The sequence below is a fragment of the Suncus etruscus genome, chromosome 11 (assembly GCF_024139225.1).
Source record: "Suncus etruscus isolate mSunEtr1 chromosome 11, mSunEtr1.pri.cur, whole genome shotgun sequence".
NCBI classification, from domain to species: Eukaryota; Metazoa; Chordata; class Mammalia; order Eulipotyphla; family Soricidae; genus Suncus; species Suncus etruscus.
In genome coordinates this window covers 107,950,871-108,022,959 of record NC_064858.1, presented here as the reverse complement: position 1 = coordinate 108,022,959, position 72,089 = coordinate 107,950,871, and the positions used below count along the sequence as shown (strand labels likewise).

Below are 72,089 nucleotides of genomic sequence, written 5' to 3'. Positions count from 1 at the left end.
TTCAGTCTATAAGCCTCTGTATAAGTGCTAATCGTCTTGTTAGTGTGAGATCCTGGAGAGAAGCCTGACTGAGTCATAGTTATTTGGAATAATTAAGTCTTTACATGAAGACCTATGTGGACTAATCTATCTACTAATGTTATAAACGTGAATGGTAAGAGAGAAATGCAGTATAAAGGAATGGTGCAGTCTTAGAACAGTTGCTTCATAAGCTATGGTAAGGAATTCAAATCCTCAATGCTTCATACTTACTACATGTAATCTTTGGATCTTTACTTTTAAACTTGTAAATTCTTCTGTTTGCAGTCTCTGGCACAGCCATAAAATTTTTTACTTCAATGCAGGCAGGACTACATAAGCAACATAAAGAGGCTTGTGACTTCTGCAAGCAGCATAAATGAAAAAAAAGACACATGCGAAAGATATTGTATATTCTATGAATGAAACTCAATTAAGAGCAATTTTACAACCACAGTGCTTAAAGTATGTCTAGTGGGGAATACTGCAATTAAAAATGTACAATCACCCCACAAAGCATGCATGTATATACCTGGTTATTAATACAAAAACAATGAACAATACTGATGAAAATGAGGAAGACTTCGTGCAAAAATAAGTTTACTTTTCATTAAAAGACAGAATTTTCAAGATGTTATACCACATAGCCTTTCCTTCTCCAGCCAGCTCTGGTACAACTACCCCGCTCTAGTCTTGGACATTGGGGAACTGTCATTGCTCTTCCCTCTGTCCCCCTAGAAACCCGCTCAAACTGGGGGTTATCTCTAAATCAAAACAGGTGTGCCAAGTGTTCCCAGTAGTTGAATTGACATACAAAACCACATGGACTATTTTATTTCCCCCACTACATTAGCAATAAGGATCGGTGGGTAACTACATGTTTTAATGCCATCCCATAATACCTCCATGAAAGCCTTGGCATCTAAATGGGAGGAAGCCAACCAACACCATACTCTTTCACTTAAATACTATTTTGAGGTCATGAAAATAAAATAACATACCATAACCAATAGCTTTTTAATGTAAAATAAGGACTAAGATAATATTAATAATTAATATTGTAAAATGTAATGTAAATTATGTAATGCAAAAGTCTCAGCCTGAAATGTAAAGCTTTGCTGTCAACACTCACAATATTATAAGTGCAATGGAGAAACAAAGTCGTTCAGTTGCACTGGCAGACAGAGAGAAGTGCAGGCAAGACCTCAAGCTTGGCAAAAACCTCAAAATTTAAGGACTACAAGTCCACATACCATTCAATAGCAATGGAAATGAAGCAACATTGGAAGAGAAACTCAATCAGATCATGGAAGAAATGATGCAGAGCCCTAAAGAATGGATACAATGGAATAGAAGCAGTTCAAAAATACAATCATAGGAAGCCACAGAAATACAATCTTTTATGTGTAGAATCTTGCCAGAGACGCTGAGAGCAAAGCTTAACCACACTGCAATAATGAAATGGCAAAATAAAAGCGAGGTTAAAGAATGGAAGAGCACTCTGAATTATAGGAACATCGACAGAGAAAAAAAGGATAAAGAAAAATAGTGGGATAAATAATAGAGAACTTCCCAGTGTCTCAAGGGAGACTTCTGCACAGATTCGAGAGGCCTAAAGAGTATGAAATGAAATAGATAAAGATACAACATAGTCATCAGATAGTGAAACCAAAGAGACAGACCAGTTAAAATAACAAGCTATTTTAAATGCCGTGTACTCTTTATATTTTCTTTCCAGGAAAGACTTTTCAACTACCTGTCGTTTTAGGAAAGACAGGCAATCAGATAGGCATGATCAAAGTAGTTACATTGGAAATCTAAATTCTTGTGCATTTTCCCAGAGTTGTTTTATATGTATTTGTAAATAGACCTTACTTGTAAAAAATAAACTAAAACCTGAATTTCAGCCTTACCAGTGATGGCTTTTTTGAATCATTCCTATTCAGGAAGATCTGACAAGAAATGGAGTTAACTATAAGTGAGGAAAGCGAATGTTTCCATGGACAGAGTTAAAGAGTATCACAGCGGTTAAACAAAACTCTTCAAATGGAGTTATCATTAAATCCAAACCAATGTGAAAGTTAATTTTTTTTATTGGTCTCTGTCATCTAGTTGTAAATGGAGGTTCTAAATTGCTGCAAAGTTCCCTCTCTAAACACATTTATGCACCCCAATCTCTATTCTTGAGCAGTTCTAAAGACCCCAGAATTGGAGGGTGAAAACAAATGAAAAACAAAACAAGGATGGCAATGGTCTCTTTCTTGTACCGTATATTCGCATCAGGACAGAACTAAAATTATTTCTGCACTCACATCCCTTCACTAATTCATTGGTGCAATGAATACCTCAAACCACCTGAGGGCATCATAACATTCATTTAGATTTGATTATTTAGGTTTCCAAATCCTGTTCTTCTAAAGGAGTCATGGCCCCCTTCCCCACCAGTTTTGGGGTCACACCCGGCTGTGCTCAGGGCTTACTACTGGCTCTGAGCTCAGGGATCACTCCTGGTGGGCTCAGGGACCATTCATGGTGTTGAGGATCAAAACCCAGATTGGCCACATGCAAGTGGTGATTTTTTCAGGCCTAAATTAAGTAGTGGTTCATCCTAAAACCAAGAGCCCATGCTTTTAGTGTTGTATTTGTTCTGTGGTACAGTAACATCCATGTACAAACTATCTGTATATATTTGAACCCCTTGTGGAAGGACCATTGATAGAACTATATGATAGAAAATAATTTTAAATGAATAAAATAAAAAGAGTTACTTTTAATCAAACCAATATCTAGACAGTGAGAAATCTATCATATCCAATGAGAAAAGATAAAAAGCATGTTAAATGTGAAATATTACAAATTAGGAAAGGGCTAGCTATAGAGAACCAGGCCATTTTTAACCACTATTTAAATATAATAAATTTACAGTAAGTGGTTCATATTTATATATTTCATTTCATAGATGTTATTATGTACAAATGTTTAATATTAATTTATGCAAATATTTATTTATATACTTTATGTATGTAAATATACATATAAATAAAAATATCATAAATAATTCAAATAAACTAAATTAAATATAAATAAAATAAATATATCTTATTAATTGGGACAATTCAATTAATTTTAATTAAGGCATCTAAAGAAAAAGTGAAAACATACAAACTCTGAGTCCCAAATGATTTCCTAAGGCATCTGTCTTCATTTAACATGATGAGAATTGAGGAAATTTACTTGACATGAACTCAGAATTTCTCTCCAGGCCTGCAGCTTTATCTAATTTGTCAGTATGATAAATCATGTTATCTACCACTCAGCTACTCCCCTCCTAAAAGCAGGAGATAAGAGAATTAACAAAGGAAGTGAGCACAACAGACTATAGAAAAGATAAACTCTAAAGGTGCACCTGAAGATTAGCATAAGATGATGACATGAGGCTGAGGCTCATAAGCAGTTCCCTGAAATGAGGTGAGAGGAGCAAGCAGAGAGGCCTTGTTTCTGCAGTTGATGAAGCGAATTCTTAGGATGGTGCATAATACAGAATGCACTGATAATAGAAGATCAGAAAGGAAGAAGCAGAGCCATGAAACACTGAACTAGACCAGGGCAGTGATATTGGCAAAGACTTCAGAGCAGGACAAAGGGAAGTGGGAGTGAAGCTCACATCCATAATAGTCAATAATTTTGACATCATAGAAATTCAAGCTCAGTCTCAGAGGAATGCTTAATGTGTGATTCTAGAAACTGCAGCCACGCTGAGCCCCAAACAAACTGGGGACACACAGCACATAACTCACGGTCCTTAAGGAGTTCTGTGACAGATAGCAGTCATGGATCATTGCTGACTTAATTGTATTGCTTTTCCTCCAGTGTCAAACACAATGTACACTTGAGGCAAGAAGTTCTCCACTGAGTTGGTTTTCTCTGAACTAAATTCTCTTGCAGCTTGGACAGAATTGTTTTTCTATTGAATTGTCCTCTACTAGCAGCCACTGTAGCCATAGAGAGTGATGGGATGACATATCAAGCAGTACACAGGTTGTTAGTGAAAGTGGGAATCCACCCTAATAACCCAAAGCATCAATAGATTCTTTATCATTGTTAAGAATAAAACATCCCAAGGAAATAAGTACAAAGAGTAGCATGTGGATGCAGGGATCAATAGAAAGGACAAGGTTGTGGAAATCGAAATGGTTCTGCAGTTTCTAAACAAATATATATTTGAAGATGGTTTCTAGAAATAAAAATAGACATAAGCCTAAAATTTTATTGAGTGTATTCAATTCCCAGAGAGAAAGACTTATTAACATTTCTTTTACATTTGATTTGTCCTTATTGAATCACATATTCTGATCGTGAAATATGATTTTAATTATGTGAAGTCTTCTCAGTTCATTATACTCTACTTACTATATCTCAAAGGTTGCTTAAGAAAGTCAAAAAATTGTCCAGAATTGAACCAAGATGAGTTAAGTCTATTTTCTCTACCTATGGGGGATATACTATTCCTTACTGTATCTTTTTTTAAATATAATAATGCATTTTATTTTTCTTAAAACTCATAGATAAGGAGACTACTCTGTGTTTCTCCCTCCCTCTGATTTATTTCACTCAGCATAATAGTTTCTATATCCATCCATGGATAGGAAAATTTCATGACTTCATCTCTCCTGATGACTGCATAATATTCCATTGTGTATATGTACCACAGTTTCTTTAGCCATTCATCTGTTGAAGGTCATAATATCTTTTTTTATATATTTTATTTAAACACCTTGATTACATACATGATTGTGTTTGGGTTTCAGTCATGTAAAGAACACCACCCATCACCAGTGCAACATTCCCATCATCAATGTCCCAAAACTTCCTCCTCCCCACCCGACCCCCACCTGTACTCTAAACAGGCTTTCCATTTCCCTCATACATTCTCATCATTAGGACAGTTCAAAGTGTAGTTATTTCTCTAACTAAACTCATCACTCTTTGTGGTGAGCTTCCTGAGGTGAGCTGTAACTTTCAGCTCTTTTCTCTTTTGTGTCTGAAAGTTATTATTGCAAGAATGTCTTTCATTTTTCTTAAAACCCATAAATGAGTGAGACCATTCTGCATTTTTCTCTCTCTCTCTCTCTGACTTATTTCACTCAGCATAATAGATTCCGTGTACTGTATCTTAATGGGCTTCATATTATTTCCAGGGTGAGTATTCTAAAACTTGAGCTTTGGGTTGAGCTTAAATTGAACTTCAATAACTTAATTTTGTAATTTCCTTCAATAATAATTGCTTAGTAAATATTTGTCACTGTTAATTTTTATAATTGACATTGGCATTTTTCTTGATAATTTTTAAATATAAGCATATCTTTTTTGCAAGTATGGTTTATTTTTAGCCAAATCTAATTTATTTTTTACTTTATGCTCAAGATCACTCTTAATTATTCTTTTCCAGAATTCAGCATAATATTGACTAATCAGAAACTATTATGATGCTTTCAAATTAATATTAGAAACTCTTAAACTCCAAGTAAAATTTGAGGCATATTATTTTAAATATAAAAAGGCTATTTGAATATATGTAATTCTTTTTTTTTTTTTTTTTTTTTTGGTTTTTGGGCCACACCCGGTGACGCTCAGGGGTTACTCCTGGCTATGCGCTCAGAAGTCGCTCCTGGCTTGGGGGACCATATGGGACGCCGGGGGATCGAACCGCGGTCCGTCCTAGGCTAGCGCAGGCAAGGCAGGCACCTTACCTCTAGCACCACCGCCCGGCCCCCATCATTGTAATTCTTAAGAATTCTTTTCTTAACAGTTTGATTGAGTTCATCAGTGCATTCTGTTCCCTGTAAACATTATAAGAATAACTACTTAGCTCTGAAAGTTAGTATTAGTATAATGTGTAGGACGCTCACTTTTTTCATCTTATGATACTGCTGGGAATAGAACCTGAGTCTGCCTTATTTGAGAAAAGTGCCGTACCCACTGTATTCTCTCTCTCTCCTATCTCTCTCTCTCCCCTTTCTCTCTCTTTCTCTTTCTCTTTTCTCTCTCTCTCCCCTTATCCCCATATCTTTGTTTTGCTAGGGTACTATTGATGCAAAAAATGTAAGCTGTATAAAGAGTACAAGTTATATAAAAGAGTACAAGGTGTATAGCTAACATTTCTGGGAAAGGCCCCAGGTTCATAAAGTTGACATCAATTTACTACTAAGATAAACACAATGAAAAGAGAAAGAAAGGTGTTTGTTGTATATGACGTTGTAAGTTTGTTTTAGCTGCAGAAGATTCAATAGTAAATTACACCTTTGTACCTACCAGATCCTGACACCAGAAGTTTTCCTGCTTTAGAAAAGTTGTTGGAGATTCCTAAAAACAAAAACAAAACCCTAGAAATTGAGTTCTCATATGATCCGTTTATAGCACATATCCTAGGAACAGAAAAATACAATACAAAAATACCTTCTTCACACCTATATTCATTGCAGCACTATTTAAAATAGCCAGACTCTGGAAACAACCAAGATGTCCTTCAACACATGAATGGCTAAAGAAACTGTGGTACATATACAAATGGAATATTATGCAGCCATCAGGAGAGATGAAGTCATGAAATTTTCCTATACATGGATGTAAATGGAATCTATTATGCTGAGTGAAATAAATCAGAGGGGGAGAGACACACAGAATAGTATCATTCATCTGTGGAATATTTTTAATTTTTAGTCACACCCTTTGATGCTCAGGGGTTACTCCTGGCTGTGCACTCAGAAATTGCTCCTGGCTCAGGGGACCATATGGAATGCTGGGAGATCAAACAGAGGTCCATCCTAGAAGGCCACTTGCAAGGCAAATGCCCTACTGCTGTGCTATTGCTCCAGTCCTCATATGTGGGATAAAAATAAAAGACAGTAGTTAATAATACTCAGAGACAATAGAGATGAGGGCTGGAAGGACTGGCTCATGATATGAATGAAGCTCACCACAAAGATTGGTGGGTGCAATTAGAGAAATAATTACACTAACAACTATCATGGCAATGGTAGTGAGTGAAATAGAATGCCTGTATCAAAGATAGGCGGGGGAGGGTGAGGTGGGGATGGTGAAAATTGGTATTAAGAAGGTTGCCCTAGTGAAGGGGGGTTCTTTTTTTATAACTGAAACCCAATTGCAAACATATTTGTAACCATGGTGCTTAAAGATATTATTTAAAAAATCCCCTTGTACTGCTATGTTCAGCACAACACCATTTACAATACTCAAAATCTGGAAACAACCTGAAGTGATAGCATGTGGCCAACTGTGTTTGATCCCTGGAATCCCATATGGTTCCCTGAGCCTTCCAGGAGTGATGAATGCAGAGTCAGAAGTAACTGCTAAGCACCACCTGGTGTGCCCCCCCCCCCAGAAGACTATTATAAAAGAAAAATGCTAGGTAGAGCTTTGAAACTCAAAACATAAAATCACCTACTCTTTTAAGCCAGTTACAATTATAATTTATAGACAAACTAAAATAACAATTTAAATAAGATTATGCAGAAAAGGAATCTTTGTAAACTATTGTTAGGGATGTAAAGTGGTTCATGAAAAATGATAGAGAAATTCCTTTAAGACATAAATCTCTTATGCGCGCAGACTGTTTCTCAGACTCAATAAGACCATGGTGTGGGATGAAAATGTGCCTGGATCTCATCCTTCCAAGACTATCTCCAAAAGACCTAATGGGGATGCCTATATTTTCTTTGTATGTCTAATTACTTAATAGTTGTACCTTTTAGTGTGTTTATTTCCAAATGTAACGGTAGACTCCCCTTTTTTCCCCTTTGTTTTAGTACTGCTTGGTATGAAACTCTAATAGAAAAATCTTGCTTGGGATAAAAGCTCAGGTCAAAACCAGAGCACAGATATTTAATAGCCTGTCAGCCTTAACCCCAATTGCACCAACAATATAATATGTCATTGTAACTTTTGCATAGGCACACTAAAATGAGGAAATCTTATGTATAGAAACAAGCTCTTATCTATGAGGGATAAGAACCCATAAATTTTATAATACGGCGGTGCCTCCCACATCCTGAACATTTGTCATGGGGCCTTGACTTAGACCATGATGTCCATGTGACCGGACATCAACTGTTCAACCCCGAACCCCAGATTCCAACCTTAGAACTGACAAGGTTCCCTGAAACAGCACCAGGAATCACACTCCTCCCAGGGCGTCCCTAGTACTCCTAACACAGCTCTGACACCAACTTGAGCCAGTCTGGGTTTATACAACATCCAGATGACGAGGAAACAGCAACAACTTGATCTAAGGGCAGGTTGCCCTACCTCATCACTTAAAGGTGAGATAAAATCAGAAGACACTCCATTTTTTAATATGTGCAAAAAACAAGATCACTAATTACAGAAGACTGACTTTGACAACCTCAGCTAGACGGAACTTCTAGAACCATAAAGAACGATTCTCTCCTAGGCTTCGTCCTAGGATCTGAAAAACAAGATTTCTAATTACAGAAGACTGACCTTGACAACCACAACTAAGCAGAACTTTTCCTGGTACCATATAAAGACCTGGGGGTTCGACAAGGAACATGTCTGGAGCCTGTTGTTGATCCCATAAGAGTTTGCTTCAAGGTTGGAGAAACCCTGTATCTCGGAGGCCAAAGGAATTTCCTTTTTTTCTAATTTCCCCAACACTAACTGTGCCTATACAAAACAAAACAAAACAACCTTGTCACACCACCCCTTCCTTTTTATTTTTTTGTTGATTTTTTGAGGGGTATTTTGTTGGTTTTTGTTGTTGCTACTGTTCTTGTTTTAATTTTTTTTCTTTTTCTTTCTTTCTTAATTCTTTCTTTTTTAAATATACATTTATAACTTCTAACTCCCCGCTTTCTCTTTAACAGAATCAAAGAACATGAATCATCTTGTTCTGCCTCATACATTGAGGAAAAAGTGAATAGTACTAGTAGCAAGCAGTCTTACCAACATTGAGTGGAAATAAAAAATGATCAGACCTAAACACCCAACCCAAAGCCAATGACCATAGAATCAAGAGACCCAAACATAACAAGCTATACACAAAAGGGACCTGTTATACTAGCAGTCCAGTCCCGGGGGCGAAGGGTGGAGGTATGGGATGCATGTTTGGAACAGGGACAGAGTAGCTCAATACTGTTGGTGGGAATTGTCCTAATTCACTGTCACTATGAACCTTCAATATAACTGGAAAAGACTTGTAACTCACAGTGGTTTCAATAAAAATTATAAAAAGTAATTAAAATTAAAGTGCCATAATCTACCAGTTACATTCTGGGTAGATATGCAAAATGAATTCTGTCCTGGCCTGTAGGACAGGTTATTCGTGGGTGCAGAGGGGGTCCAGCCTGAAAGAGAATGGGGGAAAGAAGGGACACCAAGCAGATGGAGACTTGTCAAGGTTCCCTTTATTGATCAGCAAAAGGTTCCTTTTAGAGCACATTTTCACAGGGGTGGAGCGAAGGCAGAATAGAACAGCCTGCGTTACAAGCGATCTTTACAGGAAGCATCTTGTGGGAAATCTTTACATGCTGTCTCTATATCAGAAACACAAGAACTGCTTCACTCCAAACTAGTGAAGCTTCAAGGATGTCACAAGCTTCCTGGAATGTGTGACTGATAGGACACTGTGGTATTTCTTTGAGCTTTGGGCTTAGTTAATAGCTAATGCCTTAGGTTACATATTCAGGCCACACAGACTAGCTTGTGCTACTGAATTCCATATTAGGGTTTGGTCTCTGGCATGTACCCCTCTGGATGTAAAAGAAAAGGTGGGTGGAGAGCATGTCTTAGGCTACCCAATGGACACCCAGGGTCAGCACTCAAAACAAAGAAATACTTTAGTTTTGCCCAATCATCAATTATATGCAGGAGTGTGACTCTGACTCCTAGCACCAAGCTATTCCCATCTTTGGCAGCTCCACAGCTGAGACCACAAGGATGGTCTGATTGGCTTTTCAAGCTGCAGGGCATCCTGTGGAAGTGGTCCTTCAGGGCCTATAAGCCCAACAGAAGTGGGGGTCAATAAAGTCATCATCCAAAGGTTCTGACACCTCCAGACATTGGTAATGGACAGCTATTGTCTTTTTGGTGGCAGAGTCAACCGGAGTTTTAACAAAATCTGTTAATTTACGAAATGCCCAAGGGCCAAAACAAATAAGCAACAGAAATCCTATAAATAGTCCCAGCAAGCTAGGGAGTAAGGTTGAGAGCCAGGGGGACTTTGAAAACCAATTCTGATACCAGGATTCACTTTCCTCTCTCTGTTTTTGCCTTTCTTTCAGGTTATGTTCCACTTTTTTTGATACTATCTTTAACAAGTCCTAACTTATCTTTAAAGAAGGAACAATCTTCCTTAGGGGCTGTACATAATTCCCCTTTTCAGAAAGACAAAGTCTAATTCCATCTTATTCTGGAGGACTACCTCCACAAGGGAGGCCATTGTTTGTTTTTATAAGATATATTAAACCTCTTTGTAATTTCTGAACATCTCTATCTACAGAAAATGCAAGCAGATGACTTTGTGAAGTGATTAAAGAAGTAATATCGTTCCCACTCCAGCAAACTCAAACCCAAAACAATAGCAAGGTAATAGTAGTAATAGGTTCATGCTAATGTCTAAACATAGGAATCTTCTTATCCCAAAGCAAATCATCAACAGGTCTAATGGTTAATATAGGCATTAACAAAACTAAAACACAATAATCATGATAAGAAGAAACATTTCAGTAACAGTATGAGGAGAAAGTCCAGTGGAATTCAAGCAAATTATGTGAAAGTTGGGGCTTGCACATATTGTGCAAGACTAGTAACAGCAAAAAATTGAGTATAGATTTTTTATTATATTTTATTTAAACACCTTGATTACATACATGATTGTGTTTCGGTTTTAGTCATGTAAAGAACACCACCCATCACCATCACCAGTACAACATTCCCATCACCAATGTCTCAAATCTCCCTCCTCCCCACCCAACCCCCGCCTGTACTCTAGACAGGCTTTCAAATTTCCTCATACATTCTCATTATTAGGATAGTTCAAAATATAGTTATTTCCCTAACTAAACTCATCCCTATTTGTGATGAGCTTCATGAGGTGAGCTGGAACTTCCAGCTCTTTTCTCTTTTGTGTCTGAAAATTATTATTGCAAGAATGTCTTTCATTTTTCTTAAAATCTATAGATGATTGAGACCATTCTGAGTCTTTCTCTCTCTCTCTCTGACTTACTTCACTCAGCATAATAGATTCCATGTACATCCATGTATAGAAAATTTCATGACTTTATCTCTCCTGACAGCTGCATAATATTCCATTGTGTATATGTACTACAGTTTCTTTAGCCATTCGTCTGTTAAAGGGCATCTTGGTTGTTTCAGAGTCATGCTATGGTAAATAGTGCTGCAATGAATATAGGTGTAAGGGATTTTTGTATTGTATTTTTGTGTTTCTAGGGTATATTCCTAGGAGTGGTATAGTTGGATCTTATGGGAGCTCGATTTCCAGTTTTTGGAGGAATATCCATATTGCTTTCCATAAATGTTGAACTAGATGGCATTCCCACCAGCAGTGGATAAGAGTTCATGTCTAACCAAATCCCCACCAACATTGATTGTTCTCATTCTTTGTGATGTGTGCCAATCTCTGTGGTGTGAGGTGGTACCTCATAGTTGTTTTGATTTGCATCTCCCTGATGATTAGTGATGTGGAGCATTTTTTCATGTGTCTTTTGGCCATTTGTATTTCTTCTTTGTCAAAGTGTCTGTCCATTTCTTCTCCCCATTTTTGATGGGATTAGATGATTTTTCTTTTAAAATTCTGTCAGTGCCTTGTATATTTTGAAGATTAGCCCCTTATCTGATGGGTATTGGGTGAACAGATTCTCCCACTATTTCCTTTGAGGTGTAGAAGCTTCTCAGCTTAATATATTCCCATCTGTTAATCTCTGCTTTCACTTGCTTGGAGAGTGCAGTTTTCTCCTTGCAGATGCCTGTAGTCTCAATGTCCTGGATGTTTTGCCTACGTGTTGGTCTATATAACTTATGGTTTTGGGTCTGATATCGAGGTCTTTAATCCATTAGGATTTTAACTTCATACATGATGTTAACTGGGGGTCTAAGTTCAATTTTTTTGCAAGTGGCTAACCAGTTGTGCCAACACCACTTGTTGAAGAGGCTTTCTTTGCTCCATTTAGGATTTCTTGCTCCTTTATCAAAAATTAGATGATTGTATGTCTGGGGAACATTCTCTGAGTATTCAAATCTATTCCACTGATCTGAGGGCCTGTCCTTATTCCAATACCATGCTGTTTTGATAACTATTACTGTGTAGTAAAGTTTAAAGTTAGGGAAAGTAATTCCTCCCATATTCTTTTTTCCAATGATTTCTTTAGCTATTCTAGGGTGTTTATTATTCCAAATCAATTTCAAAAGTGCCTGATCCACTTTTTTGAAGAATGTCATGGGTATCTTTAGAGGGATCGCATTAAATCTGTACAATGCTTTGGGGAGTACTGCCATTTTGATGAAGTTAATCCTGCCAATCCATGAGCAGGGTATGTGTTTCCATTTCCACGTGTCCTCTTATTTCTTGGAGCAGAGATTTATAGTTTTCTTTGTATAGGTCCTTCATATTTTTAGTAAAGTTGATTTCAAGATATTTGAGTTTGTGTGGCACTATTGTGAATGGGGTGGTTTTCTTGATGTCCATTTCTTCCTTATTACCATTGGTGTATAGAAAGGCCATTGATTTTTGTGTGCTAATTTTGTAGCCTGCCACCTTGCAATATGAGTCTATTGTTTCTAGAAGCTTTTTGGTAGAGTCTTTAGGGTTTTCTAAGTAGAGTATCATGTCATCTGCAAACAGTGAGAGCTTGACTTCTTTTTTTTCTATCTGGATTCCCTTGATATCTTTTTCTTGTCTAATCGCTATAGCGAATACTTCCTGTGCTATGTTGAATCGGAGTGGTGAGAGAGGACAGCCTTGTCTTGTGCCAGAATTTAGAGGGAAGGCTTTTAGTTTTTCTTCATTGAGGATAATATTTGCCACTGGCTTGTGGTAGATGGTCTTAACTATATTGAGAAAGGTTCCTTCCATTCCCATCTTGCTGAGAGTTTTGTTCAAGAATGGGTGTTGGACCTTATCAAATGCTTTCTCTGCATCTACTGATATGATCGTGTGATTTTTATTTTTCTTGTTGTTGATGTTGTGTATTATGTTGATAGATTTATGGATGTTAAACCATCCTTGCATTCCTGAGATGAAACCTACTTGATCGTAGTGGATGATCTACATAATGAGGCATTGAATCCTATTTGCCAGTATTTTGTTGAGGATCTTTGCATCTGCATTCATCAGTCATATTGGTCTGTAATTTTCTTTTTTGGTAGCATCTCTGTCTGGTTTAGTTATCAAGGTGATGTTGGCTTCATAGAAGGTATCTGGAAGTGTTCCCATTTTTTCCATTTCATGAAAGAGTCTTGCCAGGATTGGTAGTAGTTCCTCTTGGAAAGTTTGAAAGGATTCATTAGTGAATTCATCTGGGCCTGGGCTTTTGTTTTTGGGCAGATATTTGATTACCATTTTAATTTCATCAACAGTGATGGGGGTGTTTAGATATACTACATCCTCTTCATTCAACTGTGGAACACTATAAGAGTCCAAGAATTTATCCTTTTCTTCCAGGTTCTCATTTATAGTGGCATAGAGTTTCTCAAAGTAGTTTTCTGATTACCCGTTGAATCTCTGCCATATCAGTAGTGATCTCTCCTTTTTCATTCCTAATACGAGTTATCAAGTATCTCACCATCTCTTTTTTTTGTTAGTTTTGCCAGTGGTCTATCAATCCTGTTTATTTTTTCAAAGAACCAACTTCTGCTTTCATTGATCTTTCGGATTGTTTTTTGGGTTTCCACTTCGTTGATTTCTGCTCTCATCTTTGTTATTTCCTTCTGTCTCTCTATTTTTGGGTCCTTTTGATTAGCACTTTCTAATTATATGAGCTGAATCATTAAGCTAATTCAGGTAGGCCCCTTCTTCCTTCCTGATGTGTGCTTGCAAAGGTGTAAATTTTCCTCTCAGTACTGCTTTTACTGTGTCCCATAAGTTCTGATAGTTTGTGTCTTTATTATCATTTGTTTCCAGGAAAGTTTTGATTTCCTCTTTGATTTCATTTTGGACCCACTGATTATTCAGTATGAGGCTGTTTAACTTCCAGGTATTAAAGTTTTTTTTCTGTATCCCTTTGAAATTCATATATAATTTAAGAGCCTGTAGTCAGTGAAGGAGGCCTGCAAAATTTCTATCTTCTTGATATTATGGAGGTATATTTTATCTGCCAGCATGTAGTCTATCCTGGAGAATGTCCCATGTACATTGGAGAAGAATGTGTATCCAGGTTTCTGGGGATGGAGTGTCCTATATATATCCACTAGGCCTCTTTCTTTCATTTCTCTCCTCAGGTCTAGTATATTCTTGTTGGGTTTCAGTCTGGTTGACCTATCCAGTGTTGACAAAGCCGTGTTGAGGTCCCCCACAATTATTGTATTGTTATTGATATTATTTTTCAGATTTGTCAACAATTGTATTAAATATTTTGCTGGCCTCTCATTCGGTGCATATATGTTTAGGATAGTTATTTCTTCCTGCTGTACATATCCCTTGATTAATACAAAATGTCCATCTTTGTCCCTTACAACTCTCCTGAGTATAAAGTTTGCATCATCTGATATTATTATGGCCACTCCAGCCTTTTTATGGGTGTTGTTTGCTCAGATAATTTTCCTCCAGTTTTTTATTTTGAGTCTGTTTGTTCTGACTATTCAGGTGCATTTCTTGTAGGCAGCAGAAGGTAGGATTGAGTTTTTTGATCCATTTAGCCACTCTATGTCTCTTACCTGGTGCATTTAGTCCATTGACTTTGAGAGAAAGAATTGTCCTGGGATTTACTGCCATCTTTATATCAAAATTTGGTGTGTCATTTGGTCAGTCTTGTCTTAAATTATGTCTTTCAGTTTTTCTCTCTTTTTTTTTTTTTTTTTTTGGTTTTTGGACCACACCCGGTAAAGCTCAGGGGTTACTCCTGGCTATGTGCTCAGAAGTTGCTCCTGGCTTGGGGGACCATATGGGACACCGGGGGATCGAACCGCCGTTCGTCCAAGGCTAGCGCAGGCAAGGCAGGCACCGCCCGGCCCCCAGTTTTTCTCTTAAGACTGGTTTTGAGTCTGTAAAATTTCTGAGCTGTTGTTTGTCTGTGAAACCATGTATTCTTCTTTCAAACCTGAAAGTGAGTTTTGCTGGGTATGGTATTCTTGTCAAAGCATTTATGTCATTGAGTTTTGTCACTATGTCCCACCACTGTTCTCTGACTTGATTGTTTCTTGTTTCCATTAATTAGAAAGAGGACCTAAATTGTGGAAAATATGTGTGAACTTTGAATATATTACTATTCATAATATTAATCAAAGACAAATACTGTTCATTATCACTTATAGTCAGAACCTAGAAAATACCTAAAGGCAGAGAGCAGAATAGTGGTTGTAGGACTAGAATTTGGGCAAGAAATAGATACTATTTAAAAGTAAAATCTTGATATTAATATGTAAGTACTAAGATCAATTCACATAGTATGATTGGCCCATAAATACTGTATTACAAACATCCAACTTGCTAAATTACTATATCGTAGCAATGTATTCAATGAGAAAGAAATATTAGGTAGAATAAAAAGTGTTAGCTAGTACCATAACATCATTTATATTGCAAAGTATTAAATAAATATGCATATATGATCAATATATAAATATTTATATATCAACATATTTTTGTTCTTTGTTTTTGTTTTTTTTGTTGTTTCATTTTTGGTTTTTGGGTCACACCAGGCAGCACTCAGGGGTTACTCCTGGCTCTATGCTCAGTAATTGCTCCTGGGGACCATTGGGATACCGGGATTTGAACCACTGACCTTCTACAAGCAAGGCAAATGCTTCATCGCCATGCTATCTCTCCAGCCCCATATATAAATATATTTAGTTGATAGTTTGCAATATAATTGATGTTATGGTACTATCATATGCAATAAATTAATAATAACAATATATTGTAATAATATATAAATATTATAATAATAAATAATAAATAATAAATCATTATGTTATGGTACAAATAAATATGCATATATGATTATCTATATGAATACATTAATATTAATAATGTCAATAACATATGCATATTTATTTGATATTATATATACCATGTCAATTGCATCACTTTTGGAAATTTTTAGGTTTACACTCACTGATCCTCCAAAACTACTCTCATTTCTGCATTGGGGGATCACACCATAGTGGTGCTTGGAAAAATATGCAAGGATGCAATTCAAGACTTCCTCTTTCGAAATATTTACTCAGTTCATTGAGCTATTTTCTCAACTTCAATTAAATCACACCTTTTAAAGTAAAAATGTTTCAAAACAAAACTTTAATATAAATTGACTACACTTTTATTATAATTTAACAACTCATTCACAGAAATGAGAGAGCTTATAGAAGGTGAAACCTACATAACCATTAATAACGTTGCTCTTTTTGAGTGATATTATAGATATATTGACTAAAGTTGGATACATATTTCTAATTTTAATATAATCAGTTATCAAATTTTTCAACAATGTGAGATCTAAGTTGAGTTTTATCTTACTTCTTACTAATTCTATACTTTGCTTATTTCAAATTCCAAAATATTTCAGGATTTGCAATTAGAACTTCAACTCTAAAGTTCTAGAATATCAACCTGTGACATTCCCCAAGGATGTTCATAGACTTAACTTTTATTTAATGAATTTAAACCTGGTTTTCAGACTGTGACTTCAGGGAATACAGTTTCCCTACATTGCTTAGTTTCGTCAGCCTCTTTACTTCCTGCCAACTAGATTATATCTGAAAAGCATTTATTTCACTGATATTTTTTGCCTAGCACATAAATTTACAAAGAGAGTTGAATGAAGAGAAATCTCTTTGATTCTGTCTGGGATTATATAACAGACGTCCTTTTGAGTAAGTCCTTTCTTCTGAATTTGAATGCTTCCTATTTCATTTAGTAAAAGCATAAGGATCAAGGTTGACAGCAAAAGATAAGTGTTCCTGGGCTTCTCATCTGAGATAGTTTTATTTTTTTTAAACTTATAAGTAAGGATACTTAACAGTTTTAATTTATCAAATTAAAGAAATATTTAGAAATATATATTTTATAGAAATATTTCTATAAAAATATTGACTCATCTGTGCAGAGTAAAGGCCTGTATAGCATAAGATGAAAGAAGACATCATACTATAGTAAGATTATAATCAAAAGATGGTTTTTGTGTTAGTAAAAGTCAAATAATTATATTTATCTAAAGATTTTGCTTATTCATCTGGAGGTTTACAATTTCTATATTTTGTCTCTTAGATTCTTTAGTTCTTCACTGTCTCCTATACAAGTTCTTCATTGTCTATTTCCTGTGTTATAAAATTATTTTCAATCTCTAAAATACTTTATTATTCTTCCTTTCCTGGGAGTATTTGGTCCTCAGTTTTATAAAAATTTAGAAAAATAATTCATTCTGTGCCTTTTAGTAATTTATGCACAATTGTTATGGAAGTATTCAAATTAAATCAATGTCTTCATTGGTCTGAGGAGCTGAAAGAGTCCACTTTTATGATCTGGAAAGGAGTGGAGAAAAGCACAACAGAGTCAATTGTTCTTTAATGATTCCATATCTTTCTCCTCCATCTCTTAGATACCAAATGCATGTGATAAAAATGGCCTATTAGGGCCTGAGCAATAATACAGCAGGTATGGTCATCCCATGTTGTCCCCGAGCTTGTCAAGAGTAATTTCTGAGCTTAGAGCCAGAAGTAATCCCTGATCGCCCAAGAACAAAAACAAAAAATAGTTTCCGTTATAGTCATCCCAGGTGGTCCTCCGAGCTTGTCAAGAGTAATTTTTGAGCTTAGAGCCAGAAATAATCCCTGAGCACCCAAAACCAAAACCAAAAAAGTTTCTTTTTTTGCTAGTATTAACAGCTGATGAATTCTGGTTATCTACAGTATTAGTAGCTAAATAATAAGAAGAAATTTAAGAATATTTTGAAGTATGCCATTTTTTCCCTCTGTACTTAACAACCACATGTCTAGCCAATAAATTTACTCTTCTAAGTTCCCAGTATCCCAACCGTGTTTATCTAGACCATTTCTATCTTCCCGCATTAAAACTATCTCTCATTCTATCCTCATAAATTCAATTTACAGCTCTTTATATAACTATTAATTAGGGCCTCCATCATAGTAGTTAATTGTACAAGCTATTAATTAGCACCTGGTATTTTTCCTTTTTAATATTGAATATCAAATTCAACTTTTATCCCCAAATCTCCATATTTTCTGGTTTTATTTTCTAGCAAAATGTTGAAGAGAAATGGGATAAAGTCATATCTATCACAATAAACAGAAGAAACTGGAATAAAATGAGATTAAATGAGATATATGATTAAAATCAAATCAAAAATTAAAATTTTTGAGAATTTTCAAGTAATTTAATTCCCTAAATTTACTTTTTTTACTTTGGAACTGAAAAAAGGTACAAAAATTGTTGATTTAATTCATATTTTACAAACACTAAAAAGGTTAAAAATGATGTTTCCATTAGTTCCCCATCTTCACTGTATTATCTGGATTAATTTAGGATACATACAGGGCTACAAACTACTCATCAAGTAGTTTGACTGAGGCATCTGGCTAAAGCTGGAAAACGGGAACTTGTCCAAATAAAAGAAATAGGATCACAAAGGAAAGTTATGGAAAGCAGGTCATTGGCTAGACCAGCAAGGAAGACAATCTGTCATGATGTGTTGTTCTTTTGGAAAGAAAAATTTGCATCTCTGGTAAATTTTCTTACATGAAAATTCGGAAATTAACAGTTAATTTAATTTAATTTTAATTTACAATTGCCACCCCAACAAAAAGAAACTTATAAAGGGATAAATTCAAATCGATACTAAGTCTTAAGCAGTATAGGATTAGCTTGAGTGCTATAAAAATATGAATGATAAAAGGAGCAAATAAGTATATTTAAAGAATAGTTCAGTAAAGATTAAATAATGTTGGCAGGGACTTGTGAGAAGGAGTATCCCAATTGGGGTACCACCTGCCTGAAAAATGGATCTTTTTTGCTGAACTTTACAGGCTGTACAGTATGCAATAAGATTTTATGTTAACCACAAACATATCATTGAAAGAGCAAGATGGAGAAGAAATCTTTACGTATGATCATTTGTGTAAGACTCGTCATCATATAGTAGCCATGGATGAGTACACAGTCAGATCATGGATGAATTTCAGGAATATTCAATGCTGTGTCATTATGTGGCAAAGTTGAAGATAATCAGTATTGTCCCTGTTGACCCACAACTGACTCAGTTATTTTAAGCTCCTCTGCAGTTCTGTTTTAACTGTGTTGTGTTGTTTTATAATATCAGCAAGCCTAGTTTACAGTGAAAATTTGAATTTTTCTTTGCTCAACATACTATTCTTGGAAAGGAAAGATAATTTAGGGGCTAACGTGTCTCTGTAGCTAATCTTCTCTGCTAAATTTCCTACTTTACATCAATGCGGCCAGAATAAAGCATCTTTGTTAATATTTATGTGGCTAAAATATTAACTAGACTAAGCATACCTCCTTTCCCAAATGTGGATTCAGTAGAAGGAATGAAGGCTCTTTGGAGAAATAACTAAATCTAGTTCTGAGCAGTCCTAGGTGAGCATCTTGCCGGACAAAACATGGAAGTGCTTGAAAAAGAAAATTATAATGATTGGTAATGTTTCTAATTTACAGAACAGCCAATAAAAGCAATCCCAGTAACTAAAGTTGGAGAATTTTGAGCAAGGAACTTATTTTTATATGAACTTATATCTCAAATTACAAAACAAGTACCCATGAATCTATGTTGATGTCTACAAATAGTTGAATAAGATACATAAGTTGAAGAGATTTACAAAAATCTCTCATGCAGAATAATTTAAAATATGTTATGTAGCTATTCTTCACTTCTTAGTTGTGAGTTGTATGATGAGTTTTCCTTCCAAAAATAGTAGATATTACTAGAAACTAAAACTGTTCCCTCATCACATATGAGAGATGCGTAATTCTGAGGCTTTGTTTATAAGGGGGAAAAGTGAGCCAACTTTTCATTTTTTGACTGTGGAACCATACCACTGTAGTACTCTTTAGGCACTACTCCTAAGTCTGTGATCAGGGGCATCTCCTGATAGTGCTCAAGGGATCCTATGTGCCAGGGAGTCAGCCAATGTGGACCACAAGCAGAGTATTATGCACCTTACCTCCTTTTCTATCTCTGACCCAAGGTCATTTTTAATACCAGGGAAAAGGTTTAGTGTATTACAAGAATAATAGCTGAGGTTTGCTGAGTGACAAGACTTTGAGTGTTAATTTTTTTAATATAATTTTTAGTTTGATCATAGTGTCTTACATATTGTTGACAATAACATTTTAGGTACATATTTACATAAAATCAGGGGGGATTCCCATCACCAAATTGTCCTCCCTAAACCTCCGTTTTTGTCCTACCTCCCATTTCCTCTTCCCTCACCCCCAGGGCGGCTAGAATATGTGGTCCCCTCTGTATCCAACCCACTACCTAGTAGTCTTGCACCTGTTTGGTCTTGATGCCTCCTTTATCTCCCCCTCTAACTGTAGGCAGGACTAGCTAGTTCAAGTTGCATGGTTTTGCCGGAAAAAGAGAAGATATATAAACTGGGGTAAGAGTCTAATACTCCAAAAATGGGTGGAATCCTTCTAGAGGCTCTCATCATCGATTTGGGAGATGAAGGAGAAAAAGAAGGTGAAACACTCCACCAGTACCAAAAAAAAAAAGTGTCAATTATCCAGTGAGGACTCCAGCTATATCGATAAGCACCACTCTCTAAGTAACTTACTATTAGTACAGTTTAGAGCCAAAGAAATTAAGGCACAAATAGATTAGGGATATTACTGCAGGGTGTATGGCTAATACAGTGATTCCTTCTAGATGGTGGTTAACAGAAGTATGTGTGTAAAACATGAAAGTCTGGCATATTAAGGTCTGGCAGTGGGAGAAAATTCTGTCAGTGACAGCACTCTGAGAAATACATAGACTTGCCAGAGCAAAATTATTCTCTAGAAAGTTAAGCCAGCTACTCCTCAGAAATCAATTGTTTTATTCCTAGAAAATGTTTTCCACTCCTGCAAATCTATATATCTGACCTGCTGAGGAAATTTTTAGGTAAAATGAATCCAGAAAGCAGAGAAAATGCTTTATTACTCTAAATAGCAGCAAAAGCCCATTATGGCCTCTGAATCGGACTTCTTGAGATTTGGTAATGTTTCTAAGTTAGTCGTTTGAAGTTCAAGAGCCCAATTTTTCTATACCCTACTGGAATCATCCTCTAGTGCAGAATATGTAATTTTTGGACTAAACAAAAATCTTAAGCATAAGATCTTGCCTATATGTTTTATGATTATTAAATGTACTGTGTTTGTGATAATTGCAATTTTCTAGACTTCTTCTGTAGATCTGAGAGAGTGAAGACTTCAGAACTTGGAATGTGGAGGTATAGCACATGCCTCTTTTGTTTGAGGGTTTGATCCCAGGCATCAGACACAAAAAGGAAGAAGAAAGACCTCTTTTGATTCTATTATTGCTAAAGTCATATTTTTCTCATCAAATAAGAAGTATCATCAAACTATATATTGTTTACCTGATGTCATGTAAGTAGGGGACTTTGGACAAATCCATAGAATTTGGAATAATTACATAAATGATAATTATGTAAATTATGATATTTACATAAATGAATAATTACATAAATAGTGGGAAAATAGATAAATTAGGAAAGATGACAACTTACTGAAAGGATGAAAAAAGGGTGGACAAATAAAATATTGGATATCTAAACAAATAAATATACTGATAGCTAAAATTTTCAAATGGCTATATCAATAAGTGTCCTTAATTAATTAATTTATTTATTTTTGTTTTTTGGGCCACACCTGACAGTGCTCAGGGGTTACTCCTGGCTCTACTCTCAGAAATCACCCCTAGCAGGCTCGGGGAACCATATGGGATGCTGGGGCTCGAACCACCGACCTTCTGCATGCAAGGCAAACACCTTACCTCCATGCTATCGCTCTGGCCCCTTATTTTATTTTTTAAATAATATATATTGTGACTAAAGTGAATTACAACTCTTTCACAGTAATATTTAAGGTACATAGTGACAATGAATCAGGGCCATTCTCACCACCAGTATTGTCCTCCCTTCACCCCTGTTCCTAGCATGCATTCCATATCTTTCTCATTTGCCCCCCCGGAGTATCCTTATTTTAAATGGACCCCCATTTGTAGACAGAAATGAGCTAGTATACAGCGTAAGCTACCGCTGTGGGAAAATACTTAGCTGTGAATTAGTATATGGAAGACAAACTTATAAGTTCTTCATAGCCAATTCTACCTCAACCTCATATAATGTCTTTATTACTTCTCATCATTTTCAGATAAAAGTAATATTTAATTCTGTACAGAATTATTCTTGGCAATATTACTCAAACCAATTACATATAAACAGTGTTATTTACCTCATTAATTCTGTATTCAATAAATATCCTATTCTTCTGAAAGTTCAGGATTTAAAAGCATATTGATTTCTAAATCCAAAATTTTATTCATAAGTATATGCTCATCTTAAGATAGTAAAGGATGAAGAAGAACAGAGTGAAGAGAAGCATGATCAGAAAATGGGTGTCAGATGGGCAGGGTATGAAACCAAAGACATTATAGCTTCATAGACCTCGAACAGATTCTATTTTAGGAATAAAATCCTGGTTGTTAAAATGGAAAACTAAATAAATATGAATCTTGTGGGTATTTAAATTACTATAAATATCAGTTAAGCAATATTCCTTCTTATCCTCATGCCCCATAAAATGTGTCCACAACCATAGTAAGAAATATCCCTTGAGTGAAATGATCAAATATGCTAGAAATACATAATGATTAAAAGTATAATGAAAAAAGCATGTTTTTATAAAAAATATTTTATTAAGGCCATTATCAACTTTTATAAGTTGAGATGCTGTGTAACTCAGGAAATCAAAGAATATTGTTATCACTTCTCCAGGAAGTTAGTTGGATATAATTTGATCAGCAGTCTTGCAGGAATAAGGAACTGTTCAGAGAGAGATGAAATCAATTAGTCATAGAGTAAACTGAAAATTATATAAAGCATTATGGAGCTAGAAAGGGGAAAGAAAAGCAGGGACTTGATAGTACAGCTACAGCTGAAAGGTGTTTGCCTTGCATTCATGCTTTAGATCTGGTTCAACATTTTGCACTCCATATTGCCCCTAAAGCATCACTAGGCATGAGTCCTAAGTAAAAATAAGAAGTAAGCCTTGGCCACAAATGGTGAGCAAAAATAAATAAATAAATAAATAAATAAATAAAGTGCAAAGAAAGATTGATTCAAACACAGTAAGTTAATAATCAAGTGGGAAAAATATGGAAAGTTTGGGAAAGATTGTTTTATTTCCATATGAAATATGGAATCCATATGAAATATGAAGAGGCTAAAAATCCAACAATATGTTTACATAGAATTTAATTGAGATTCTGACATGGAACAAAAATGAGGGTTAAATACTTTCTTCTTTCTGTTTTTATTCCAGTGAAACATATATCATGGTTGTGAGAAACCACAGTACCATAACAGAATTCATTCTCCTTGGACTCTCTTCTAACCCTCATATACAAGTTATATTCTTTGTGCTGTTCCTAGGGGTTTACCTCCTCACATTGTGGGGGAATGTTATGATGATAATGGTGATTAGAATAGATTGCCATCTCCACACACCCATGTACTTCTTCCTCAGTCATCTTTCTTTCCTGGATATTTGTTTAACTACAACCATAGTACCCAAGATGCTGGAGAATCTCCTGTCGAAGACAAAATCTGTGTCACTAGAAGACTGTCTTGCTCAGTCATTTTTTGTGTTTTCTGCTGTAGGAATTGAAGCTTTTGTGCTCTCTGCCATGGCCTATGACCGCTATGCTGCTATATGTTGCCCTTTGATTTATAACCAGGTGATGAGCAAAGAGTTGTGTAGGGGTCTCATTTGGGGCTCGTGGGGACTAGGCTTTCTGGATGCATTCATTAACATCCTTATGGCTTCTAAATTGGAATTCTGTGAGGCTCATATCCTGCCTCACTTCAGCTGTGAGCTGCCTTCTCTATTTTCTCTGTCATGCTCTGATATTTCTAGCAACTTTGCAGTCCTAATATGTTCTGCCATTGTTCATGCCTCTGGGACCTTATTCCTGATCTTCTTCTCTTATGCCCACATCATCTCTACCATTCTGAGCATCACGTCTGCCACTGGGAGAAGTAAGGCCTTCTCCACCTGCTCCTCTCACCTCATTGCAGTGAGCTTCTTCTATGGATCTGCTTTGCTTCGATATTTCATGCCAGCCTTAAATCCTCCACTTGAATTGATTTTTGCCCTACAGTACAGTGTGATCACTCCGCTAGTAAATCCTCTTATCTACAGCCTGAAGAACAAAGAAGTGAAAGAAGCCCTAAAAAATGTTTCAAGAAAGATTCACTTTGTCTTCAATAGTAGATAACAGGTAAAAGAAAAATTGAGAAATGAAGGAAATTTCATCAGATAATTAAGTAATGAATATGGAATATATTTCTTTTTTAGTAACTTACGGAAAATATTTTAAAGAACTCTTCTTTGAAATGCAAGAGAAAGCAGCCAAGTACTGCTTGCTTGATTGGTAGTTTGCTTAGGGAACAAAGTAATTAATTGTACAACTATTAATTTTATTTTATTTATTTATTTGTTAATTTTATTAAGCTTATTCTTCCTTTAAGAAACATTTTCTCTAAAATTATCAGTAAGAAAATAGTCTAAGATCTGAACTTTTATATAGATCTAAGATTTAGAAGTAAAATTTTGCTAAAAATAAAAGAGCCAACGTCACTAATTGTAAGACATAAAATTCACACTCAGGTTTAAGATAAGGGTCTAGGGTAAGTTTGGACTTGAAAGGGAAGGAGTTGTACAAATATGAGATGGTCTTATTAGTAAGAATGGGAATTATTAAATAAAAATGTGAAATTCACATTTTCCATTCTCTCTGCCTCTCTAGCACCTTCAGATGTTAAAAAAGCATAATTCACCTCTTCCATTTTTGTTTCCTTTCTATCCTATAGTACTATATTTTCACTAGGGAACTGTCATTTACAGATTCTCTCCCAGACTTTACTGACTGTCCACATTCACCTAAATTTGTTTTTCTAAAGAATATTTGACTTGAATTTTTACATCTATAATCAACTGATACTGTCACTGAAAAACTGCCTTTATATTATTTCAAAGTTTTATATAAAATCTGCATCTAATCATTCCTACAATTATGCCATATTATGTGTATATTTTCATATATTTTATTTTCTAAGATGACTCAAGAATATTGTCTTTTCCAATTCAAATTTCTTTTATTTTTAAAGTGACAGTATTTTAGAAAATATTTACCAAATGGTTCATGTTTAATAGGAAGAAAAACAAACATTACCTGATTTCATTAATGTGTTATAAAAAATTATCAATGTATTTAATAAAGAAAAATAAATATTTTAAATATATGACTTTGAGTGATTGTCATAAGGGACTGCAGGAAGTCATGGGGTCGCTTAAATAAAAAGGTCTATTGTATGGTAAAGTACAGAAGTATATTTTAATTTGTTTATTTATAATAATTTCAAAGTTAAATATATATATATCAGTTTTGAAGCATGTGTTATAGTACAATAATACTTTAGTAACTATGAAAATTATTTTATAGTAAGGTGGAGAGGGACAGGGCCAACATAGTTCAAGAAGGAGACACCCTAGCTAGTATTTTTGTGATAAAGGTATTTTAGTTTTAAACCAAAAACAAATTATTTAGGAAATCTTGCCTGGAGGAATAGTTGAATTAGAATGAGAAAATGAACATGTAGAATCAGAGATTCTTGCTGAGGAGAAAATGCCTCACTAGATTCTAAGATAATGTGATGGTGGTATATTTCAACACCACACACACACACACACACACACACACACACACACACACACACACACACACACACACCAAATTTCCCAAACACACAACTCTATTTTCACAAGGACTGAAAGGGAAACAAGTAATTGAGAACTGGGCCCTCGACGGAAACAAACAGCAAAACTTTTTTCTTCCCTACCCTCTGATAATGATGTGGAGATTTTATTCTTGAGGGAGGACATTTGAGCCCATTCAAAGCCACTAGGAAAGAAGGTTACAAAGAGGCGCACTTGCTTAGCCAAGTCAACATATTGCCCTGCCCAGCTTACAGTTGACTGACAGCAACAAGATCATACTTTCAAAAACAACAAAAAGAAAACTTGATTTTGTAAAGAGCAATAAATAATCTATTAAAAACAAAAACATAAAATAAAAAATATGACTAAAATATGACATAGTATTCTTTAAAAGGGAAAGGAAAGGGAATACAACTCAGAATTAGTAAGACACATTAAAATAAGCCAACAAATAGTATAAAGAAGGAGTCTATGATGAGATCTCCCAAAATGAACTCAAGACTTACTTGCTTTAAATTTAAATAATTAATAAGCTTAGAATTTAAGTCTAGATTGTGTACATAGAATAAATAAACAAGATGTGAATGGAAGCTTGTTAGTATACAATAGTCAGACATTAAAATACAGGTGGTCAGATAAGAAAAGTACAAGGAAACAAAGATAAACTACAAAATGTTCAAAACACATGCCACTGGAATGGAATAAATTTAAGCAAATTAATTTTCTAAATGTTAATGAATTGACCTCTCTAATTTAAAAATACATGGCCAGGGTGGCAGAATGCATCAGAAAGCACAGTACAATTAAAGTTTATAGGAGACTCACTTTAATCAAAGATAAGCAAAACCTCAAATAAAAAGGCTGAAAAAACAATTCATAGAAACAACTCCTGGCCTAAAAAATAAGGGAGTAGTGGCCAGAGTGGTAGAAAAAGTGGTAAGGCATCTGCCTTGCCTGTGCTAGCCTAAAACAGACTGCAGTTTAACCCCCTGGAATTCCATATAGTCCCCCAAGCCAGGAGCGATTTCTGAGTGCATAGCCAGGAGAAATCCCCGAGCTTCACCGGGTGTGGCCCAAAAACCAAAAAATAAAATAAATAATAAAATCAAATAAAATAAGGGAATAACACCTACAATTTTAGAAATTAAACTGGAAGGCAAAGTATACTATGGCCAGCATTATTATTGATTGAAGGGTCAATATTCCAAGAGAACTTAGCTCTTATTGATGTGTATACAACAAATAAAGGTACTGCAAAGTTCTTTAAAAAATAGATAATAGACCTGAGGAGAAATATTGATAGTTACACAGTAGTAATAGTCATAGTAGAGGATTTAAACATCTTATTTTCATCACGGGATGAACGAACAAGACAGAAAATTAATAAGGAGACAGAAGTTTAAATGCGGAGTAGGATATTGAGGTTAATAGATATATACAAGGCTCTCCTTTTCCCTAAAACCAATTATGCACTGTTCCCATATTGTATATGGAATAAATCCCAGATAGATCACATGCTCAGGCACAAAAAAAGTCAATAAAGTCACAAAGATTGAGATCATATCAAGTATCTTTTATTCACAATGCTATCAAGGTGTGAATTAAGCATAGAAAGAATGTAAGGAAAAAAACTCAAACGCTTATCACCAAAAATTTGCTAACAGGTATATAAAAATTAAATATTTTCTTGAAGCAACAAGGATATTATAAAAAGACATGAGACATAAAGTTATGTGAAATACAGAAAGAATAATAAAGAAAAGAAAATTCATAGTAATACAGCCTTATACAAAAAAGAAAAGGCTTTAATAGATAACTAAATTAATGCCTTAAGTAGACCTAATGTCTTAACTAAAATATTTTTTTAAAGAATGGAAAGAATAAAATCTATAGTAGAAAAAAATGTAAAACTATAGATGAAACAGTAAAATTCATCTGAGTCTCTTAAAGTAAAAATGACATTGACAAACCCTTAGCTTAAACTTTAGTTAGTCTTCTGGTTCAGCAAATTTTCATCCTGATGGAGAAAGATCTAAAAATAGTACTTTATACAATGGTAATAAAAATTAATGAAATACTTGAAATACTAGAAGACAAATTTAAGCAACTTCAAGAACTATTGTCGGGCCAGTGGCGCAATGGATAACGCGTCTGACTACGGATCAGAAGAACTATTGCAGAGTATTAAAGAATACATGCAAATAGAATTAAAGCAGCTAACGAATACAATAGCAAGTCAAAGCTACAGTATTCTGAATGCTGAAAACTGTACGGAAGAATTTGAATACAAAACAAAAATGAAGAGGCATGGTAGAAGGAACAGTCCACTCAGGAAGAGAAGAAAGAGGAGAAGGGCTGAAAGTTGGTAACATATTAAGCATAGAACCTTATCAATAACAATGTAAACTACAGAGCCCAAAATTTAAAAATAAAGTACATGCCATAATGTCAGGCTGGAAATAGGGGGTAGATTGGGAACTGGGGATGTTGACTAAGGAAAGTAAATGCTAGTGAAAGGATTGATACTGGAACAATGATGCCTTAAAACCAGCCATCAATAACTTTGTCATTCATGGTGACTAAATATAAATAAAGAACTAGAAGCAAATATGTAAGAGAAAAATAAAATAAAGTGTAATACATTTAATGGACAACAGCAAAAGGAATACCAGAAGGAGAAGGAAAAAAGAAATGAGAAGGGGCCGGGCGGTGGCGCTAAAGGTAAGGTGCCTGCCTTGCCTGCGCTAGCCTTGGACGGACCGCGGTTCGATCCCCCGGTGTCCCATATGGTCCCCCAAGCCAGGAGCAACTTCTGAGCACATAACCAGGAGTAACCCCTGAGCATTACCGGGTGTGGCCCAAAAATCAAAAAAAAAAAAAGAAATGAGAAGAAAAATAATGGCTGAAAGATAATAGTTAAGAATTTCCCAACCCTTGAGGGGAACTTGTATGCTTAGAGTCAAGAGATCCATATGAAATAGAAAAATGGAGAATAATACCAAGATATATTTTAATCAACATGGTAAGACCTAGACAATGAAAAAGAGAAGATGCTGATATAAAAAACACACCAGATCATTAATATCAAACCATACAAGCAAGAAGAAAATGAAATAACACATGCATATGCTGTATGATAATAAAAATAATTTCCTAAATTCCACTACCCTGCAATGTTGTTATTGAAATTTGAAAGATATATAAAAACAAAGTTTATGATGTTACTACAGCAAAATGAATCCTACAGAAATTATTGAAAGGCTTTCTATAAAAAGGGAAAGAATAATTACAAAAGAAAAACAAACAAAAATATCCTAAATACAAAAATGGCAATACATTTTGTTATATCAATAATCTCGCTTTGAGTTTTTATTAATGTAAATGGACTAAACTACCTCATAATAGAGAGGCTAAATGAATCAGAAAAGAAAATCCAATTATCTGCTGCTTACAGGAAAACCACTTGAATTCACAAATTAAGTAAAATATCAAAAAGGACAGAAATAATTAAACAAGCTAGTGGTGAGGGAAAACAGAGACAGCTATACTTACATCAATATTTATCAGGAATAATATACAAGCTAAAATGTAATGAGGCACCAGGAAGATTTAATAACAGATAAGGCACATGCTATACTGTAGAGAGATTAATAGAACAAAGGGTTCTGACTCATCAATAAATATGTAACAAATAAAGAGTAGAAAGGCTTATAAATACAGAGCTCAAATACTGAAAATAAGCAGATGGAAAGAAATGCAACAATAGTGGGAGATTTGAAATTCTCTTTTTTTATTGTCATTAGACAGATCAATTAGGTAATCAGGAAAGAAAAAAAGTCCTAAATGAGTAGCTGAAAGAACTGGAATTATTTGGAATATACTTCTTTAAAAACTGACTATACATCCTTCTCCTGTTCACTTGGAACATTCTCTAGTATGAACTACATTCTAGGACATAAGAAAAATATAAACAAAGTTTCAAAAATAGAAATAATATCTCTTAGATTACAATGTAAGGAGGTTGAAATTAACTATTATTATTTTTTAAGTTCCAACATTAAGAAACTGAACAAAACATTGATAAGCAACAATTGAATCATAGAAGAGATTAAAGAAGAAATAAAAGTATTACATAAAACAAAAAACTACCAGGATATATAGGATACAGCAGGGGTATGTAGTATGAGGGAAATTTTTATTACTATATGCCTTCATTAAAAGAGAATAAAAAGTCAAATCAACTATCTTACCACATAGATTAAGAGCCTATATAGAAAACAATAGACAAATTCTAAAACTAGATGAGAAAAATAATAAAAATTGCATCAGAAATTAATGTTATAGAAATCAATGAAAAAATAGAAAGGGGGCAATTAAACCAGAGTTGGTTCTTTGGGAGAATAAATATAATTGGGCTTTTTATCCCCCGAAGTCTGAATGTACATTCTTTTCCAATGCACATGACATTCTCCAAGATAGACCACGTGCTAGGCCACAAACATATTTACATAAAATCAAGAGGATAGAAATGTATTAACTATCTTCTCAGACTATTGTGAAAGGAAAATAGATGTAAATTACAAATTGAAATGGATAAATAACATTAACACCTGTAACATAAACAGCTCACTATTGAACAACCAGTGGGAACAGAGACAAAAATCTAAGAGGAAATCAAAAGATTCCTGGAAACAAATGGAAATGAAGTCATGAACTGTCAGAATTTGTGGGACATAGCAAAAGCAGTATTAAGAGGAAAATTTATAGCTTTGCAAGCATTCATCAGGAAGGAGGTGAAGTGCTATTTATGGTATTCCATCATTAACAGTATTGTAAAACACAGTATTTAAAAGGAAAAAAGGAAGAGATAAAGCGAGAAAGAGTAATAAAATACCTGCCCAGAGGTACTCAATGGGGAGGACATGAGGGATACTGTGGATATCAGTGGTGTGAAAAGGCACTGAGAAAGACAGTATACATTGTCTGATGGAAAGTCAATGTGAGCAGCTTTGTAACCACAGTGTTTAAATAAAATAGTTAATTAATTTTTAAAAATGTAGACATTTCCCAAGTGCCAAACAACAAGTGATTGAATGTGACATAGATGCACAATGAAATACTACTCATATGTTAGAAATGATTAGATATTACATTTTGCTATAACATAGATGAGACTAGTTAAGGTTAAATGAAGTAAGACAGAATGAAAATACATAATTAGTAGATAAATCACTTATCTGTGTAATATAAAGACAAAAGAAAGGAAGTAAAATATAGATCTTTAAACTCTGGCAATAGAATCGAGGACTAAAAGGCTGGTTTAGAAGAGAGGGAAAATTGGAAGGAACTTGGGAACAGTACTGAAGAAAAATTGGTACGTTGGTGCTGCCATATACCTAAAAGAAACAGTCACACAGTTTCAAACTATGTCACCTCAGTAAGAATAAAGTAATTAATTGGCAACATCAATAAACATATAGTAAATGTATTAAATATTCTATCCAAAGGCATCAGAGTATATACAACACAACATTCTCTAAAATACATATTATGGTTGGTCATAAAATGTGCCTTAGTATATTTGAGGAAACTGAAATCATATGAGGGATCTCTACCCAACTACAAGGCATAAAATGTAAATTAATATAAGGAGAAAAAACAAAAAATTTACAAATATATAGAGTGATTAAGTAAAACATGTTGGACAATCAATTGGTCAAGATAAAACTCTAATGGAAAAATATAAAAGCTCTTTAAAGAGATGGAAACACATCAAATAAATTTACAGGATAAAGCCATTTTACAGGATAAATACCATTTTAAGTCGAGAGTTTGTTATAATAAATTACATACTATGAGGTCACTTGATATCAAATAAACTACCTCAATTCCATCAAAAAGAATTAAAATAATAGGAATCTTAGTAAAAAGTTAGCAAGGCAAGAAAAATTGAAAACAAAATGAAAATAAATAAAGGCTAAGAAATAAATGTAAGAGCTAAATTTCTGTGTTTTTAAATGACAAGCATTTACAAGAAAATGAGCATATATTCAATTAAAAAAAAGACAAAGGAAATTATACAACTAATAACAGAAATACAAAGATTATAGTTACTACTATTGATATGTCAACATGTAGCATAGCTTAAAAATGAATGCTATTAAAATAAGCTTCAAATAAAAAGTAAATAATAAATAAATAAAATATTTTAACAGAGCAATAAAAGTAAGGAGATTAAATCAGTAATTCAATCTCTTAATAAAGAAAACCCATGGCCTTATGGCTCCATTGTGTTGGGATCTGAGTTCTACACATAAAGCGACACCATTTTGTAAAGACCACATGAAAGGCTCCTCAGGTTTAGAGCAGGGAGAGATGCCATTTTGTAAGAACCATATGGTGTAAACCACATGCTGGTCTTCACAAGCCTATTTCCATAGACTCGTCCCCAAGCTATCTGGTCAGGCCAGGTAGCCTATCAGGGAAGGACAAGGGCACGGTAGGAAGATACCCCTACACAAGACCCAATTATTTTTAAGAATTATATCCTTTCCTCTATCCTTTCCTCATGACATTGGGTAGGGCTCATCTCCTTCGAGAGGTGTGCCAGTCTTTTTGGCAGATGTATCAAAGTATTATTAAACTTTATTCCAATTTGTGTGGTCTCATCCTTTTACTTCAGACCCAAACATTTGAAATTCTACAAATATTTAAAAAAGAATTAAGATCAGATCCAGAGAGAAAGTATAGCAGAACGAGAACTTGCCTTGAATGTAGCTGACCCAGGTTCAATCTTTAACCACATATAGTCCCCAGAGTAGCAGAAGAAGTGATCCCTGAGCACAGATCCAAGAATAAGTCCTGAGCTGTGACAGTCAGGTGGCCTGCACCAAAGTGACTTAACGTCAATTCTTCTCAAACTCTTTCAAAAATATTAAAGAAAAGAGGCTATTTCATAAGGTCACAGTTAATCTATTATAAAAACCAAGAAATAAAAATACAATGCAATATTCCTAATAAACGGATACACCAACCCTTAGCCTAATAGTATTAAAAAGAATTCAAAAGCACATTAAAAGGATACTAAACTGTAATCAAGTGAGTTTTTTTTTTAATTTTTATTTTGATCATAATGGCTTACATACCTTTCACAGTAGTATTTTACGTACATATTAACATTGAATCAGGGGCATACCCATCAGCATATTTGTCCTCCCCCCATCCCAGTTCCCTTTCTGCAACCCATATACCCCACCATCACCCCCAGGCTGCTAGAGTAGTTGGTCCCCTCTTTGTCTAGCTTACTATTAGTGATCATATATCGGTTTGGTCCAGGTACCCTCCCCTGTTTCCCCCTCTATTTAAGAGGCAGAGCTAGATAAATCGAGTTATGTGGTTTTGTTTGAAGGAAAGAAAAGCAATAATTAATAAATAATAAAATATAAAATAAAAATAAAAAAAGAAGTCAAATATGCTGAAAATGGGCAGAGTTCTTCTAGAGGCTTTCAACCTCAGTTTGAGAGAGGATGTGAAAAAGGTAATTGAAACACCACAAAAATACAGAAAGAAATATCAAATTAAATATCCAGTGAGCACTACAGCAATAGTGCTGTACACACAATAGTCTTGGTTCTGAAATCAAATCCTGCCGGAGTTCAAAAAGAAAGAGAAAGATAAGATAAAATGAAGTAAAATAAAATAATATTGGAGACATCAACTTCAATCTCTACACCAAAATAAAGAGGTCAAAAATATATCAATCAATAAATAAATATGTGGAAAAATGATTGTTTTGTGCTTTTTTTCCCCTTTACTTTTTCCCCCTGCAATAAATATATATGTGGAAAAATGATTATTTTGTGCTTTTTTCCCCCTTTTTTTTCTTTTTCCCCCTGCATAGGCACAGTAACTATTGGAGATATTATAGAGGGAATTCCCTTGGCCTAGGAGATACAGGGTTTCTCCACCCCTGAAGTATACTGTCATGGGATTAACTATAGACTTCTTGCATGATTACTTACTCTTCCCTAGGTGCTTTTTTGGTGTATGGAAGACTTCTGATTCGTCATGATGGTAAAATCGGACCTCTGTATCCAGAGATCTTGGTGTCTGTACAGCTCAAGGAATGGAACTTATGATGAAGTCTTTCTTTGTGGTTCTAGCAGTTCTGCTTCTTCGGTGTCGTTTTAATCCATCTTCTGTAGTTGGTGGTCTTGGTCATTACATTGCTCCTAGGATGGAGCCTGGGTTAGAGTCTTTTGTTATGCTCCTGGAAGACCCGTTCAGTTGTGATTGTCTCAGTCAGATCTCTGGATCTTGTTTGCTGAACAGATAGTAGACCAAAAGCTAGGCTAGAACTTTTTGTTGCTGTTGTTGTTGTTGGTCCCTGGATGCGTACTGTCCAGTCCTGATTGTAACAACCAGTCATCTGTATATAGCGATCTTGGCTTTTGCACAGATCAAAGGGCGACATGTTTTCTGATTTTATCTTATCGATAGCTGATGAGGAAGGACAACTTGCTCTTAGATTAAGTTTTTCCCATTTCCTCGTTGTCAGGTTATCAATTTAGAGCTGGTGCATGTTGGCGTCAGAGCAGCATTATGAATGCCCTGGAGGGGATTTGGTTCCAGGAGCTGTTGTGGAGAACTCTGTCATTTCTATGTCTGGGATCCAGGAGTCAAGGCTGGATGGTCGGTGTCTAGTTCCCTAGAGTCTAAGTTGTTTCTACATGACATACGTTCAGGGTGGGAGATGTTCCTATGTTGTAAACAAGTATGAGTTCTTATCCCTAATAGATAAGAGCTTGTTTTTACACATAAAATTTCCCCTTTGTTTAATATATCTTTGCAGGAAAAAGTGGTGCTACATTATATTGCTGGTGGATTTGGGGGTGGAGAGAGAAGAAAACAGACACCCGACAAAAACTAAGAATTTTTATGCTCACACATACCTAAAGAAAAAAGTTTCCTTTAAAAAAAATTAAATAAAAGACATAATTAAAAGAATAAAGTGGAGCCGAGAGAGATAGCATGGAGACAAGGCGTCTGTCCTTCCTGCAGAAGGATGGTGGCTCAAATGCCGGCATCTCATATGGTCCCCCATGCCCACCAGGAGCCATCTCCAAGCATAGAGCCAGGAGCACCCTCCAAGTGCCTCCAGGAGTGACCCAAAAGAATAAAAAACAAATAAAATAAAAAAAAAACAAAAATGAAACGAAACAAAACAAAACAAACAAAAAAACAAACAAGAGTAAAAATGAAAAGAAAAAAAAGGGAGAAAGTGATACAGGGGAATTGCTTTACATTTGTGGAGAAACAGGATAAGAGGTAGTGTTATATAGGTCTATACTTATGATGAAAGTATAGGCTTCCCCATTGTCTTTTGAGATTTCCTTGTGAGGTGTGAGATCTAGACAGGGAGGTCTTGGGTAGAGTTCTTGCAGTGGGCGTCCTTTGAAGCTAGTTCCAGTATCAAGCCACAGTCCACATTAGGGAGAGGTTATTAGCAGGGCCACACTGCATGGGTCAGTTGAGGTGTTGGTTGTATTTTCTTCCCGGGAACGAGGTAAGAGTTTGAGTGGGTGTCTCTTCACTTGGGTAGTGGGTACTGGCTCGTTGGGGTAGGAGGTCGGTCTTGATATCAAATCAATTAAGAACTGAGGGTGAAGAGTTATAATATGGTGGAGATATCGGGGGTGGGCTTGAGGGGTGAAGGGATAGTCGGATTTCTGCAGGAGGGAGAGGAAATAGTATATGGGAGGGGTTATATAGGGTATAGGTATGGGTTGTTTGTGGTTTAGGTTTGTCCCTTAAGAAGGATTCCTATCTCTGTGTGCTCCTGCCCACATATCAACATATATAAGTTAGCCTAGGTGTATATTAATGTAGAGAGGTGAGGAGGGCAAGAGGTGTGTTGAGTACAGAAAGATAGGTAAGTATAGTACTTGTAAGGAAAGAAAACTAATCAATTTTTGAATATATATAGGTTTCGTGTCTTGAGTACTGACCATTGTGTTAGTGAGGTCTGTCTATATAGGTGTTTACTCTTTGCAGTATTGTCCACAGCACCCTATATGTCAGCTTTCCTTTCCTATAGAGGAGGTAACCGTGTGGTTTTTAATTGACATAGATTGGATTGATGATAGTGAGGCAGAGAAGGTGGAAGAAGAGGGAGACAAGAGAGAATAGGAAAAACAAAACAAACCAACAATCAAGCAAAACAACAACAAAAATACGAAGTAGTGAGAGGGGAGGGTATAAGAGCAAGTGCATGTTAGTTTGATTGAACATGTTTGATGCTTAGGCCCTGTGGTAAAAATCTGTAGGTCATGGTTGTTGCTTCAGTGATCAGGCTGGTAATGTGCTTCAGGTCCTAAAAGAAGGCATACTCTAGGGATAAAGGGTAAGTTAAAGAGTTTTATTTATTTTCATGATTCAAGCAGAGTATGGTGCCTTGTGTGACTGAGTACTGAGGTACCACCATAGGATATTCACCCTTTGTATCCAGGAACCCCTATGGACAGAAAAACTGAGAGGTTATTTTAAATGTGGTAAGGTCAAGGTATTCAAACATAATGTTTTGAGATGTTTCCATTGGACTCAGTAATTTCCCATCTTAATCTTTACCTGTAATCCTGTATAAGATCCCTAGTAAATTATTATGGGCCTTTGTAGTAAAATGATAATTACATACCTGTTCTCTCTATGCTGCTATTTCTGCTGTTGCTGGTTTCTTTATATTATAATGTGTAGTTGGTCTTTGTGTTGTTTTTCTTCCCTTTGTTTTTGGGCTCTACTCCCTAGTATATGGTGATTATTACAGTGTTTAGGTTTCTATCCTGTTATACTCTTTTATTTAATCAGAGGGTATTGGTTGTATATCTGCTGTATAATCTAGGTACTTCAGAATAGTGCTATCATTCTGTATTTATATTTTGTCTTCTGGCTTGGCTAGGTCCATCCACGTTGCTGCAAAGTCTGTGATTGTATCATTTCTGATTGACATGTAGTATTCCATTGTGTATAGATACCACATCTTAATGATCCACTCATCTGTTGTTGGACATCGAGGTTGGTTCCAAGACTTGGCTATTATACTGAGTGCTGCGATAAATAGTGGGGTGCACACATACTTTGTGATGAACGTCCTTCCGATTTTGGGTAGATAGATACCTAGGAGAGCAATTGCTGGGTCAAATGGCAGCTCAATTCTGAGTTCCTTGAGCACTCTCCAGACTGTTCTCCATAGGTTTTGGACTAGGGAGCATTCCCACCAGCAGTGGATGAGAGTGCCTTTCATATCGCTTCCCCGCCAACACATATTGTTCCTATTATTTTTGATGTGCGCCATCCTCACTGGTGTAAAGTGGTACCTCATTGTTGGCTTGATTGGGATTTCCTTAATGGTGAGTGAAGGTGAGCATGTTTTCATGTGTTTGTTGGCCATCTTTCGGTCTTCCTCAGAGAAGTATTTATTCATTTCATCTCCCCATTTTTCTATGGCTTTCTTTGATTTTGGGGGACTCAGCTTTCTGAGTGCTTTGTACATTCTGGTTATCATCCGTTTATCTGATGTGTTGAATGTGAACATTTTTTTCCCATTCAGTTAGCTGTCTTCTTGTTTTAATTTAGGTTTCCTTCGCCATGCAGAAGCTTCTTAGTTTGATGTAATCCCATTTGTTTATGTTTGATGCTAAAATCCTTGCCATTAGTGTTCCATCCTCGAAGACTTTTTTAATATGTAGGTCTTCGAGTGTTCTGCCTATTTTTTCCTCAATAAACTTTATAGATTCTGATCTAATTTCAAGGTCTTTAATACACTTTAAGTTGACTTTTGTATAAGAAGTGAGGTATGGGTCAATTTTAAGTTTCTTGCAGACGTTTTCCAGTTGTACCAACACCATTTGATAAAGAGACTTTCTTTCTTCCATTTCAAGTTCTTGGCTCTATTGTCAAATATTAGTTGACTGTATATCTGGGGATTTATGTCTGGAAATTCTGTTCTAACCCACTGGTCTGAGGCTCTGTTTTTGTTCCAGTACCATGCTGTTTTGATCACTATGTCTTTATAGTATAGCTTCAGGTTAGGTAAAGAGATGCCACCCAGATTCTTGTTTTTCAGTATCTGCTTGACTATTCTGGGTCTTTTGTGGTTCCAGATAAATTTTATGATTGATTGTTCTAAGTCTTGAAAGAATAATGCCTGGATTTGGATGGGGATTGCATTGAATCTATATAGAAGTTTGGGTAGGATGGTCATTTTGATTATATTGATTCTACCTACACATGAGCATGGGATGTTCTTCCATTTCCTTAGATCCTCTTCCATTTCTTTCTGAAATGTTTTGAAATTTCCCTGGTATAGATCCTTCACTTCCCTTGTAAGGTTGATTCCTAGGTACCTGATATTTTTTGATACTATTTTAAATGAAATTGTATTTTTAATCTCTCTCTCTTCAACTTCATTATTTGTATAGAGAAACACTACTGTCTTTTGTGTATTGACTTTGTATCCAGCCACTTTGCTGTATTGGTTGTTTCTAGGAGTTTTACTGTGGACTCTTTAGGATTTTCTATGTATATCATCATATCCTCTGCAAAAAGAGATAGTTTGAGTTCCTCTTTCCGAATTTGGATTCCTTTGATTCCCTTCTCTTGCCGGATTGCTATTGCAAGAACTTCTAAGATTATATTGAATAAGAGTGGAGAGAGTGGACAGCCTTGCCTAGTTCCTGAACTTAGTGGAAATACTTCTAGTTTTTCTCCATTAAGGATAATGTTGGCTGTGGGCTTTTCATAGATTGCTGTAACTATCTTGAGGAAGTTTCCTTCTAACCCTATTTTACTGAGTGTCTTCAACATGAAAGGGTGTTGGATTTTGTCAAATGCCTTCTATGCATCGTTTGATATGATCATGTGATTTTTACTTTCTTGTTGTTGATGTGATGTATGATGTTGATTGATTTGTGTATGTTGTACCAACCATGCAATCCTGCGATAAAATCCACTTGGTCATGGTGTATGATCTTTTTGATGAAGTGCTGGATTTTGTTTGCTAAGATTTTGTTGAGTATCTTTGCATCTATGTTCATTAGTGAGATTTGTCTGTAGTTTTCTTTCTTGGTGGTGTCTTTGCCATCTTTGGGAATGAGTGTGATATTAGCCTCGTAAAAGGAGTTGGGGGAGAATTCCTGTTTTTTTTGATGCTTTGGAAGATCCTGTGGAACAATGGTAGTAAGTCTTCTCAGAATTTTTGATAGAATTCACCTGTAAATCCATATGGGCCTAGACTTTTGTTCTTAGGGAGTTTCTTAATTACATCTTCAGTTTCCTCTGAAGTGATTGGTCTATTTAGGCTTTCTAGGTCTTCCTTTTTCAGTCTCAGAAAATTGTAATTTTCCAGGAAATTGTCGATTTCTACTGGGTTCTCCAGCCTGAGTATAGTTGTTCATAATATGATCTCATGATATGTTGTATTTCTTGAGGTGCTGTTGTAATCTCTCCCCTTTCATTTGTGTTCCTCCTGATTTAGATGTTTTTCCTCTTTTTTGGTGCGTTTCGCCAGTGGTTTGTATATCTTGTTTATTTTTTTTTGAAAAACCAACTCCTGGACTCATTGATTTTTGTTTTGTTTTCTTAGTTTTTGTGTTGTTTATTTCTGCTCTGGTTTTTACTATTTCTTGCCTTCTGGTTGTGGTTGGATTTCTTTGGTGCTGTTGTTCCAATTCCTTGAGATGATCCTTTGAACAGTTGATTTTGTCATTTTCCTCTTTTTTGACATAGGCCTGTATTGCTATGAGTTTCCCCCTAATTACTGCTTTTGCTGTGTCCCACAAATTTTGACAAGTCTTCTCTTCATTATCATTTGTCTCAAGGAATCTTTTTATTTCTTCCTTGAGTTGCTCTTTGATCCAACTGTTGTTGAGCAGCATGTTTAATCTCCAAGTATTAGTTTTTCTCCATTGCTTCTTCTTGCAATCAATTTTGACCTCCATTGCATAGTGATCGGTTAGGGTGCTTCTAATGATCTTTACACTTGTGGTCTTATATAGGTTAGATTTGAATCCTAAGACATGGTCTATTCTGGAGAAGGTTCCATGAGGGCTTGAGAAGAATGTGTATTCTGTTTTCTGGGGTGGAGGGCCCTATATAAGTCTATTAGCCCTAGATCTTCTAATTTTTCATTAGAGCTCTTATTTATTTGCTATTTTTTTGTCTGATGGATTTGTCCAGTAGTGCTTATGGAGTATTGAGATCCCCTACTATTATCACATTTCCCTTCATGTGTTTCTCCAGGTTAGTGAGCAACTGCCTCACATATTTTGCTGACTCTACATTAGGTGCATAAATATTGATCAGGGTTAGCACCTCTTGATCTAGTGTTCCCCTTACAAGTATGTACTGACCCTCTTTTTCTCTGATCCCTTTCTCGAGTTTGAATGGAATTTGATCTGATATAAGAATGGCTGTCCCTGCTCTTTTTTGTTTTCATTGGCTTGACAAATTGATTTCCATTCTTTTATTTTAAATCTATGCCTGTCCATTACTTGTAGGTGTGTTTCTTGCAGGCAGCAGAAGTCCGGTTTATGTTTTCTAATCCAGTTCTCTACTATGTGTCTTTTAATGGGAGAGTTTAGTCCATTAACATTTAGGGAGATTATTGACAGAGAGGGCTGTTGTGCAGTTGTGTTGTGTAGTGTGGGTGTTGTTACATTCGGGGGTTTGGATTGTGTAGTTTGTCTCTGAGTAGGTCATTTAGGATCGGTTTTGTTTGCAAAAATTCTGTAAGTTCTTTTTTGTTTGAGACTGTTTTTAGTCTGCCCTCCCATATGAATGACAGTTTTGCTGGGTATTGTACCCTAGGCTGGAAATTTCTTTTATTCAGTAGTTTAAATATTTCATTCCACTGTCTTCTTGCTTGAATTGTTTCAAATGGGAGATCTGGTTTGATTCTTATGTCCCTTCCTTTGTACTTGAGGTTCTTTTTTTCCCTTATTGCTTTAAGGAGTTTATCTTTCTCTCTTTTATTTTGCCATTTGGATTAGTATATGTCTTGGTGTTGGTTTATTAAGGTCTATTTTATTAGGGACTCTTTCACTTCCTGGATTTGCACAGAGTCCTCTTTACAAAGGGTAATGAAGTTTTCTGTTATTATTTTCCTGACTACTTGTTCTTCCCCTTTCCCTTTTTTCTCCCCTTCTGGTATACCTAAAATTCTTAGATATTTCTTTTGTCTTTGTTCATTAAGTACTAGACTTTTCATTCCAGTGCCTTGCCTCTTAATTCCTTGTTGGTTTCCTGGTCTTTTTTTGGTTTGCAGTTTTCCTTCAAGTACTACTATGTGCTTCTCCAACTCTGTGATTCTGCTTGTCTGGCTTTTTACATTGTCTGTTAATTCCTCTAATTCCTTTTTATGAAGTTTCTCATATTCTGTATCAGATCTTCTTTAATTTGGCTAATTTGTTCCTCCATGGATTTCTCGTACTTGGTGGCTAGCGATTCTTTCATTTTCTTTACCATGGTGTGCTTTTCCTTTCTCATGGCTGCTTTTAAATCTTCATCTCTTGGATCTGTGTGTTTTGGTGGACTTGGGAACTTAGTAGGAGTTCTCTCTGTATCTCCAGCTGTTAGGGTTCTCCTCAGTCTACCCATGTTTTTTGCATTTATTGGTGTGGCTTGGAGAGCAGTGCCTTCCGATTTCGGCCTGCTTTTGCTCCCTGTGGTGTGGGGGTGGGTCCCTTCTCTGGATTGCAGGTCTGGGTGGGACTGTTGGGTGAGCTGGCTGAGGTTTGGCCACTAGCGTGCCCTCTAGTGGAACCTGGCTTGTTGTTCCCACTCTTGCTGCCAGCCAGTGCAGTACCGCACCTGACCACAATGGTGGAGGGCACTGTCCTCCCCTACCTGGAAGTCAGCTGGGCTCCATCCTGTCCAGGCCTCTGCCGGAAACCCCTCCCGTATGTAGTTCCTAGCCCATCCCAGCCTTGGAGAACTTGGAGATGCACTTGAGAAAGGGGCGGGGAGAGAGGAAGATCCCCTACCTTCTGCCGAACCCAGAAACCTCAGGGACATGACCGGGGGAGGAGCGGAGACAGCGCTAATCAAGTGAGTTTTATTAAATAGATACAAGAATTAGTCAACATAAATGGATAAATAAAACTTAAAAGTATAATAAGATATAAGCTCATCTCATGAAGATTCAATAAGAATACTAGCAACCATTCACAAGTTCAAGGAGAAAATGGAACCCTTGTACATTCTGTGGAATGAAGGTAGCATAGCTATTATAGGAAAAAGCCTGGAAGTTCCTTTGAAAACCTTGAAATAGAACTACCTGATGAACCAGCATCCTACTTCTGGGCATGCATCCAAATAAAGTTCAATTAGTATATTGAAGAAATACATGCTTCATATTTCATTGCAGCACTATTATAACAGCGTATATGGAAATGAGTGGTGATAGATTCCCCAGGTAATGGCGAGTATGATTCCAAGAATAAAACAAAATTAAATTTAAAAATTGGAAGCAACAAAAGTATTCATCTATGGATGGAGGGACAAAGAAGATGTGTAATAAATTAATGAATTTCATATTCAGTAAAATAGTGGAATAGAGACAATAGAGCAATAAATTATCTAGAAAATATTTCCATTCGCAGCAATGTGGAGAAAACTGGAAGGTATTATGCTAAGTGAAAATAGTTAAACTGAGACTGGCAAATGCCATTGGTCTCATTAATATGTGGGATCTTTTTGTTTTGTTTTGTTTTGTTTTGGGGTCACACCCAACAGCACTCAGGGGTTACTCCTGGCTATGCGCTCAGAAGTCACTCCTGGTTGGGGGACCATATGGGATGCCAGGGGATCGAACTGCAGTTTGTCCTAGGCTATTGCTGGCAGAGACACCTTACCTCTAATGCCACCGTGCCAGCCCCACCATGTTCACATTCTTTGAGTAATTTTTCCATTGACTTATCATTTGCTTTAAGGCTTTTTTCCAATCTCTTCTGCTGTTTGGAGTTGTTATGCTCACATCTTCCAGCTCACTAATTCTATCCTCAGCTGTTACTCTTTCGGAGAGCTTATCCAATGAGTCCTTCAATTCATCTACTGAGTTTTTCAGACCTAATATTTGACCTGATATTTCTGTTTGGAGTTTTCTCATTTCTATCTTCATATTCTCTTGATTCTTATTGGTGCTCTGTTCTATACTTTTTTTGAGTTCTGTGAACATCCTTCATATTTCTTCTCTAAACTCCATATTTGAGAGACTAACTAGGTGGTTGGCAATTTTTGGGTCATCATAGTTGCCATCTTCATTCTCTTTGCCTGGTGCAGGCCTGCATTCTTTCCTCATTGTCATACTTGTATTGTGGGATTTTCTACGTGTTGTGGTGGTATTCATTGGCAAGTCTGCTAGTAGGAATGATGAAGAAATCCAATCTCAGGCCACTGGGAACAGCAAGGCCCAAGATGGCTGCCGCATTTCTGACACCCAGCTGAGATCAGCAGGAATCAGTCTGTGGTCGGTTTGACTCACCTCTGAAGCAGGCAAGTCCATTGGCAGGAATGCTGAAGAAATCCAGTCTCAGGCCCTGGAACAGAAAGGCCCAAGATGTCTACTTCATGCTTCTGAGAGCCAGCAGAAATCGGCAGGAATCAGTCTATGGACAGTTCGACTCACGTGGTGATCCTCAGCTATTACTCTTAGCTCTTCACTCAGGACTCACTCTTGCAGTGCTCAGGAACCATGTGAAATGCTGGGGATGGAATCCAGGCTGGCTGCTAGCTCTGAGCCCAGAGCCAAATAACCTTACAAGGTTTGTCCAGGAACACCAAACTCTCTCCAGGTCTCCACTGGATTACCAACACTTTTCCTGTTTTCTACTCTGTGGCTCTTCATTGCTGACTGTGTGCCCCTTATTATGCGAACTACAGAAATAGTGATGAGATGTCCTCAGGTCAGGTAGGACTTATTCCTAACTCCACTTCAAAGATAGTGAGCTATTGGAGCCTCCTGTCCATAATATTCACATTGATCTTTGATTTTTCCCATCTTGGAGTGCTGCGAAGAAACCAAGGGCATAACCAATGCAAGGCAAGTGGTCCTTGGCTGCATTCCTTCCCCAGTGTTTTTGGTGTGATTTGGGCATTAGACACTCCAGGAGCACTAGAGGTGGGAGAACTAGAGGGAAGAGTAGGCCGAGAGTTCCTGACCATCCTCAATCATATAAATATTTGCCATTTGGATTTTTGATAGCTACTGCAGCTCCACCTCAGCAGAGTAACAAAGGTTCCACCAACATCTCTTGCAACTCTTCATTCCCATTGGCTCTTCTCACACTGCTTGGTCCTCTCCATTTTGTAACCAGTATCTTATATGATCGCCTTTATAAGGTTTCATCTTCCTTTTCTCGCCAGCTTTGCTTTCAATGAGCCCGACCTAGACTCACACAAACTCAGCATTTCCCTAGCCATGCCACCTGTGAGGCCTGGCATCCATCTTTAAGCTCGCTCACCAACGTTTCCCTGCCACCTGTTGTGCTCGCAGCACGCCCTCCAACCACTGTAATTCTTAAGAATTCTTTCCTTAACAGTTTGATTGAATTCATCAGCACATAATAATTCTGTTCCCTGTAAACATTATAAGATTAACTACTTTGCTCTGAAAGTTATTATTAGTATTATGTGTAGGACACTCACATTTTTCATCTTATGATACTTTAATTTTATAGAAGCAGCAATTATACTCTATATTAGGTATCCACAACAGTTGGCCCAATAAAAGAATGTACACACATTGAAACACAACATATTATTTTTGTTTGTTTGTTATTGCCATTATGGCAACATCACAGCTGTTATCATGGCTTACTCTTAGTACTGTGCTCAGAGATTACTTCTGGTAGTGCTCAAAGAACCATAAACAATGCTGGGAATAGAACCTGAGTCAGCCTTATTCCAGAAAAGTGCCATACCCACTGCATTCTCTCTCTCTGTTTCTATCTCTCTCTCCATCCCATTCTCTCCATATCTCTGTCCTGCTAGGGCACTATTTATTCAAAAAAGTGCAAGTTGTATAAAGAGTACAAGTTATATAAAAGAGTGCAAGCTGTATATCTGACATTTCTAGGAAAGGCCCCAGGTTCATAAAGTTGACATCAATTTTCTACTAAGATAACCACAATGAAAAGAAAAGGAAAGGCATGTGTTGTATATGATGTTGTAAATTTGTTTTAGCTGCAGAAGATTCAATAGTAGATTATACCTTTGTACCTACCAGATCCCTACACCAGAAGTTTTCCTGCTTTAGAAAAGTTGTTGAAGATTACTCAAAAAATACCCCCTACAAAAAAAAACCCAAAACAAAACTAGAAATTGAGCTCCCATATGATCCAGCTAAACCACTCCTAGAGATATACCCTAGGAACACAAAAATACGAAAATCCCTTCCTCATACCTATATTCATTGCAGCGCTATTTACAATAGCCAGACTCTGGAAACAACCAAAATGCCCTTCAACAGATGAATGGCTAAAGAAACTGGTACATATACACAATGGAATATTATGCAACTGTCAGAAGAGGAGAAGTCATGACCTTGACCACCAAAACTGAGCAGAACTTTTCCTGGCACCATTAAAAGACCTGGGGTTCAACAATGAATATGTCTGGAACCTGTAGTTGATCTCATGAGAGTTTGCTTCAAGGGTGGAGAAAACCTGCATCTCTGAGGTCAGTGGAATTCCCTTTCTTTCTAATTTCCCCAACACTTACAGTGCCTATACAAAACAAAACAAACCAACCTGTCACACCACCTCCCTTCATTTTTTTTTTTTCTTTTTGAGGGGGTATTTTGTTGGTTTTTGTTGTTGCAGTTCTTGTTTTAGTTTGGTTTTGATTTTTCTTTCTTTTTAATTCTTTCTGTTTTAAATTGATATTTATAGCTTCTAGACAGGCGCTCCTTCTTGCTTTCTCTTTCAACAGAACCATAGAACATGAATCATCTTTTTCTGCCTCATAAATTGAGAAAAAAAAGTGGATGGTACTAGAGACAAGCAGTCTTACCAACATTGAGTGGAAATAAAAAATGATCAGACCTAAATACCCAACCCAAATTCAATGACCATAGAATCAAGAGACTCAAACTATAACAAGCTATAACACAAAAGGGACCTGCTACACTAGCAGTCCAGGGAGCTAAAGGTGGAGATATGGGACACATGTTTGGAACAGGGACAGAGGTAGGTCAACAATGTTGGTGCTAATTGTCCTAATTTACTGTTACTATGTACCTGTGAAAGATTTGTAATTCACAGTGTTTTCAATAAAAATTATTAAAAAATGATTAAAGTGCCACATAATCTACCAGTTAAGTTCTGGGTACATATGCATAATAAATGCAAATGATATTGAAGAGATTTATGTATTTCCATGTTTATTACAGCCCTAGTCATAATTACTAAGCTATGAGGAAAAACTACTACTTAAATAAGGAAATAATAAAGAATAACATTAAAAAACTTTTTCCCATTAATGAAATTGTGGGAAATATGCATGAACTTTGAATATATTACTATACATGATATTAATCAAAGACAAATACTGTTCAATATCACTTATATTTGGAATCTAGAAAATGCCTAACATCAGAAAGCAGAAGAGTGGGAGAAATGGCTGCAGGTGGGGGTTTCCAGGCAGAGTGCTGACTGCTCTACCTGCAGAATCTCCACCGGGCTGTGCTTCTTCTGAGGAACTGAGCACCGGAAGGGAGCCCTGTCCTACCCTTCTCTGTCTTTCCTGAACTCTGGAAGCTCTCCTCAGAGCCCTGGGAAGCTAACCCCAAAGAAACTACATTCGGAAGCTACCCAGCGAGCCAGTGAGTGAGTGAGAAATGGCTGCATGTGGGGGTTTCCAGGCAGAGTGCTGATTGCTCTACCTGCAGACTCTACACCGGGCTGTGCTTCTTCTGAGGAAACTGAGCACCGGAAGGGAGCCCTGTCCTACTCTTCTCTGTCTTTCCTGAACTCTGGAAGCTCTCCTCAGAGCCCTGGGAAGCTAACTCCAAAGAAACTACATTCGGGAGCTACCCAGCGAGCCAGTGAGTGAGTGAGAAATGGCTGCAGGTGGGGGTTTCCAGGCAGAGTGCTGATTGCTCTACCTGCAGAGTCTCCACCGGGCTGTGCTTCTTCTGAGGAACTGAGCACCAGAAGGGAGCCCTGTCCTACCCTTCTCTGTCTTTCCTGAACTCTGGAAGCTCTCCTCAGAGCCCTGGGAAGCTAACTCCAAAGAAACTACATTTGCAAGCTACCCAGCGAACCAGAAACTGAGCACCTGAAGGGAGCCCTGTCCTACTCTTCTCTGTCTTTCCTGAACTCTGGAAGCTCTCCTCAGAGCCCTGGGAAGCGAACCCCAAAGAAACTACATTCGGGAGCTACCCAGCGAGCCAGTGAGTGAGTAAGAAATGGCTGGATGTGGGGGTCTCCAGGCAGAGTGCTGATTGCTCTACCTGCAGAGTCTCCACCCGGCTGTGCTTCTTCTGAGGAAACTGAGCACTGGAAGGACCCCTGTCCTACCCTTCTCTGTCTTTCCTGAACTCTGGAAGCTCTCCTCAGAGCCCTGCGAAGCGAACCCCAAAGAAACTACATCCGGAAGCTACCCAGTGAGCCAGTGACTCTCCTCAGAGTCCTGGGAAGTGAACCCCAAAAATACAGCATTCTGAAGCTGCCCAGCGAGCGAGTGAAAACTACGCCTGACCAGTGGGGCCCGACTGTGAAAAACTGTGAGTGCTGCCTGTGTGTGTCTCTCTGCTATCCTGTTGCGTAAACCTCCTGAGAGTGGGCTGAAAAGAGGCTCCAGAAGGCACTTAGCTCCACTTCGCTACGCAGCCGTGCACTCTTTCTAAAAAAAGAACACCATCACAAGAAGAAAAAAACCACACTAAGAACTGTACTGGATCACAGAAGCAAGAATTTCTCTCCAGACTGTCTTCTCTGCTGCGTGCTTGGGCCTAAGATTTGATCCTGTGTGAGGCTTCATCCACGGAGGACTCCCCTACCTTGGAGGCAAGTCAGCCCATCCAGAAAGGGCGGAGCCAGAGAAGTGTGTTGCCTGCATCATATAACCAATGAATACCACCACAACACGTAGAAAAACCCACAATACAAGTGTGACATTGGGGAAACAACGCAGGCCAGCATCAGACATAGAGAATGAAGATGACAATTCTGATGACCAGTTAACGACCAACCAACTAATCAATCTCTCAGATAAGGACTTTAGAGTAGCAATATGGAATATACTCAAAGAACTCAAAGAAACCATGAATAGAATAGAACAGAACACTAATAAAAATCAAGAAAATATGAAGACAGAAATCACAAAACTCCAAACTGAAATAACATGTCAAATAACAGGCCTGAAAAAATCAGTAAACAATGTGAATGACAAAATGGATAAGCTCTGGGACAGGGTATCAGAAGCTGAGAATAGACTTGGTGCTGTGGAAGATGAGATACATAACAATTCCATACAACAGGAGAGATTGGAAAAAAAACTTAAAACAAATGAACAGACAATGGAAAAATTAGTCAAAGAATGGGAACAGATGAAAATAGAGGTCTATGATAAGATCAACAGAAACAACTTAAGAATCATTGGAGTCCCAGAGACCCAGGAAGAAAATTTCCAGGAAGAATCAACGGTCAAGAACATCATTAAAGAGAAACTCCCAGAGCTAAAGAATATATGTGATCAAATCCTGCATGCTCGAAGAGTACCAACCAAAAGAGACCCAAGAAAAACCACCCCAAGACACATCCTAGTCACAATGACAAATCCCACAGATAGAGACAGAATTCTGAAAACAGCAAGATCAAAAGGGGAAATTACATTCAAGCAAGCATCCTTGAGATTTACAGCAGACCTGTCACCAGAAACACTAAATGCCAGAAAGCAGTGGTGGGATATTGTGACAAGACTGAATGAAATGAATGCTTCACCTAGAATACTGTACCCAGCAAAACTCACTTTCCGGTTTGACGGAAGAATACATGGTTTCACAGACAAAAAACAGCTCAGAAACTTTACAGACTCAAAACCAGTCTTAAGAGAAAAACTGAAAGACCTAATCTAAGACAAGACTGACCAAAAGACACACCAAATTTCGATATAAAGATGGCATTAAATCCCAGGACAATTCTTTCTCTCAACGCCAAAGGACTAAATGCACCAGTTAAGAGACACAGAGTGGCTAAATGGATCAAAAAACTCAATCGAACCTTCTGCTGCCTACAAGAAACGCACCTGAATAGTCAGAACAAACATAGACTCGAAATAAAAGGCTGGAGAAAAGTTATCCAAGCAAACAACACCCATAAAAAAGCTGGAGTGGCCATACTAATATCAGATAATGCAAACTTTATACTCAGGAAGGTTGTAAGGGACAAAGATGGATATTTTATATTAATCAAGGGGTATGTAGAGCAGGAAGAAATAACTCTCCTAAACATATATGCACCAAATGAGGGGCCAGCAAAATATTTAAAACAACTGTTGACAAATCTGAAAAACAATATCAATAACAACACAATAATTGTGGGGGACCTCAACACGGCTTTGTCAACACTGGATAGGTCAACCAGACTGAAACCCAACAAGAATATACTAGACCTGAGGAGAGAAATGGAAGAAAGAGGCCTAGTGGATATATATAGGACACTCCATCCCCAGAAACCTGGATACACATTCTTCTCCAATGTACACGGGACATTCTCCAGGATAGACTACATGCTGGCACATAAAACATACCTCCATAATATCAAGAGGATAGAAATTTTGCAGACTACCTTCGCTGACCACAAGGCTCTGAAATTATTTGTGAATTCCAAAGGGACTCAGAAGAAAAACTTTAACACCTGGAAGTTAAACAGCCTCATACTCAATAACCAGTGGGTCCGAGATGAAATCAAGAAGGAAATCAAAAGGTTCCTGGAAACAAATGACAATAAAGACACAAACTATCAGAACTTATGGGACACAGCAAAAGCAGTACTGAGAGGAAAATTTATAGCTTTGCAAGAACACATCAGGAAGGAAGAAGGAGCTTACCTGAGTAGCTTAATGACACAGCTAATAGAACTAGAAAGTACTCAAAAAAAGGACCCAAAAATAGGAAGACAGAAGGAAATAACAAAGCTGAGAGCAGAAATCAACGAAGTGGAAACCCAAAAAACAATCCGAAAGATCAACGAAAGCAGAAGTTGGTTCTTCGAAAAAATAAACAAGATTGATAGACCACTGGCAAACCTAACAAAGAAAGAGAGAGAGAGAAACTTGATAACTCGTATTAGGAATGAAAAAGGAGAGATCACTACTGATATGACAGAGATTCAAAGGGTAATCAGAAACTACTTTGAAAAACTCTATGCCACTAAAAATGAGAACCTGGAAGAAATGGATAAATTCTTGGACTCTTATAATCTTCCACAGTTGAAAGAAGAGGATGTAGCATATCTAAACACCCCCATCACCATTGATGAAATAAAAATGGTAATCAAAAGTCTGCCCAAAAACAAAAGCCCAGGCCCAGATGGATTCACTAATGAATTCTATCAAACTTTCCAAGAGGAACTACTACCAATCCTGGCAAGACTCTTTCATGAAATTGAACAAGTGGAAACACTCCCAAATAGCTTTTATGAAGCCAACATCACCTTGATACCTAAACCAGACAGAGATGCTACGAAAAAAGAAAATTACAGACCAATATCGCTGATGAATGCAGATGCAAAGATCCTCAACAAAATCCTGGCAAATAGGATTCAATACCTCATTAAGAAGATCATCCACTACGATCAAGTAGGTTTCATCCCAGGAATGCAAGGATGGTTTAACATCCGTAAATCTATCAACATAATGCACAACATCAACAACAAAAAATAAAAACCACATGATTATATCAATAGATGCAGAGAAAGCATTTGACAAGGTCCAACACCCATTCTTGATCAAAACTCTCAGCAAGATGGGAATGGAAGGAACCTTTCTCAATATAGTTAAGGCCATCTACCACAAGCCAGTGGCAAATATTATCCTCAATGGAGAAAAACTAAAAGCCTTCCCTCTAAATTCTGGCACAAGACAAGGCTGTCCTCTCTCACCACTCCTATTCAACATAGCACTGGAAGTACTTGCTATAGCGATTAGGCAAGAAAAAGATATCAAGGGAATCCAGATAGGAAAGGAAGAATTCAAGCTCTCACTGTTTGCAGATGACATGATGCTCTACTTAGAAAACCCTAAAGACTCTACCAAGAAGCTTCTAGAAACAATACACTCATATAGCAAGGTGGCAGGCTACAAAATTAACACACAAAAATCAATGGCCTTTCTATACACCAATAGTAATAAGGAAGAAATAGACATTAAGAAAACAACCCCATTCACAATAGTGCCACACAAACTCAAATATCTTGGAATCAACTTGACTAAAAATGTGAAAGACCTATACAAAGAAAACTATAAAACTCTGCTCCAAGAAATAAGAGAGGACACGCGGAAATGGAAACACATACCCTGCTCATGGATTGGCAGGATTAACATCATCAAAATGGCAATACTCCCCAAGGCGTTATACAGATTCAACGCTATCCCTCTAAAGATACCTATGACATTCTTCAAAGAGGTAGATCAGGCACTTTTGAAATTTGTTTGGAACAATAAACACCCTAGAATAGCTAAAGCAATCATTGGGAAAAAGAATATGGGAGGAATTACTTTCCCCAACTTTAAACTTTACTACAAAGCAATAGTTATCAAAACAGCATGGTATTGGAATAAGGACAGACCCTCAGATCAGTGGAATAGGCTTGAATACTCAGAAAATGTTCCCCAGACATACAATCACCTAATTTTTGATAAAGGAGCAGGAAATCCTAAATGGAGCAAGGAAAGCCTCTTCAACAAGTGGTGTTGGCACAACTGGCTAGCCACTTGCAAAAAATTGAACTTAGACCCCCAGCTAACATCATGTACGAAGGTAAAATCCAAATGAATTAAAGACCTCGATATCCGACCCCAAACCATAAGATATATAGAACAACACATAGGCAAAACTCTCCAGGACATTGAGACTTCAGGCATCTTCAAGGAGGAAACTGCACTCTCCAAGCAAGTGAAAACAGAGATTAACAGATGGGAATATATTAAGTTGAGAAGCTTCTGCACCTCAAAGGAAATAGTGCCCAGGATTCAAGAGCCACCCACTGAGTGGGAGAATCTATTCACCCAATACCCATCAGACAAAGGGCTAATCTCCAAAATATACAAGGCACTGACAGAAATTTACAAGAAATAAACATCTAATCCCATCAAAAAATGGGGAGAAGAAATGAACAGACACTTTGACAAAGAAGAAATACAAATGGCCAAAAGACACATGAAGAAATGCTCCACATCACTAATCATCAGAGAGATGCAAATCAAAACAACAATGAGATACCACCTCACACCACAGAGAATGGCACACATCACAAAGAATGAGAACAAACAGTGCTGGCGGGGATGTGGAGAGAAAGGAACCCTTATCCACTGCTGGTGGGAATGCCGTCTAGTTCAACCTTTATGGAAAGCAATATGGAGATTCCTCCAAAAACTGGAAATCGAGCTCCCATACGATCCAGCTATACCACTCCTAGGAATATACCCTAAGAACACAAAAATACAATACAAAAATCCCTTCCTTACACCTATATTCATTGCAGCACTATTTACCATAGCAAGACTCGGGAAACAACCAAGATGCCCTTCAACAGACGAATGGCTAAAGAAACTGTGGTACATATACACAATGGAATATTATGCAGCTGTCAGGAGGGATGAAGTCATGAAATTTTCCTATACATGGATGTACACAGAATCTATTATGCTAAGTGAAATAAGTCAGAGAGAGAGAGAAAAACGCAGAATGGTCTCACTCATCTATGGGTTTTAAGAAAAATGAAAGACATTCTTGCAATAATAAATTTCAGACACAAAAGAGAAAAGAGCTGGAAGTTCCAGCTCACCTCAGGAAGCTCACCACAAAGAGTGATGAGTTTAGTTAGAGAAATAACTACATTTTGAACTGTCCTAATATTGAGAATGTATGAGGGAAATGTAGAGCCTGTTTAGGGTACAGGCTGGGGTTGGGTGGGGAGGAGGGAGATTTGGGACTTGGGTGATGGGAATGTTGCACTGGTGATGGGTGGTGTTCCTTTTATGACTGAAACCCAAACACAATCATGTATGTAATCAAGGTGTTTAAATAAAAAAAATAAAAAAAAAGAAAGCAGAAGAGTGGTTATAGGATTAGAATTTTGGCAAGAAACAGATACTATTTAAAAGTAAAATCTTGATGGTAAGATGTAAGTACTAAGATCAATTCACATACTATGACTGGCACATAAATACTCTGTTAGAAACATCCAACTTGCTACATTACTATATCATAGTAATTTATCCAATGAGAAAGAAATATTAGGTAGAATAAAAAGTTGTTAGCTAGTTCCATAACATTTATATTGCAGAGTATCAAATATATATGCATATGTGATAGACATATATAAATATTTATATATCAATATATTTAGTTGATAGTTTGCAATATAAGTAATTTTATGGTACTAGCATATGCAATATAGATTATTACGTTATGGTACAAATAAATATGCATATGTGATTTCTCTATATGCATATATTAATATTGATATATATCAATTACATATGAATATTTATTTGATATTATATATACCATGTCAATTGCATCACTTTTGGAAATTGTTAGGTTTACACTCACTGATCCTCCAAAACTACTCTCATTTCTGCATTGGGGGAATCACACCATAGTGGTGCTTGGAAGACCAAGCAAGGATGCAATTCAGGACTTCCTTTGACAAAACATTTACTCAGTTCATTGAGCTATTTTCTCAGCTCCAATTAAATCACAGCTTTAAAAAAAAAGAAGGTTTCAAAATCAAAACTTTAATATACATTGGCTAAACTTTTATTATAATTTAGCAAATCATTCCCAGAAATGAGAGAGCTTCTAGGAGAAGGTGAAACCTACAGAATCAGTGATAACGCTGCTCTTTTTGAGTGATTTATAGATATATTAATTAAGTTGGCTACATATCTCTCATTTTAATATATTCAATTATCAAAATTTTCAGCAATGTGAGCTCCAAGTTGAGTTATATCTTACTTCTTACTAATTCTGTACTTTGTTTACTTCAAATCCCAAAATATTTCAGGATTTGCAATTAGAATTTCAACTCTAAAGTTCTAGAATATCAACCTGTGACATTCCCCAAGGATGTTCATAGACTTAACTTTTATTTAATGAATTTAAACCTGGTTTTCAGACTGTGACTTCAGGGAATACAGTTTCCCTACATTGCTTAGTTTCGTCAGCCTCTTTACTTCCTGCCAACTAGATTATATCTGAAAAGCATTTATTTCACTGATATTTTTTGTCTAGCACATAAACTTACAAAGAGTTGAATGAAGAGAAATTTCTTTGATTCTGTCTGGGATTATATAACAGAAGTCCTTTTGAGTAAGTCCTTCCTTCTGAATTTGAATGCTTTCTATTTCATTTAGTGAAAGCGTAAAGATCAAGGTTGACTGAAAAAGATGTGTTCCTGAGCTTCTCGTCTGAGATAATTTTATTTTTTTAACTTACAAGTAGGGCTATTTATCAGTTTTAATTTCTCAAAGAAATATTTAGAAATATATATTTATATACAAATAGAAGTATTTCTATAAAAATATTGACTCATCTGTTCAGAGTAAAGGCCTGTGTATAGCATGAGACAAAAGACATCGTGCTATAGTAAGATTATAATCAAAACATGGCTTTTGTGCTAGAAAAAGTCAAATAATTATATTTTCTAAAGAGTTTGCTTATTCATCTGGAGGTTTACAATTTCTATATTTTGTCTCTTAGATTCTTTAGTTCTTCACTGTCTCCTATACAAGTTCTTTCATTGTCTATTTCCTGTGCTGTAAAATGATTTCAATCTCTAAAATACTTTATGATTCTTCCTTTCCTGGGAGTATTTGGTCCTCAGTTTTATCAAAATTTATAAAATTAATTTGTTCTGTGCCTTTTAGTAATGCACAATTGTTATGGAAGTATTCAAATTAAATCAATGTCTTCATTGGTCTGAGTAGCTGAAAGTGTCCAGTTTTATAGTCTGGAAAGGAGTGGAGTAAAGCACAACAGAGTCAATGTTCTTTAGTGATTCCATATCTTTCTCCTCCATCTCTTAGATACCAAATGCATGTGATCAAAATGGCCTACTTAGGGCCTGAGCAATAACACAGCAGGTATGGTCATCCTATGTGGTCTCCCCCCACCCCCACGAGCTTGTCAAGAGTAATTTCTGAGCTTAGAGCCAGAAGTAATCCCTGAGCACCCAAAACCAAAACCAAAACAAAACAAAACAAAACAAAACAAAACAAAAAAACCAAAATTTTTCTTTTTTTGCTATTATTAACAGCTGATGAATTCTGGTTATATACAGTATTAGTAACTAAATAATAATAAGGCTGAGATCAATAAAAATTAAAGAACATTTTGAAGTATGCAATTTTTTCTCTGTACTTAATCACATGTGTGCCCAATAAATTTACTCTTTTAAGTTCCCAATATCCCCAACTGTGGTTATCTAGAGCACTTCCATCTTCCAACATTGAACCTATGTCTCATTCTATCTTCATAAATTCAATCTACAGCTCTTTATACAATTATTAATTAGAGCCTCATCATACTAGTCAATTGTACAAGCTATTAATTAGCATAGGATAGTTTTTTAATATTGAATACCAAATTCACATTTATCCCCAAATTTTCATATTTTCTGGTTTTATTTTCTAGCAAAAAGTTGGGAGGAAATGGGATAGAGTCATATCTATTCCAATAAACAGAAATAACTACAATAAAATGAGATTAAATGCTATATATGCTTAAAATCAACTTAAAAATTAAAAGTTTTGAGAAATTTTCAAGTTAATTCACTAGATTTTTACTTACACTAGAATTTACTTTTTTACTTTGCTACTGAAAAGGGTACAAACATTGTTGATTTAATTAAGATTTTTAAAACACTAAGAAAGAATAAAAATGATGTTTTCATTAGGTCCCCATCTTCACTGTATTACCTGGATTAATTTAGGCTACATGCTGGCTACAAACTACTCACGAACTACAATGAGGTAGTTTGACTGAGGCATCTGACTAAAGCTGGAAAATGGGAACTTGTAAAAATAAAAGAAATAAGATCACAAAGGAAAGTTAGGGAAAGCAAAGCAGAGCATTGGCTAAACCAGCAAGGAGTAGAATCTGTTGTGATGTGTTCTTTTGGAAAGAAAAAATTGCATCATTGGTAAATTTTACTACATGAAAATTTAGAAATTAGCAGTTGATATCAATTTACACTTAATTTACAATTACCATCCTAACAAAGAGAAACGTGTAAAGGGGTGAATTCAAATCAATACAAAGTCTTAAGCAGTATAGGAATTGGCTTGAGTGCTATAAAATATGACTGATTAAAGGAACAAATAAGTATATTTAAAGAATAGTTCAATAAGGATTAAATAACATCATTGGCAGGGACTGTGTGGAGGTGTACCCCAAATGGGATCTTTTTTGCTGAAGTTTACAGGCTGTGAAGTATGCAATAAATGAGATTTTGTGCTAACCACAAACAGATCTTTGGAAGAAGAAGATGGAGAAGAATTTGTTACTTATGATAATTTGTGTAAGAATTGTCATTATAGGGGCCGAAGCGGTGGCGCAAGCGGTAAGGTGTCTGCCTTGCAAACGCTAGCTGAGGACGGACTGCAGTTTGATCTCCCGGCATCCCATATGGTCCCCCAAGCCAGGAGAAATTTCTGAGCACATAGCCAGGAGTGACCCAGGGGTATGCCCCCCCCCCAAAGAATTGTCATTATAAAGTAGCCATGGCTGAATACACATTCAGTATCATGGATGAATTTCAGGAATACACAATGCTGTGTCTGTTAATGTGGCAAAATTGCTATCAGTATTGTCCCTGTTGATCCACCACAAATGACTCTGTTATTTTAAGCTCCTCTGTAGTTCTGTTTTATCTGTGTTGTGTTGGTTTATAATACTAGCAAGCCTAGTTTACAGTGGAAATTATTTGAGTTTTTCTTTGTTCAACATACTATTCTTTAAAAGGAAAGATAATTTAGGGACTTACATGTCTCTGTAACTAATCTTTTCTGCTAAAATTCCTACTTTATATCAATGCTAACAGAATGAAGCATCTTTGTTAATATTTATGTGGCTAAAAAAACATAATTAGACTAAACATTCCTCCTTCTCCAATTGTGAATTCAGGCAGAAGGAAAGATGGGTCTTTGCAGAAATAACTAAATCCAGTTCTGCGCAGTCCTAGAACAGCATCTTGCCTGACAAAAAATGGAAGTGCTTGAAAAAGAAAATGATAATGATTGGTAATTTACAGAACAGTTAACTGAAAGAGAGCCCAGTGACTAAAGTTGTAAAGTTTTGAGTAACAAAATTGAAAAGTATGACATTCTATCCCAAATTACAAAATAAGCACCCGTGAGTCTATGCTGATGCAAACAAAGAGTTGACTAAGATAATAAATTGAAGAGATTTAAAAAAATCTCTCATGCAGAATCATTTCAAATATGTTATGTAGCTGTTCTTTACTTCTGAGATGTGAGTTGTATGATGTGATTTCCTTCCAAAGAGTAGATACTATTAGAGACAAAACTGTTTCCTTTCCACACATGAGAGATTTGTAAATTCTGAGGCTTTGTTTATAAGGGGGAAAATGAGTCAACTTTTTATTTTTTGACTGTGAAACCTCTCCACCATAGTGCTCTCCCTGAAGGTATGACTCCTGAGTTTGTGATAAGGAGCATCTCCTGATAGTGCCCAAGGGACCCTATCTGTCAAGGAGGCAGCCGGTGTGGACCACGTGCAGAGTATGCACCTTACCTCCTTTTCTATCTCTGACTTAAGGTCATTTTTAATACCAGGGAAAAGATTTAGTGTATTGCGAGAATAATAGCTGAGGTTTATTGAGTAGTCACTTCGTGACAAGACTTTGAGCTTTTAATTTTTTAACACTCTCTAAAGTAACTTCTACTATTTGCCCAGTTTTAGAGCCAAAGAAATTAAGGCACAAAGAGATATTACGAGAGGTCATACAGCTCGTAAAGTGACTCTTCCTGGATGGAGGTTAGCAGAAGTGTGTGTGTAAAACATGACGTGAGAAGGAAGGTTTGGCAGTGGGAGAAAATTCTATCAGTGATAGCACTCTGAGAAATAGACTTGTCAGAGCAAAATGATTCTCCAGAAAGTTAAGTCAGCTACTCCTCAGAAATCAATTGTTTTATTCCTAGAAAATGTTTTCCACTCCTGCAAATCTATATCTGACCTGCTTCGGTGAAATGAATCCAGAAAACAGAGAAAATTCTTCATTACTCTAAATAGCAGCAGTAAGCCCATTAACCCCTGAATTGTCCCTTCTTGAGATTTGCTGTTTCTAAGTTAGTCATTTGGAGTTCAAGAACACAATTTTTAATGCCCTATTGATATAATCATCTAGTGCAGAATATGTAATTTTTTGGACTAAACAAAGTCAAACAAAATTTTGCCTATGTATTTTATGATTATTAAATATACTGTGTTTGTGATATTTACAATTTTGTAAAATTCTTCTGTAGACCTCAAAGAGTAAAGACTTTGGGACTGAGAATGTGGTTCAGAGATACAGTATATGCCTTTTTTGTATAAGGTTTTGATCCAGGTCACCAAAAATAAAAGGAAGAAGAAAGACCTCTTTTGATCCTATTATTGCTGAAGTCATATTTTTCTTATCAAGTAAACAGGATTCAGCAAAAACTATATTGTTTATCTGATGTTATGGAAGTAGGGGGCTTTAGACAAATCTATAATATTTTGAATAATTCCATAAATGAGAGAATAGGTAAAATAGTGGGGAAATAGATAAATTAGGACAGATAACTTAACTTACTAAAAGGATGAACAAAAGGGTGAATAAATAAAATATTGTATAAGTAAGCAAATAAATATACTGATAGATACAATTATCGAATGACTATATCAATAACTGTGCTTATTTTAAATGCCCCCCATATGTAGACAGAAATGAGCTAGGATATAGCATAAGCTACTGCCGTGGGAAATACTTAGTTGCAAATTAGTAGAAAGATAAACTTTTAAGTTCTTCACAGCCAATTAGACCTTACCCTCATATAATCTCTTCATTACTTATCAGCCATTTTCAGATAAAAGTTATATTTATTTCTAAATGGAATTATTATTGGCAATATTACTCAAACCAAGTACACATAACCAGTATTATTTGCTTCATTAATTCTGTATTCAATAAATGTTAAAAATAAAATTTTGTATTCAATAAATATTCATATATGCCTTTATTCTTCTGCATGTTCAGGATTAAGAGCATATTGATTTCCAATCTAAAATTTCATTCATAAATATATGTACATCTTAAGATAGTAAAGAATGAAGAAGAACAGAGTAAAGATAAAGAAAATGTGTGTCAATGGGCAGGGTATGAAATCAAAGATATTATAACTTCATAGACCTCAAATAGATTTTATTATAGGAAACAAGTCCTGGCTGTTGAAATTGAGAAACTAAATAAATATGAATCCTGTGAGTATTGAAATTACTAAAAATATCAGTTGATCAATATTCTTCCTTATCTCCATGCCCCATCAAATGTGTCCACAACCACATTAAGGAGGATCCCTGAGTCAAATGACCAAATGTATTAGAAATACATAATGAGTAAAAGTATAAATATAGCATGTTTTTATAATTTTTTATTAAGACCATCATTGACTTTATAAGATGAGGTGTTGTACAATTCAGGAAACCAAAGAAAATTGTTATCACTTCTCCAGGACATTAGTTGGATATAATTTGAGCATCAGTCTTGCAGGAATAAGGAACTGTTCAGAGAGAGATGAAATCAATTAGTCACAGAGTAAACTGAAAATTATATAAAGCATTGTAGAATGTTTATTTGGTAGAGGGCTACAGAGGGGAAAGAAAAGCAGTGACTTGATAGTACAACTGAAATATGTTTGCCCTGCATGCATGCTTTAGCTCTGATTCAACCTTCTGCACTGCATATTGTCCCCAAAACATCACTAGGCATGAGTCCTGAGTAAAAGTAAGAAGTAAGCCTTGGCCACAAATGGTGAGCAAAAATAAATAAATAAAGTGCAAAGAAAGATTGATTCAAGAGCAGTGAGTTAATAATCAAGTGGAAAAATATGGAAAGTTTGGGAAATATTGTTTTATTTCCATATGAAATATGGAATCCATATAAAATATGAAGAGGCTAAAAATCCAACAATATGTTTACATAGAATTTAATTGAGATTCTGACATGGAACAAAAATGAGGGTTAAATACTTTCTTCTTTCTGTTTTTATTCCAGTGAAACATATATCATGGTTGTGAGAAACCACAGTACCATAACAGAATTCATTCTCCTTGGACTCTCTTCTAACCCTCATATACAAGTTATATTCTTTGTGCTGTTCCTAGGGATTTACCTTCTCACATTGTGGGGGAATGTTATGATGATAATGGTGATTAGAATAGATTGCCATCTCCACACACCCATGTACTTCTTCCTCAGTCATCTTTCTTTCCTGGATATTTGTTTAACTACAGCCATAGTACCCAAGATGCTGGAGAATCTCCTGTCGAAGACAAAATCTGTGTCACTAGAAGACTGTCTTGCTCAGTCATTTTTTGTGTTTTCTGCTGTAGGAATTGAAGCCTTTGTGCTCTCTGCCATGGCCTATGACCGTTATGCTGCTATATGTTGCCCATTGCTTTACAGCCAGGTGATGAGCAAACAGTTGTGCGGAAGTCTGACCTGGGGCTCATGGGGACTAGGCTTTCTGGATGCATTCATTAACATCCTTATGGCTTCTAAATTGGAATTCTGTGAGGCTCATATCCTGCCTCACTTCAGCTGTGAGCTGCCTTCTCTATTTTCTCTTCATGCTCTGATATTTCTAGCAACATTGCTGTCCTAATATGTTCTGCCATTGTTCATGCCTCTGGGACCTTATTCCTGATCTTCTTCTCTTATGCCCACATCATCTCTACCATTCTGAGCATCACGTCTGCCACTGGGAGAAGTAAGGCCTTCTCCACCTGCTCCTCTCACCTCATTGCAGTGAGCTTCTTCTATGGATCTGCTCTGCTTCGATATTTCATGCCAGCCTTAAATTCTCAACTAGAATTATTTTTTGCCCTACAGTACAGTGTGATCACTCCGCTAGTAAATCCTCTTATCTACAGCCTGAAGAACAAAGAAGTAAAAGAAGCTCTCAAAAGAATTTTTCAAAAAAGATTTACATTATCTCCAATAGTAGATAACAGGTAGAGGAAAATTGGGAAATGAAGGAAATTTCATCGGGTAATTAAATAATGGATAAGGAACATATTTCCTTTTTAACAACTTATGAAAAAATATTTTAAAGGACTCTTCTTTAAAATGCATGAGAAAGTAACCAATAACTGCTTGCTTGATTGGTAGGTGGCTTAGGGATCAAATTGATCATGTAGGTATTAAAATAATTTTATTAAGCTTATTCTTCCTTTAAGAAGTATTTTCTCTGAAAGTATCAGTAAGGAAATAGTCTAAGACTTGAACTTTTATAAAAATCTAAAATTTAGAAGGGAAATTTTGCTAGAAATAAAAGAGCCAAGGTTAAAAATAGTTAGACATAAAATTCACATCAGGGTTAAGATAGGGTCTAGGGTAAGCTTGGACTGGAAAGGAAATGAGTTGCACAAATATTAGACTGGTCTTATTAGTAATGTGGAATTATTAAATAAAATGTGAAATTCACATTTTCTATTCTCTATGCCTCTTTAGCACCTTCAGATGCTAAAAAAGAAGCATAATATGCCTTTTCTATTTTTGTTTCTTTCCCATCTTAGAGTATCTATATTTTCACTAGGGAACTGTCCTTTACAGATTCTTTCCCAGACTTAATTGACCATCCACATTCACCTAAATTTTTTAAAGGATATTTGACTTGAATTTTTACATCTATAATCAACTGATATTGTCATTGAAAAACTGCCTTTATATTATTTCAAACTTTCATATAAAATCTGCATCTAATCATCCGTACAATTATGCCGTTTTATGTGTATATTTTCATATATTTTATTTTCTAAGATGACTCAAAAGTATTGTCTTTTCCAATTCAAATTTCTTTTATTTTTAAAGTGGCACTATTTTAGGAAATATTTACCAAATGGTTTATGTTTAGAATATAAATAAACATTATCTGATTTCATTATATGTATTATATAAAATTATCAAACAATATATTCAATAAAGAAAAATAAATGTTTGAAATATATGACTTTGAGTGATTGTCAAAAGGGACTCCAGAAAGTCATGGAGTAGATTAAGTAAAGAGGTTAAATGTATGGTAAAGAACAGAAGGATACTTTCATTTGTTAATTTATGATAATTTCAAAGTTAAAATATATATCACTTTTGAAACATGTGTTACAGTACAATAATACTTTAGCGACTATAAAAATTAATTTATAGTAAGGTGGAGAGGGGCAAGACCAAAATGGTTCAAGAAGTAGACCCCCTAGCTAGTATTTTTTTAATAAAGGTGTTTTAGCTTTATACCAGAAACAAATTAATTAGGAAATATTGCCTGAAGTAGAATGAGAGAATGAACATGTAGAATCAGAGATACTTGTTGAGGAGAAAACACCTTACTATATTCTGTGATGGTGAAAACACCTTACTATATTCTGTGATGGTGGTATATTTCAACAACAACAACAACAACACACTCACACAAACACACACCAAATTTCCCAAACACACAACTCTATTTTCCCAAGGACTGAAAGGGAAACACGTAATTGAGAAATGGGCCCTCGGATGAAAACCAACAGCAAAACATTTTTCCCTACCCTCTGATAATGATGTGGAGATTTTTATTCTTGAGGGAGGACATTTGAGCCCATTCAAAGCCACTAGGAAAGCAAGAAGGTTGCAAAGAGGCGCACTTGCTTAGCCAAGTCAACATATTGCCCTGCCCAGCTCATAGTTGACTGACAGCAACAAGATCATACTTTCAAAAACAACAAAAAGAAAAGTTGACTCTGTAAATATCAATAAATAACCTTCTATTAAAACAAAAACATAAAAAATATGACTAAAATATGATATAGTATTCTTTAAAAGAAAAAGAAAGGGAATACAACTCAGAATGAGTAAGACACATTAAAATAAGCAAACAAATGGTGTAAAGAAGGAGTCTATGATGAGATCTCCCAAAATGAACTCAAGACTTACTTGCTTTAAATTTAAATAGTTAATAAGCTTAGAATTTATGTCTAGATTGTGTACTTAGAATAAGTAAACAAGAGGTGAATGGAAGCTTGTCACTACACAATCGTCAGACATTAAAATACAGGTGGACAGATAAGAAAAGTGCAAGGAAACAAAAATAAACTACAAAATGCCCAAAACAATGCCACTGGGATGGAATAAATTTAAATACATTAATTTTCTAAATGTTAATGAATTGACCTCTCCAATTTAAATGTACATGGCCAGGGTGGCAGAATGAATCAGGAAGCATGGTACATTTAAAGTCTATAGGAGACTCACTTTAATAAAAAATAAGCAAAATCTCAAATTAAAAGGTCGGAAAAACAGTTAATAGAAACAACTCCTAGCCTAAAAAATAAGGGAGTAGGGGCCAGAGCAGTAGAACAAGTGGTAAGGAATCTACCTTGTCCGTGTTAGACTAGGACAGACTGAGGTTTGATCCTCTGGCATCCCATATAGTCCCCCAAGCCAGGAGCGATTTCTGAATGCATAGCCAAGAAAAATCCCTGAGAATCACCCAAAAACCAAAAATAAAATAAAATAAGCGATTAACAGCTACAATTTTTAAAATCAAACTGGAAGGCAAAATATACTTTAACCAGCATTACTTATTGATTAAATAATCAATATCCCCAGAGAACATAGCTCTTATTGACGTGTAAGCAACAAATAAAAATGCTGCAAAGTTTTTAAAAGAATAGATAATAGACCTGAGGAGAAATATTGATAGTCACACAGTAATAATAGTAGTAGTAGAGGATTTAAACATCTTATTTTCATCACAGGATGAATCAATAAGACAGAAAATCAATAAGGAGACAGAAGTTTAAATGAGTAGTAGGATATTGAGGTAAATAGATATGTATAGGGCTCTCCTTTTCCCAAAAATCAATTATGCACTATTCCCACGTTGAATATGGAATAAATCCCAGGTAGACCACATGCTTAGGCACTAAAAAGTCAATAAAGCCACAAAGATAGAGATCATATCAAATAACTTTTATATCACAATACTATCAAGGTGTGAATTGAGCATAGAAAGAATGTAAGGAAAAAAACTCAAACAGCTTATCACCAAAAATTTGCTAACAAGTATATAAAAATTAAATATTTTCTTGAAGCAACAAGGATATTATAAAAAGACATGAGCCATAATGTTATGTGAAATACAGAAAGAAAAATAAAGAAAATATAATTCATAGTAATAGAACCTTATACAACAAAATAAGAAAAGGCTTTAATAGATAACTAAACTAATGTCTTAAGTAGACCTAATGTCTTAAGTAAAATAAATTTTTAAAGAATGGAAAGAATAAAATTTATAGTAAAAATAAAAATGTACAATTTAAAAATATAGATGAAACAATAAAATGTTTACTCTCTTAAAGTAAAAATGACATTGACAAATTCTTAGCTTAAACTTCAGTTAATCTTTTGGTTCAACAAATTTTCATCCTGATGGAGAAAAGTCTAAAAATAGTACTTTATACAATGGCAATAAAAATTAATAAAACACTTGAAACACTAGAAGACAAATTTAAGCAACTCCAAGAACTATTGCAGAATATTAAAGAATACATACAAATAAAATTAAAGAAGCTAAAGAATACAATAGCAAGTCAGAGCTACAGTATTCTGAATGTTAAAACTTAAATACAAAACAAAATTTGACAACAAAAATAAAGAAACATAGTTGAAGGAACAGTACTTTCATGAAGAGAAGAGGAGAAGTGTTGAAAGTTGGTAAAATATTACGCATAGAACCTTATTATAGTGTATGTAAACATTTTATGGGATTATTATGTTACTTACCCTACCCTGATCAGTGATTGTGCCCTACCCTAGGGTGTGACCTGGCATTCTGCTCCCACCCTAGGGTGGTACCTGATTCTGCTTCCAGCATTGGGTGGTATCTGATCTCACCATTGGGTGGTACCTGATTCTGGGGGATAAAAATAAGGGTCTGTGGAAGGCGAGGGGCTTTTTGGCTGTAACTGAGACTGAGACTTTGGACTTCAGTCTTGTCCATAGAATAAAGCTAGTATTTCCACAAGCCTGACTGTCTGCAAGCTGTCTACCATCCGTTTCACCTCAGAACCGTTGGCTGAATAGGGTGGCAGACGCGTGCTCCGAGCTGGAGGGGAAAGACTTCATCCTCCATCCCTCCAACAGTCAACCTCTTTAGGGGCTGACTTACAACACTTATCAATAACAATGTAAACTACAGAGCCCAAAATTTAAAAATAAAGTACATGCCATAATAGCATAATAGCAGGCTGGAAATAGGGGGTAGATTGGGAACTGGGGATGTTGACTAAGGAAAGTAAACACTGGTGAAAGGATTGATACTGGAAAAATGATGCCTTAAATCCAGCCATTAATAACTTTGTGATTCATGGTGACTAAATAAAAATAAAGAGCTAGAAGCAAATAGATGTAAGAGAAAAATAAAACAAAGTGTAATACACTTAATGAACAACAGCAAAAGGAATACCAGAAAGAGAAGAAAAAAATAAACGAGAAGAAAAATAATAGCTGAAAGAGATAATAGTTAAGAACTTCCCAACCCTAGAGGGGAACTTGTATGCTAGATTCAAAAGATCCATATGAAATAGACAAAAGAATAATACCAAGACATATTTTAATCAACATGGTAAGACCTAGAAAAGGAGAGAGAAGATACTGATATAAAAAACACACCAGGTCATTAATATCAAACCATACAAGCAAGAAGAGAATGAAATAATACATTCATGCACTGTATGACAATAAAAAGTATTTTCTAAATTCCACTATCTTGCAATGTTGTCATTGAGATTTGAAAGAAACATAAAAACAAAGTTTATGATGTTACTACAGCTAAACTAATCCTACAAGAATTATTGAAAGGCTTTCTATGAAAAGGGAATGCATAATTACAAAAGAAAAACAAACACAAATATCCCAAATACAAAAATGGCAAAACATTTTGTTATATCAATAATCTTGCTCTGTGTCTTTCTGAATGTCAATGGACTAAACTACCTCATAATAGAGAGGCTAAATGAATCAGGAAACAAAATCCAATTATCTGCTGCTTACAGGAAAACTACTTGAATTCACAATTTAAGTAAAATATGAAAAGGATGAAAAGAACTAAACAAGCTAGTGGTGAGGAAAAACAGAGACAGCTATATTTACATTAATTTTTAGCATGTATAATATACAAGCTAAAATGTAATGAGGCAACAGAAAGATTTAATAACAGATAGGGCACTTGCTATACTGTAGAGAGATTAATAGAACAAAGGGTTCTGACTCATTGACAAATATGTAACAAATAAAGAGCAGAAAGACTTATAAATACAGAGCTCAAATACTGAAAATAAGCACATGGAAAGAAATGCAGCAGTAGTGGGAGACTTAACATTCTCTTTTTTGTCATTAGATCAATTAGGCAATCAGAAAAGAAAATAAAATGTCCTAAATGAGTAACTGAAAGAACTGAAATTATTTGGAATATACTCCTTTAAAAAACTGAATATACATCCTTCTCCTGTTCACTTGGAACAATCTACAGGATAAAGTATATTCCAGGACATAAAAAATATAAATAAAGTTTCAAAAATAGAAATAATATTTCTTAGATTATAATGTAAGAAGGTTTAAATTAAGCATTATTATTTTTAAGTTCCAACACTTAAGAAAAGGAAAAAAACTTTGATAAACAACAATTGAATCAGGCCCGGAGAGATAGCAGAGCGGTGTTTGCCTTGCAAACAGCCAATCCAGGACCAAAGCTGGTTGGTTTGAATCCCAGTGTCCCGTATGGTCCCCCGTGCCTGCCAGGAGCTATTTCTGAGCAGACAGCCAGGAGTAACCCCTGAGCGCTGCCAGGTGTGGCCCAAAAACCAACCAAACAAACAAACAAAAAACAATTGAATCATAGAGGAGATCAAAGAAGAAATAAAAGTATTACATAAAACAGGAAACTACCAGAACATATAGGATACAGCAAGGGTAAATAGTATGAGGGAAATTTTTAGCAATACAAGCCTTCATTAGAAGAGAATAAAAAGTCAAATCAACTATCTAACCACATATATTAAGAGTCTATATAGAAAACAACAGACATATACTAAAACTAGGAGAAAAAGTGATAAAAATTGCATCAGAAATTAATGATATTGAAATAAATGAAAAAATAAAAAGGGGACAATTAAACCAGATCTGGTTCTTTGGGAGAATAAATATATAGTGATTTTCATCACAAAAAGTCTGAATACACATTCTTTTCCAATGCACATAACATTCTCCAAGATAGACCACGTGCTAGGCCACAAACATATTTACATAAAATCAAGAGGATAGAAATGTATAAACTATCTTTTCAGACTATCAGGCATGAAAAATAGAGGTAAATTACAAATAGAAATGGATAAATAACATTAACACCTGTAACATAAACAGCTCACTACTGAACAACCAGTGGGACAGAGACAAAATTAAAGAGGAAATCGAAAGATTCCTGGAAACAGATAGAAATGAAGTCATGAACTGTCAGAATTTGTGGGACATAGCAAAAGCAGTATTAAGAGGAAAATTTATAGCTTTGCAAGCATTCATCAGGAAGGAGGTGAAGTGCTATCCATGGTATTCCATCATTAACAGTGTTGTAAACCACAGTATTTAAAAGGAAAAAAGGAAGAGATAAAGAGAGAAAGAGTAATAAAATACCTGCCCAGAGGTACTCAATGGGGAGGACATGAGGATACTGTGGATATCAGTGGTGTGAAAAGGCACTGAGAAAGACAGTATACATTGTCTGATGGAAAGTCAATTGTGAGCAGCTTTGTAACCATAGTGTTTAAATAAAATAGTTAATTAATTTTTAAAAATGTGGACATTTTCCAAGTGCCAAATAACAAGTGATTGAATGTGACATAGATGCACAATGAAATACTACTCATATGTTAGAAATGATTAGATCTTACATTTTGCTATAACATAGATGAGACTAGTTAAGGTTAAATGAAATAAGACAGAATGAAAATACATAATTAGTGGATAAATCACTTATCTGTGTAATATAAAGACAAATGAAAGGAAGTAAAATATAGATCTTTAGACTCTGGCAATAGAACTCAGGATAATAAGCCTGGTTTAGAAGAGAGGGAAAATAGGAAGAAACTTGGGAACAGTACTGAAGGAAAATTGGTACATTGGTGGTGCCATATACCTAAAAGAAACAGTCACACAATTGCAAACTATGTCACCTCAGTAAGAATAAAATAATTAATTGGCAACATCAATAGACATATAGTAACTATATTAAATATTCTATCCAAAGGTATCAGTATATATATAACAGCAAACTCTAAAATACATATTATGGTTGGTCATAAAATGTACCATAGTATATTTGAAGAAACTGAAATCATATGAGAGATCTCTACCCAACTACAAGGCACGAAATGTAAATTAATATAAGGAGGAAATATTGAAAATTTACAAATATATAGTGTGATTAAGCAAAACATGTTGGACAATCAATTGGTCAAGAAAAAACTCTAATGAATAAATATAAAAGCTCTTTAAAGAGATGAAAACATATCAAATAAAATTTACAGGGTAAGGCAAATACCATTTTAAATAGGGCATTTGTTATAATAAATTAGACACTATGAGGACACTTGATATCAAATAAGCTCCCTCAATTCCCATCAAAAAGAATTAAAAAAATTGGAATCAGAGCCTGCCTTCCTGTGAACTTTCCAGGGAGTCTGCCTTCCCGTGAGCCTTCCATGGAGGTGAGTCGACACGCCCAGAAAGGGAGGAGCCACTGAACTTCGCTGGATCTCAGATGCCAGCACCCTTCTGCCTCTCTACTCTGCTGTCCTGCATTTTCGGCCTGATTTCACCCTTGGTGCAGCTCATCAGCCAGCCTGCCTTCCTATGAGCTTTCCGGGGAGTCTGCCTTCCCGTGAGCCTTCCGTGGAGGTGAGTCGACACACCCAGAAAGGGAGGAGCCACTGAACTTTGCTGGATCTCAGATGCCAGCACACTTCTGCCTCTCTACTCTGCTGTCCTGCATTTTTGGCCTGATTTCATCCTGGGTGCAGCCCATCTGCCAGCCTGCCTTCCTGTGAGCCTTCTGTGGAGGTGAGTCGACACGCCCAGAAAGGGAGAAGCCAGAGGAGCACGGTTGCTCCGCTCTCCTTCGCGACGGTGCACAGCATTTAGCCGATGAATACAATCACAACACGTAGAAAAACACGCAGTACTAGTGTGACAATGGGGAAACAACACGGGCCAGTGCCAGACATAGAGAATGAAGATGGCAACTCTGATGACTTGAACATGACCAACCACCTAGTCAGTCTCTCAGATAAGGAGTTTAGAGTTGCAATATGGAACATGTTCAAAGAACTCAAACAAAGTATAGAAGAGAAAACTAAAAAGAATCAGGAGAATATGAAGATAGAAATGAGAAAACTCCAAACAGAAATTTCAGATCAAATAACAGGTCTGAGAAACTCAGTAGATGAATTGAAGAAAAACATGTTTGAGATTTCCCACAGGTTAACAGCAGCTGAGGATAGAATCAGTACACTGGAAGATGAGATACATAACAATTACATACAGCAGAAGAAATTGGAAAAAAGCCTCAAAGCAAATGATCAAACAATGGAAAAATTACTCAAAGAATGGGAACAGATGAAAATAGAAGTCTATGATAAGCTCAACAGAAACAACTTAAGAATCATTGGAGTCCCAGAGACTAAGGAAGAAAATCTCCAGGAAGAATCAACAGTCAAGAACATCATTAAAGAGAAACTACCAGAGATAATGAATACATGTGATCAAATCCTGCATGCCCGAAGAGTGCCAACTAAAAGAGACCCCAGAAAAATCACCCCAAGACACATCCTAGTCACAATGACGAATCCCATAGATAGAGACAGAATTCTGAAAGCAGCAAGATCGAAAAGAGAAATTACATTCAAGGGAACATCCTTGAGATTTACTGCAGACCTGTCACCAGAAACACTCAAGGCCAGAAGGCAGTGGTGGGACATAGTGACAAAACTCAATGAAATAAATGCTTCGCCTAGAATACTGCACCCAGCAAAACTCACTTTCAGGTTTGAAGGAACAATACATAGTTTCACAGACAAACAACAGCTCAAAAACTTCACAGACTCAAAACCATTCTTAAAAGAAAAACTGAACGGCATACTTTAAGACAAGGCTTACCAACAGACACACCAAACTTTAATATAAAGATGGCACTAACTCCCAGGAAAATTCTTTCTCTCAATGACAATGGACTAAATGCACCAGTTAAGAGACACAGAGTGGCTAAATGGATCAAAAAACTCAATCCAACCTTCTGCTGCCTACAAGAAACGCACCTGAATAGTCAGAACAAACATAGACTCAAAATAAAAGGCTGGAGGAAAATCATCCAAGCAAACAACACCCAAAAAAAAGCAGGAGTGGCCATATTAATATCAGATGATGCAAACTTTATACTTAGGAAAGTTGTAAGGGACAAAGATGGACATTTTGTATTAATCAAGGAATATGTACAGCAGGAAGAAATCATCCTCCTAAACATATATGCACCAAATGAGGGGCCAGCAAAATATTTAATACAACTGTTGACAAATCTGAAAAATAATATCAATAACAACACAATAATTGTGGGAGACCTCAACACGGCATTGTCAACACTAGACAGGTCAACCAGACTGAAACCCAACAAGAATATACTAGACCTGAGGAGAGAAATGGAAGAAAGAGGACTAGTAGATATATACAGGACACTTCACCCCCAGAAGCCTGGATACACATTTTTCTCTAATGTACATGGGACATTCTCTAGGATAGACTACATGTTAGCACACAAAACATACCTCCATAATATCAAGAGGATAGAAATTTTGCAGGCTGCCTTTGCTGACCACAAAGCCCTGAAATTATATATAAACTACAAAGGGACACAGAAGAAAAATTTTAACACCTGGAAGTTAAATAGCCTCATACTGAATAATGAGTGGGTCCGAGATGAAATCAAAGAGGAAATCAAAACCTTCCTGAAAACAAATGACAATGGAGACACAAATTATCAGAACCTATGGGACACAGCAAAAGCAGTACTGAGAGGAAAATTTATAGCTTTGCAAGCACACATCAGGAAAGAAGAAGGGGCATACCTGAATAGCTTAATGACGCAGCTCATAGAATTAGAAAGTGCTCAATAAAAGGATCCAAAAATAGGGAGGCAGAAGGAAATAACAAAGCTGAGAGCAGAAATCAATGAAGTGGAAACCAGAAAAACCATCCAA

General features: G+C 36.0%; 2 protein-coding genes and 1 pseudogene across 2 annotated transcripts; all 3 read left to right on the top strand.

Moving 5' to 3' along the window:
- The first annotated feature begins 19,187 nt into the window (after positions 1-19,187).
- Positions 19,188-57,395, top strand: LOC126022201 (protein Churchill-like; annotated as a pseudogene).
- Positions 23,823-24,764, top strand: LOC126022897 (olfactory receptor 8S1-like). The gene has a single exon (XM_049783910.1). It carries the CDS (start codon positions 23,823-23,825, stop codon positions 24,762-24,764), a length of 942 nt encoding a protein of 313 aa, XP_049639867.1.
- A 3,422-nt stretch (positions 57,396-60,817) lies between the features above and the next one.
- On the top strand, positions 60,818-61,767 carry LOC126022200 (olfactory receptor 8S1-like). Its single transcript, XM_049783039.1, is given in 2 exon segments — positions 60,818-61,373; positions 61,376-61,767. Coding segments are annotated over 2 exon segments (948 nt in total).
- The last annotated feature ends 10,322 nt before the right edge of the window (positions 61,768-72,089 follow it).

Coding starts and splice junctions, on each gene's coding strand:
- LOC126022897 (XM_049783910.1), top strand. CDS start 23,823: ATGGTTGTGAGAAACCACAGTACCATAACAGAATTCATTCTCCTTGGA.